At 43.9% G+C, this 59027-nt stretch overlaps 2 protein-coding genes and 1 long non-coding RNA gene across 4 annotated transcripts; 2 read left to right on the top strand and 1 right to left on the bottom strand.

Moving 5' to 3' along the window:
- The first annotated feature begins 15320 nt into the window (after positions 1-15320).
- LOC123191953 (uncharacterized) lies at positions 15321-32994 on the top strand. The gene is made up of 5 exons (XM_044604481.1): positions 15321-15458; positions 19824-20103; positions 20783-21140; positions 21348-21645; positions 32691-32994. Exons 1-5 carry the CDS (start codon positions 15385-15387, stop codon positions 32992-32994), a joined length of 1314 nt encoding a protein of 437 aa, XP_044460416.1. The 5' UTR covers positions 15321-15384.
- LOC123190728 (uncharacterized) lies at positions 16486-19330 on the top strand. Its single transcript, XR_006496531.1, has 5 exons — positions 16486-16817; positions 16928-16996; positions 17816-17941; positions 18050-18175; positions 18885-19330. It is a non-coding gene; the product is annotated as an uncharacterized lncRNA (long non-coding RNA).
- A 544-nt stretch (positions 32995-33538) lies between the features above and the next one.
- On the bottom strand, positions 33539-37121 carry LOC123190727 (uncharacterized). Of its 2 annotated transcripts, none has more exons than XM_044603438.1 (5): positions 36729-37121; positions 35032-35202; positions 34680-34866; positions 34351-34568; positions 33539-34271 (listed from the first exon to the last, which is right to left on the bottom strand). In XM_044603438.1, exons 1-5 carry the CDS (start codon positions 37020-37022, stop codon positions 33663-33665), a joined length of 1479 nt encoding a protein of 492 aa, XP_044459373.1. In that variant the 5' UTR covers positions 37023-37121; the 3' UTR covers positions 33539-33662. The 2 variants fall into 2 exon arrangements, with proteins under 2 accessions (XP_044459373.1, XP_044459374.1); XM_044603439.1 differs by having other exon boundaries at positions 34480-34568.
- Between the last annotated feature and the right edge of the window lie 21906 nt (positions 37122-59027).

The raw sequence follows: 59027 nt of genomic DNA, 5'->3' as shown, positions 1-59027 counted from the left end.
TATATATATAGGTTGGAGGGGAAAAGAGACAGCCAAGGGGGCGCCCCAAGTAGGAGGAATCCTACTTGGGCGCCTCCCCAATTCGCCCCCCCTTTTTCATAAGTTCCGGAGGGGGAAGGAAGGAAGGAAGGGGAGGCCGAATCCCTCCCCTTCCTTCTCTCTTCCCCTCTTTCCTTCTCCTCCTATTTCGGCTGTATGGGGGTGCACCAGCCCCTTAGGGGCTGGTCTGTCCCCCTCTTGGCCCATTAGGCCCATATAGTTGCCCTGGGTGCCCGGAACCCCTTCCGGTGACCCGATATGTATCCGGCAACCCCACATAGAACTATATGAGTGCCCTGTTAAATTTTGGAATTATTCCGGGTTCGTTAGCTCTTGAAATACCATGGGTGCAGGGGAAGGGGCACAATAACGGCAAGCCCAAAATACGGCCTAAAACGTACTAGGGGCTGTCGAATCCTTTTTTTAATTTTTTCTTACTTTCAGGACTCCATACTTCGGACGACCTGTTCGGCAATTCGAGTGCCGCACAAACGATGCAAGATCCAGGGAGGCAGACAAGCCATGCCGCATTATGGAACTCCCAGGTGGTCTCTGTTACGAGCAGTATACCTGTTTTGAATACAATTCCATGGCCTGCCCCTGGCCAGGACATGTTAAATAGTCCAATATCTTTTGCTTATCACACTACTTGTATCGTTCGGCTTTGATAAACAGTCTCTCTATAAACAATGCATAGCTTTTTGTCTATTTTTTGCATTATCCTCTTTTCATATATATGTTTATTAAATGATATGTTGCACCCGTACACCATGGTACGGCAAACACGCCAGGGGCTTCAGTACCCCTCATTATGGTGTGAGAAGTTCGTACACTTTCACAAGTGCGGCACCTCAAACTTATAGCACCATATGCATCGGCTCCGAATCATGATTTGGGTCAATAGTTGGGTTTGCCCGGCTCCTATGTTTTGGTGCCTTACGTTCCGCTATATCGGCTAAGGTAGCACTAGGAGAACCACAACGATTGTGCCCCGGTTGAGCTGGGTTAAGCACCTCAGTGGAGAAAGCTAAAACTGACTGTCATGATGAGGCGAGAGACCGGTCGCTGTTCGAGAGGTTTTTCGAGTCCCTAAAGACTTATGCCGCTTCGAGCGAGGAGCCGGCTTTGTCCGGCCAAGGCGTGGATAGCGCCCCGAACTCGGTCTTCCGAACTAGGGGCTTCGCCGAAATTTAAAATTATAGAGTTCTATGGCTAAGTGAGAGTGTTCAAGCATTATAGTCTGATTGCCTGGTTCGTTATGCTGAGCGCCTCCCTCAAAGGACCCAACTATGGGAAAAAGAGCGCTCAGGTTTATCCCGAACACCCCAGCACTAGTGGTATGGGGGCAGAAGCCGACGACTGGCCATCTCTCAATTTTTTGATAAATGGCCGCACAGAAAGTAATATTTTAAATTCAACAAGCATTGCTTAGCGCATATGAACAAGTTTTCAGCGCACAGGATAAACACGAGCGAGTTCATTCAAAAATTACATCCTTGGTGCATTCATCCGCCACAAGGCGGGCACCCGCAAGAACATCCTTATAGTAGTTCTCGGGCTTGCGATGCTCTTTCCCCGGCAGCGGCCCGTCCTTCACAAGCTTCTCACCGTCTAGCTTATCCCAGTGCACCTTTGCACGGGCAAGGGCCCGACAGGCACCTTCGATGCAGACGGAGCGCTTGATGACCTTGAGCCTTGGACGGGCCTCCACCAGCCGCCGCACCAGCCCGAAGTAGCTCCCAGGCAGGGCCTCTCCGGGCCACAGCCGAACTATGAAGCCCTTCATGACCTGTTCGACCGCCTTGTGGAGCTCGACCAGCTGTTTCAGCTGATCGCTCAAGGGCACAGGGTGTCTGGCCTCAGCATACTGAGACCAGAACACCTTCTCTGTCGAGCTGCCCTCTTCAGCTCGGTAGAATGCAGCGGCGTCGGATACGCTGCGGGGAAGATCTGCGAACGCCCCTGGAGAGCTCTGGATTCGGGTAAGTAACAAGTAGTTTACTTTTATATTTCTGCTTTGCATAAAGAATGCCTTACCCGCTGCTATCTACTTCATCTCCTCCAACTCTTGGAGGGTCTTTTGGGCTTCGGCCTTGGCAGACTTGGCAGTCTCAAGGGCCGCCGCGAGCTCGGATGCTTGCGTCTTTGACTCAAGCTCCAAACTCTCATGTTTTTTCATGAGAGCCTGAAGCTCTTGCTGCACCTCGCCGACCTGAGCCCCAAGTCTCTCTCGCTCGGTGCGCTCCACGGCCATTTTCTTTTCGGCCTCAGACAGCGCCTACTTGAGGGTCGCCACCTCAGTCGTGGCCCCTACAATAAGCAGTACAATCCTGTTATTTTTTGCAATCACGTCTTTTTATAGGCACTTTTTCTGCAAGGTATTTCTTACCTTCTTTCTCCCCGAGCTGCCGTTTGGCAAGGCCGAGCTCTTGCCCGGTCCGCTCAAGGTCCTATTTCAGGACACCCACCTCCACAGTCAGTGCAGTGGTGGATAGCAGTGAAGCCTGCATACGCATATTGACTCTTTTTCGTTAGACTCCTGCGATATTTAAACCGGAGGTGTTCGGGTAGCCGGACCACGAACCGGAGGTGTCCTCTACCTCGAGATCGTCGGATTTAGCTACATCAGCAAAGGAGCCCAAAATCGATAAAAACAAACAAACAAACAAACAATGGGTGAGAGGAGATTCTTACCTTAAAGCCTCCACATACGAGGAACCAAAGACAAATACAGTGGGGGCGAATCGACGTACGGACCAGATGGGTGACCTGCCAGTCGACAAAACTGAGAACAACAGAATTAGTATCGACATGCATGCAGCAAAAAAAAGACTTGTTTTTTTAGTAAAAGTGATTCAAAGAGGAAAGAATTTTTATTTTGATTTAATTAAGAAGAGGAGGGAGGTAAGAATGGAAGAAGGGATTTCTAGAGGCTAAGCTCGGGATCCTCTACCTCGAGATCGTCGGATTTAGCTACATCAGCAAAGGATCCCAAAATCGAGAAAAACAAACAAACAAACAAACAAACAATGGGTGAGAGGAGATTCTTACCTTAAAGCCTCCACGTACGAGGAACCAAAGCGAAAAAGAATTGGGGAAGGAAACCCCCTAGGGTTTTTTTAGGTTTTGGTGAGAAAAACAAAGACAAAAACAACGGGGGCGGAACAACGTAAGGACCAGATGGGTGACCTGCCAGTCGACAAAACTGAGAACAACAGAATTAGCATCGACATGCACGCAGCAAAAAAAAAGACTTGTTTTTTTTAGTAAAAGTGATTCAAAGAGGAAAGAATTTTTATTTTCATTTAATTAAGAAGAGGAGGGAGGTAAGAATGGAAGAAGGGGTTTCTAGAGGCTAAGCTCGGGATCCTCTACCTCGAGATCATCGGATTTAGCTACATCAGCAAAGGAGTCCAAAATCGAGAAAAACAAACAAACAAACCATGGGTGAGAGGAGATTTGTACCTTAAGGCCTCCACGTATGAGGAATCAAAGCGAAAAAGAATCAGGCAAGGATACCCCCTAGGGTTCTTTTAGGTTTGGTGGGAAGAACAAAGAGAAAAACAGCGGCGGTAGATCAACGTACGGACCAGGTGGGTGACCCGCCAGTCGAAAAAACTGAGAACAACAGAATTAGCATCGACATGGACGCAACAAAAAAAGACTTGTTTTTTTAGCAAAAGTGATTTAAAAAGGAAAGAAAATTTATTTTCATTTAATTAAGAAGAGGAGGGAGGTAAGAATGCAAGAAGGGGTTTCTAGAGTCTAAGCTCGGGATCCTCTACCTCGAGATCGTCGGATTGAGCTACATCAGCAAAGGAGCCCAAAATCGAGAAAAACAAATAAACAAACAAACAAACAAACAAACAAACAAACAAACAATGGGTGGGAGGAGATTCTTACCTTAAAGCCTCCACGTACGAGGAATCAAAGAGAAAAAGAATCAGGGAAGGATACCCCCTAGGGTTCTTTTAGGTTTTGGTGAGAAAAACAAAGACAAAAACAGCGGGGGCGGATCAATGTACGGACCAAATGGGTGACCCGCCAGTCGACAAAACTAAGAACAACAGAATTAGCATCAACATGTACGCATCAAAGAAAGACTTGTTTTTTTAGTAAAAGTGATTCGGAAAGGAAAGACTTGTTTTTATTTTCATTTAATTAAGAAGAGGAGGGAGGTAAGAATGGAAGAAGGGGTTTCTAGATGCTAAGCTCGGGATCCTCTACCTCGAGATCGTCGGATTTAGCTACATCAGCAAAGGAGTCCAAAATCGAGAAAAACTAACAAACAAACAATGGGTGAGAGGAGATTCTTACCTTAAAGCCTCCACATACGAGGAATCAAAGAGAAAAAGAATCAGGGAAGGATACCCCCTAGGGTTCTTTTAGGTTTTGGTGATAAAAACAAAGACAAAAACAGCGGGGGCGGATCGACGTACAGACCAGATGGGTGACCCGCCAGTCGACAAAAATGAGAACAACAAAATTAGCATCGACATGTACGCATCAAAGAAAGACTTGTTTTTTTAGTAAAAGTGATTCGGAAAGGAAAGACTTGTTTTTATTTTCATTTAATTAAGAAGAGGAGGGAGGTAAGAATGGAAGACGGGGTTTCTAGACGTTAAGCTCGGGATCCTCTACCTCGAGATCGTCGGATTTAGCTACATCAGCAAAGGAGTCCAAAATTGAGAAAAACAAACAAACAAACAATGGGTGAGAGGAGATTCTTACCTTAAAGCCTCCACGTACGAGGAATCAAAGAGAAAAAGAATCAGGGAAGGATACTGTAGGATCTAGAAGTAGGTGTGTCTAGAGGGGGGGGTGATTAGACACTTAGTGCTAAAGTTGCAATTTTTAAGCTTTTTGGTTTGAGTGGAGCTTTAGGCACAATTTCAACATGCACAATACATATCAAGCAAGCATGCAAAGAGTATATGAGCAGCGGAATGTAAAGCATGCAACTTGCAAGAATGTAAGGGGAAGGGTTTGGAGAATTCAAACGCAATTGGAGACACGGATGTTTTTCCCATGGTTCGGATAGGTGGTGCTATCCTACATCCACGTTGATGGAGACTTCAACCCACGAAGGGTAACGGTTGCGCGAGTCCACGGAGGGCTCCACCCACGAAGGGTCCACGAAGAAGCAACCTTGTCTATCCCACCATGGCCATCGCCCACGAAGGACTTGCCTCACTAGCGGTAGATCTTCACGAAGTAGGCGATCTCCTTGCCCTTACAAACTCCTTGGTTCAACTCCACAATCTTGTCGGAGGCTCCCAAGTGACACCTAGCCAATCTAGGAGACACCACTCTCCAAGAAGTAACAAATGGTGTGTTGATGATGAACTCCTTGCTCTTGTGCTTCAAATGATAGTCTCCCCAACACTCAACTCTCTCTCACAGGATTTGGATTTGGTGGAAAGAAGATTTGAGTGGAAAGCAACTTGGGGAAGGCTAGAGATCAAGATTCATATGGTAGGAATGGAATATCTTGGCCTCAACACAAGGGTAGGAAGTTCTCTCTCAGAACATATGGGTTGGAAGTGTAGATGTGTTCTGATGGCTCTCTCAACGAATGAAGAGGAGGTGGAGGGGTATATATAGCCTCCACTTAAAATCCAACCGTTACACACAATTTACCAATCTCGGTGGGACCGAATCAACAAACTCGGTCGGACCGAAACAATAAACCTAGTGACCGTTAGAGATTTTCGGTGGGACTGACATGCAACTCGGTAGGACCGATATGGTTAGTGTTTGGGCATAACGTACCGATTACACAAACTCGGTGAGACCGATTTGGTAATTGGCTAACCAGGGAGTTGGTCAGGCAAACTCGGTGGGACCGATTACAAAACTCGGTTAGACCGATTTTGGTAATGAGTTAACCAGAGAGTTTGCATTGTAATCTCGGTAGTACCGATTGCCTAAACTCGGTGAGACCGATTTTGGTAATGGACATACACAGTGAGATTACAATCCCATCTCGGTGAGACCGAGATCCCTATCGGTAGAACTGATTTGCTAGGGTTTGGCAGTGGCTTATGACATATGAAACTCGGTGGCGCCGGATAGAAAGAATCGGTAGGTCCGAGTTTGACTTTGGGTTTAGGTCATATGTGGAAGTGGGAAAGTAGCTGAGGGTTTTGAAGCATATCATTAAGCACATGGAGCAAAAGGCTCATTAAGCAACACCTCATCCCTCCTTGATAGTATTGGCTTTTCCTATGGACTCAATGTGATCTTGGATCACTAAAATGTAAAATGAAGAGTCTTGAGCTTGAAGCTTTAGCCAATCCTTTGTCCTTAGCATCTTGAAGGAGTTCCCACAACCTTTAGTCCATGCCACTCCATTGTTGAACTTATCTGAAACATACTAGATAAAAGTGTTAGTCCAACAAGAGATATGTTGACATTAATTACCAAAACCACCTGGGGAGCACTTGTGCTTTCAATCTCCCCCTTCTTGGTAATTGATGGCAACATACATCAAAGCTTTAGATTAAGATACAAAGAATAGCAAGTAAAGCTTTGGAAGAACATGTAACAAACATAGGCTCCCCCTACATGTATGCAATCATGTAAATATAAAATGTAGAACCATGTGAGAGCATAATCATGATAGAGTAGGCAATGTGTTACATGTATCTTGGTTATATGCATCAGAGCAAAAGATTATTAAGAGAAATACCTTCATGCTTATGAGTCCTTCTTGCAAACAGTATGTACAAAAGCAAGAATTCCTCATACTCATGATTCTGATGCATATACTTACCTTGTAGTCTTGAGTTGGCTTAGGATGGAATGAACCTGCATAAACAAGGTTAGATAACACAGGTACATCCACTAGCCAGAGCAAACCAAGGAAAACCACAAGAATACCAAGACTGGGATGACATGTAGAAAGTGAGTACAAGGTACCACATTAGATTAGACATGTCCCCAAGAGTAAAGATATGCAATGAATTTGAATGATTTATTTCCCTTAGATGTCTTGCTCCCCCTGAATTTGACATGGGATATTGGGAGAAGATAGGGAACAGAAAATCAGAGCTGAAATATGTGAATGAATAGAACATAATGCAAATGAGCACATATGAACATGTCTTTCCCCCAAAAAGACATGTGGCATCTCTCCTCTTGACCATCAAGCATCTGGGATCCTTGAGTGTTCTCTCCCCCTGGAGATCTCTTTCTCCCCCTTAAAACTTTCTTTCTGATGATAAGCTTTGATGTGATCTCTCTCTCCCCCTTTGACATCAATTTCCAAGAAGGTTTTTCTGGAATCTGTCGAATAGGTTTGGTCCTTGAGATTCAGCACAAAGCAATGGATAGAACTGTGATGCTTGTAGAGGATAAGATTCATCGAGTGGAGCTGGATCAGAAGAAATATAGAATACGTGGCAAACTGTTTTTCCTGTTGCGAAATCGGTGGCACCGAGTGTCATGTTTCGGTGGTACCGAAGGGATTCGGTTGGACCGAAAATTACAATTCGGTGAAACCGAGTTCATCACAGAGAAAATACTTGTCACCTCAGCTCACTAATCAAATAAGATCTCACAAAGATTTGCAATGAATTAACTGAAAGATTTGCAAGGAATTTGATGCAGAAATATGCAGAGCAAGAATCAAAAAGAATGTAAGTTCTAGATGAAGTTTTTTTTTAAAGGAAATAAATATGCAAGAGACAAATGCAATAATACACAAAGAAAAGAGCACAAGAGAACTTCATCTAGAATTGGGCGGTGACATAGTCACCTATGTTAGAGTATATTGACTTAGGAGTCAAGTGAGAACACTTGATCATATGTCATACTCATCGTTTAAGCTCAAAATGGGGTTACTATTTTTCGTTTAAGAATCTTGATGTATTCTCATCTTGTTGAGTTGCTTTGACTCATGACTTTGAGTAAAGCTTCTCTAAGATGGAATATCATACCTTGGGTGGTGGTGTGGGTCTTGCTCATGTAGTGGAACTTGTGTGGGTGCTCAAGGTTGATGTAGCTCGTCAAGAGTTGGGAGCACCACTTGGAATTTTGAGTTCATCTACCTACATGGGTTAGTTCTTGCAAGGAAAATCACTTTTATATCCAAAAATGACAATCATGAAGCTCAACACAGAATTTGTCAAAGGATATGTTTGAGTGGTTTCGTGCTTCCTTGTCTTCAACCACCGTTGTGTAGAGACTTGGTGATGTAGGGATTGCTCAAGATGTGAGTGAGTTGCAATCTCATAGAATTAGATTCATCCAAGTACCTACATGGGTTAGATAACATGCAAGGTACAAATATATCCAAGACATAAGATAGTCATCATAAGAGATATATCAAGGATTAGTCATAAGCTCATGTCTTGCATGTATCCAATGGAGTTTCTACTCCAAGTTCGAAACATCAATGATGTTCAATTCTCCTCTCAACCTGCAAAATACTTTCTCATCAAGTGGTTTAGTGAATATATCCGCTAATTGCTTATCGGTACGAACATGCTTAAGATCAATGTCACCCTTAGCAACATGATCTCGAATGAAATGATGACGAACTTCAATATGCTTAGTTCGAGAATGTTGTACAGGATTATGACCAATTTTGATAGCACTTTCATTGTCACAAAGCAATGGAACATGTTTCACATAGACTCCATAATCTTTAAGAGTTTGGGTCATCCAAAGTAATTGAGCACAACATGAACCAGCGGCAATGTATTCCGCTTCGGCGGTGGATAAGGATACCGAGTTTTGTTTCTTGGAGGACCAAGACACAAGAGATCTACCAAGAAATTGACACGTACCCGAAGTGGACTTTCTATCAACCTTGTCTCCGGCATAATCCGAGTCGGAATACCCAACAAGATCGAAAGAGGACCTCTTAGGATACCAAATGCCAAAATTTGGTGTATGGATTAAGTATCTCACTATCCTTTTCACGGCCTTGAGATGACATTCTTTAGGAGCAGCTTGATATCGTGCACACATGCACACACTTAGCATAATGTCGGGACGTGAGGCACATAGGTATAACAATGAACCAATCATAGAGCGATAAACCTTTTGATCAACCGGTTCACCATCTTTGGTCAAATCATTATGTCCACTAGTAGGCATGGGTGTAGACATACCTTTGCATTCTTGCATATTGAACTTCTTGAATAAGTCTTTGGTGTACTTCGTTTGAGAGATAAATGTACCTTCCTTAGTTTGCTTGATTTGCAAACCGAGAAAGAATTTGAGTTCACTCATCATAGACATCTCAAACTTCTTCAACATAAGATTTCCAAACTTTTCACTAAAAAGAGGGTTAGTAGAACCAAATATGATATCATCAACATAAATTTGGCATACAAATAGTTCTCTGTTAACCCTTTTAGTAAAAAGTGTGGAATCAATTTTTCCAATTTCAAAACCACTTGCAATAAGGAACTTGGTCAGGCATTTATACCATGCTCTAGGAGCTTGTTTAAGACCATAAAGGGCTTTGTGAAGTTTGTAAACATGATTAGGTTTCTTAGGATTGACAAAGCCGGGAGGTTGTTTGACATAAACTTCCTCCTCTATTTCACCATTTAGAAAGGCACTTTTAATGTCCATTTGGTACAAGGTGATATTATGGTGATTAGCATAGGCAAGTAAGATGCGAATAGACTCAAGTCTAGCAACGGGAGCATATGTCTCACCATAGTCCATACCTCGACTTGTGTGTATCCTTGGGCGACGAGACGTGCTTCATTGCGAACCACTTGTCCATATTCATCTTGCTTATTGCGAAACACCCATTTGGTACCAATGATGTTGTGGTTGTTGTCGGGCTTCTCAACCAATGTCCAAACTTGGTTTCTCTCAAAGTTGTGTAGCTCTTCATGCATAGCGTTTATCCAATCCGGATCTTCCAATGCTTCTTCGACCTTCATAGGTTCAATGCTAGAGATGAATGAATAGTTTTCACAAAAGTTAGCTAAACGAGTTTTTGAGCGAGTAATTCTCCCGGTTTGGATATCATTGTAGATTTGCTCGACGGGATGATCTTTGGCAATTCTTGCTCGAACTCGTGAAAGCTTTTGCTTGGGTCTTCGTTGAACATCTTCTTCATCTTGTCCTTCTTCTTGGCCTTCTTCATTGTTGGCGTTGTCGTTCTCTTGTCGTGGTGGAGTAGGAGGTTGTTGATGTTCGTCTTGATGCATTTCCTCGTTTTCTTCATCTTGGTGTTTCCTACTTGTGGATGCCTCCGTGTCGATTCTTCGTTCACCTTGTCGTGAAGTAGAAGCTTCCACTTGGACGGACGAGGTACTCTCCTTCACCTCCGTTGGACGAATTTTGCCAATAGACAAGTCTTGGATTGCTTCCGAAGGGTCTTTGTCTCCTACATCAATTGGCAATTGCTCTACTTGCAAGCCATTAGATTCATCAAACTTCACATCTACCGTTTCTTCAACCTTTCGGGTGAAATTGTTGTAGACACGGTAAGTGTGAGAGTTTGAGCCATAACCAAGTAGGAAACCTTCATGAGATTTAGGAGCAAACTTTGAACGACGATGCTTATCTAGAATGTAGCACTTTGAGCCGAATACTCGAAAGTATCCAACTTGGGGTTTATTACCGGTGAGGAGCTCGTATGCCGTCTTGCCGAGTAGCTTGTGAAGATACAAGCAATTTGTTGCATGACAAGCTGTCTCAACCGCTTCTGCCCAAAAGTGCTTCGGTGTCTTGTACTCATCAAGCATCGTTCTTGCCATTTCGATGAGCGTCCGGTTCTTCCTCTCAACAACTCCATTTTGTTGAGGTGTGTACGTAGCCGAGAACTCATGTGAAATTCCTTCTTCGTCAAGAAAGGTGTCCACATTTGCGTTCTTGAACTCCGTTCCGTTGTCACTCCGAACCTTCTTGATCTTCACGTCAAACTGATTTTGGGCGAAGTTTTTGAAGATGTTTTGGACCTGCGATTTATCATCAAGAAAGAACACCCACGTAAATCTTGAAAAATCATCAACTATAACTAGACCAAAGGAATTTCCACCAAGACTCTTGTAGGCGTTCGGACCAAAAAGATCCATGTGAAGTAGCTCGAGTGGCCTCCTTGTGGTCATGATGTTCTTCACGGGATGCCTTCCTCCAACCTGTTTACCTGCTTGACAAGCACTGCAAAGTCTACCCTTATCAAATATGACATCGTTAACTCCAAGGATATGATTTCCTTTAATAAGCTTGTCAAGGTTTCTCATGCCAACATGACCTAGTCGTCTATGCCACAACCAACCTTTTGAGGATTTAGCAATAAAGCAAGTTTTAGGTTGTGCCTTTTTAGAAAAATCGACAATGTAAAGGTCACCTCTACGTATACCGGTAAAGACCATTTTATGATTATCTCGACGAAACACTTGGCAATCTACCTCAGTAAATAGGACATTCAATCCGAAATCAACAAGTCTAGATACTGAAAGTAAGTTGTAGCCAAGGGATTCAACGAGCATGACATTTTGAATGGCGCTATCGTGTGAGATGGCCACCTTACCAAGGCCAACCACCTTACCCTTTGAATTATCACCAAAGGTGACATACTTTCGAGGGCCGTCATTTTCAGCAAGCTCACGGAACATCTCTTCGTCTCCGGTCATATGATCAGTACATCCACTGTCGAGAACCCATTCCTTTCCTCCTGACACATATCCTCGAAGATTTGCCATAAGACCAAAGTGTCTCATTGCATCATCAAGATCGAAGTCACTATCATCATTCTCATCGTAGTATCCATGTTCAACATGATCTTGTGACTCATCATTTCCTAGAGAGAGTGATTCATTAGATAAATGATCATCAAAGTGGTCACTTTTATGAATTCTTATAGCTTCGGATATAATATCACTAATGATTCCAACATTTCCTCTAGCATGCATGAGATTAGTAAGCTCAAATAGAAAATCACCAAAACTAGGATCACTAGAGTTCATTTTACTCATGGCAATAGATTTATGGAGAATTTCATCCAAATTTTTCAAGGAATAATCGGGAAATCGTTCCTCAAGTAATTTCCATATAGTATAGGCACAATTTAGAGTAGGTAAACTAGCAATCAAGTTTTTGGGCAATCCTCTAATGATGAGCTCAACGGTTCTAAGATTGCGAATCATGTCAATATCTTCATCTAGAGTGGGATGCATAGGATCAACATGAGAAGCACAAGGACTAGCAATATACTTGTTCAAATGATATTGATTGAAAATCACAAGCATCTCATTTTTCCATTCATGAAAATACTCTCCATCAAGAATAGGCACTCTATGTCTAAGACTCCCTAGAGTAGACACATCCATCTTCCTCCAATGGTGATTAAACCAAGGCAATGGAGACCAAAGCTCTGATACCACTTGTAGGATCTAGAAGTAGGTGTGTCTAGAGGGGGGGTGATTAGACACTTAGTGCTAAAGTTGCAATTTTTAAGCTTTTTGGTTTGAGTGGAGCTTTAGGCACAATTTCAACATGCACAATACATATCAAGCAAGCATGCAAAGAGTATATGAGCAGCGGAATGTAAAGCATGCAACTTGCAAGAATGTAAGGGGAAGGGTTTGGAGAATTCAAACGCAATTGGAGACACGGGTGTTTTTCCCGTGGTTCGGATAGGTGGTGCTATCCTACATCCACATTGATGGAGACTTCAACCCATGAAGGGTAACGGTTGCGCGAGTCCACGGAGGGCTCCACCCACGAAGGGTCCACGAAGAAGCAACCTTGTCTATCCCACCATGGCCATCGCCCACGAAGGACTTGCCTCACTAGCGGTAGATCTTCACGAAGTAGGCGATCTCCTTGCCCTTACAAACTCCTTGGTTCAACTCCACAATCTTGTCGGAGGCTCCCAAGTGACACCTAGCCAATCTAGGAGACACCACTCTCCAAGAAGTAACAAATGGTGTGTTGATGATGAACTCCTTGCTCTTGTGCTTCAAATGATAGTCTCCCCAACACTCAACTCTCTCTCACAGGATTTGGATTTGGTGGAAAGAAGATTTGAGTGGAAAGCAACTTGGGGAAGGCTAGAGATCAAGATTCATATGGTAGGAATGGAATATCTTGGCCTCAACACAAGGGTAGGAAGTTCTCTCTCAGAACATATGGGTTGGAAGTGTAGATGTGTTCTGATGGCTCTCTCAACGAATGAAGAGGAGGTGGAGGGATATATATAGCCTCCACTTAAAATCCAACCGTTACACACAATTTACCAATCTCGGTGGGACCGAATCAACAAACTCGGTCGGACCGAAACAGTAAACCTAGTGACCGTTAGAGATTTTCGGTGGGACTGACATGCAACTCGGTAGGACCGATATGGTTAGGGTTTGGGCATAACGTAATCTCGGTGATACCGATTACACAAACTCGGTGAGACCGATTTGGTAATTGGCTAACCAGAGAGTTGGTCAGGCAAACTCGGTGGGACCGATTACAAAACTCGGTTAGACCGATTTTGGTAATGAGTTAACCAGAGAGTTTGCATTGTAATCTCGGTAGTACCGATTGCCTAAACTCGGTGAGACCGATTTTGGTAATGGACATACACAGTGAGATTACAATCCCATCTCGGTGAGACCGAGATCCCTATCGGTAGAACCGATTTGCTAGGGTTTGGCAGTGGCTTATGACATATGAAACTCGGTGGCGCCGGATAGAAAGAATCGGTAGGTCCGAGTTTGACTTTGGGTTTAGGTCATATGTGGAAGTGGGAAAGTAGCTAAGGGTTTTGAAGCATATCATTAAGCACATGGAGCAAAAGGCTCATTAAGCAACACCTCATCCCTCCTTGATAGTATTGGCTTTTCCTATGGACTCAATGTGATCTTGGATCACTAAAATGTAAAATGAAGAGTCTTGAGCTTGAAGCTTTAGCCAATCCTTTGTCCTTAGCATCTTGAAGGAGTTTCCACAACCTTTAGTCCATGCCACTCCATTATTGAACTTATCTGAAACATACTAGATAAAAGTGTTAGTCCAACAAGAGATATGTTGACATTAATTACCAAAACCGCCTGGGGAGCACTTGTGCTTTCAGATACCCCCTAGGGTTCTTTTAGGTTTTGGTGAGAAAAACAAAGACAAAAACAGCGGGGGCGGATCGACGTACGGACCAGATGGGTGACCCGCCAGTCGACAAAACTGAGAACAACAGAATTAGCATCGACATGTACGCATCAAAGAAAGACTTGTTTTTTTAGTAAAAGTGATTCAGAAAGGAAAGACTTGTTTTTATTTTCATTTAATTAAGAAGAGGAGGGAGGTAAGAATGAAAGAAGGGTTTTCTAGAGGCTAAGCTCGGGATCCTCTACCTCGAGATCGTTGGATTTAGCTACATCAGCAAAGGAGCCCAAAATCGAGAAAAACAAACAAAGAAACAAACGAACAAACAATGGGTGAGAGGAGATTCTTACCTTAAAGCCTCCACGTACGAGGAACCAAAGCGAAAAAGAATTAGGGAAGGAAATCCCCTAGGGTTTTTTTAGGTTTTGGTGAGAAAAACAAAGACAAAAACAGCGGGGGCGGATCAACTACGGACCAGATGGGTGACCTGCCAGTCGACAAAACTGAGAACAACAGAATTAGTATCGACATGCACGCAGCAAAAAAAGACTTGTTTTTTAGTAAAAGTGATTCAAAGAGGAAAGAATTTTTATTTTCATTTAATTAAGAAGAGGAGGGAGGTAGGAATGGAAGAAGGGGTTTCTAGAGGCTAAGCTCGGGATCCTCTACCTCTAGATCGTCGGATTTAGCTACATCCGCAAAGGAGCCCAAAATCAAGAAAAACAAACAAACAAACAAACAAACCATGGGTGAGAGGAGATTCTTGCCTTAAAGCCTCCACGTATGAGGAATCAAAGCGAAAAAGAATCAGGGAAGGTTACCCCCTAGGTTTTTTTTAGGTTTTGGTGAGAAAAACAAAGACAAAAACAGCGGGGGCGGATCGACGCAGGGACAAGTGGGTGACCCGCCACTCAAAAAATCCCAAACCTGAGAACAATAGAATTAGCAACAACGTGCGTGCAGCAAAAAAAGACTTCTCTTTTTTTTTTACTTTGAGTAAAAGTGATTCAGAAAGGAAAGATTTTTTTTATTCGATTTAATGAAGAAGAGGAGGGTGGGAAGAATGGAGGAAGAAGAGAAATGATGTTGATACCCAGAGACGGCCCACCAGAGTGAGAGAGCCCAGAAAGGAAGTCTGTGGTGAGGGGGTGTGAGCATCACTCTGCTCTGCTCTATCTATACAAGAGTACTGTACTAGCTAGGGTCTCGTCTCCTCCGCTCCTCCGCAACTCCCAAATCAAATCAGAGGCCATCCAACCCAGCGGCGAGAGGAGAGCCATGGCCAAGGGAAACAGCAAGAAAAAATCCCCCCCAGCACCCAAGTGCGGCGGGTCCATGGCGGCGGAGGTAGGGGACACTACAACAAAATTGACATACCGTGACGATGGTGGATAATGTCATCAAAATGCTTAATGTGTGACGTTCTGGTAGGTGGCGTCACCAATTACTACAGATCGATGACAATAAACGTCACTGGAATTTCTCAGCCTGTGAGCACACCCGGCTGCCAATTTCTGTACAGACTGGTATTTTTCATGACAAACTTGATGGTCATTGAATACTACGAATGTGTGACAATCAATTTTTTGTCATTTAACGTCTAGTAATGGGACCCACCATAGCTAGTTTTTTATGGGTCCCACCATAGCGTTCATAGGTTGATGTGAGGTAGGTTTTGAAAGTGGGCCATAATCTTTCCAAAGGCTATTGAGCATTGTAATTATTTGTTCTATCAAGTATAAGTAGGTAGTGGCCATGGAAATACTTATAATTATTAGTTTTTATAAATGGAAAACCTTGTTTTGTTCTTTTGTTAGATGGTTGTATTGTTTTTCTAATATAAGTAGGGAGCGGCTCAGAAATTAACTTTTAATCGGGTGTTCGTGCACTGATGTTTTTTTATCTCAAAAGTAAAAAATGTAAATAAGAGAATGAACTGCTAATGGGAAAAATAATTTTTAACACAATTATTTTGTTCTTATATCTAGAATAAATAGGTAGTACGGCTATGCTGAAAACTTCAATTGGGCGCTTGGGAGCTAATGTTGTTTTGTTCTATCACAAAAGTTAAAATGGAAGTAGTAGAGTCGATGGGAAATCTTTTTCTTTATTCTTATCTATAAACAAGTAGTTGCTGGGCAAAAAACTTGAATGTGGTGCCCGTGAGGTGATGTTGTTTCATTCTATCTAAAAAATTAAGAAAATCAAGTCGATGCAAAAATGATTGGTACGGGGTCCAAACAGATTACCACCATGATCTGCACCAACATCGTTGCCATTGGGAAAGAGTTCAAATGCAATATAAATTGTTATAGAGGTTCTTAATCTTCTTCTTGGACTATACGCCTAGGCGTGTGTGATCATCTATAGGTTTGTTCTTTCTTCTCGGGGCAAAGAGGCGCCGCTAAAAGCAAAGAGGCGCCGCCAAAAGCCACCACCAACCCCGGCATTTTTTTCGCGAGATTCAATCTGTTCTCCTATCCTACGACTGCAGCGATCAGGGCCGCGAGATTGGGTGTCGCCAACTGGCCGCCCCGTCGGTTCGAGCTCCGATCCACAACATCAACCAGCCCCGCGAGCACTCCGCTCTATTCTCCCCCTGATTTGTCGCGACCGGCGACGGCGGATTGAAGGAGGCCGCCCCACCAGCGGAGCTCAGATCCACCGCATCAACCCGCGCGTGAGCCTTTCCCCACCGACTACAGCAACCGGTAATGGCTCTCAGTAATTTTCTCATCCCGCCTTCCTCATCCCTCAAGCCCTTAATGTTCATTGATTAGGGTTCATGCATACTAATCATCCTGCCCTTCTCGTTAATTAGGGTCACCAGGATACAAGGAAGGGATTTGGGGGAGAAAAGCACCGAGGTGAGGTAGACGAAAGAGAGAAGGTGAGATACAGAGTTGTATTGGAGAGGAATTCAGAGCCAGTTTTACAAGTCATACCCATGCACGGTAACAGATTGCCCCTTTAACTGAACTCAGGCACCACACGGCCACAGTGCTTGTGGCTAAAACCTGAAACCTTAAATTGATTCTACTGCCTGCATGTGGTTAGCTAAAACTTGAAACTGATTCTACTGCCTGCTTGTGGTTCTGCTGCCCCATAAATAGTCCCTAACTAGTGCTGTCAAAACTGAATAAACACTGAGACTGCACTTGATTTTGAAACCTTACGGAGATGTATAGCCCCGTGCCAGTGTACTTTTATCTCCACTACTAAATAAAAGAGAACTACACTTAATATTTGCCTTGCCGCTCCTAACTGATTGCTACCGATGATGTTAAGGGTCTAAAGCCGACAAGCATTTTCGTACGCCCAGAACTTGATAAAAGCAGATACATGGTAAACTCACGCTGCTCCTACTTTACAAACGTACAACACCATCCATTGAGCCTTAATTTTGAAAGAGTATAGTGAACTTTTTGGTTTTCGGAACTATGCCAACAACGACAGTAATAGTATTTTTTGTTGTTTTTAGTTCTGAACATTTTGGACATGTAAAATGGCTTTCACTTAAACAGTTAGTTATATACTCCCTCCGCCTGAAAAAGCTTCTCTCAAATGGATGTATCTAGCATCAAATTAGTGCTAGATCCATCCATTTGATGAACAAGTTTGGGACAAGTTTTTTCGGACGGAGAGAGTACAATATTAGTGTGTCCTGTGTTTGCATCCTCACTTATCTACTTTATTATATTCATTTAAGCTCTAGGAAAGTGCCGGTGATCACAGTGTCACAGAGTATGAACCAGATGTTGAAGAGGAGGCCCATTTTGCAGAAGAAGCTTTGAGAGATGAAGAGGAAGTCGCTCTTGCTATGTCCAAAGAAATGGTAATATATTGTGTGGACCTGCTTCTTAAATAATGTGTACATCAATGTGGATTCACTGGCTTTAATTCTTTCTTGCTCGTATCATGTGTATGTCACTCTGCACCGTAGCACCTTCCTTTCTAGCATGGGTTATGCATCAAGATCCGGGAGATCTTGTACCTCTACTTCATCATCACAGATCTGAGAAGAAAGAATTGAACAGAAGGATAGAGAGGCGAGAGATGCAAGTGACAGGTACATGTCTTGTTTCTCTTTGTGTTCTGGTTGTTTCTTTTTGCCTGCTTTTGTGCATGCGCGCAATGCACCCATGATAGTGAGAGAATGAGAAACAAATCTATGTGAACAAGACATTCGCCTTTAGTGCTTGTAATGAAAGTTTAACTAAGGAGTGCTTTGATGTTTATGTAGTGTTTCATCCAAATCCAATCATCCAAAGTAACATAAAAAATAATATATGCTTGTAATGAGAAATACATGGTTTGTTGCACGGTTTTTTGCTGCTGCAACACAAAGGCATGAGAATAGCATTGTAATGCATGGTTTCTAATCATGAAAACTAGTATTATTTGTTGATTGGTTTGTGCTCTTGCTTTTTAGCAGAATGATATCGGCTGGTAGAGTTTGCTCCAGAAAAATTGTTATCCTAGCATAGTTTCTTCTTGCCTGGGTTGTTGACTTGATATATTATTTGTGTTGCTTGCTGCTTTTTTAAATAATAAATGATTGGTTTGCATGTTTATTAACCATTATAAGATATTCTTGGGTTTACTCTTTCATTTACCCATGTGTATGTGCTTGCCTTGCCATTTAATAATGTACCTCTTTATTTCAGATTATTAATTTGATAGATTGTAAGCCTCTTAGTGGTACTCTTGTACCTTGTTATCTTGTCTGTTTTCATCTCATCAAAGGTACAACGTTGTTGTGTTTGTTGAATTTATAGGCACCGAGAGGAGTTAGCCGCGAGGCTTGAAGCACAAGTGACAACATTTGAAGAGATGTAGAGGAAGGAACATGGAGAATTGCAAGCTGTGAAGAAGAGACATCAGGAGAAGAATGAAGCCTGGCAAAAGAAGCAACATGAGATGGATAACCTGATTGGTTTTCTCTTAAAGGCTCAAGCAACTCACCAAGCAACTTAGCAGTCCCATTCCAAACCTGACGGTGCATGAAGGCCATCCTTTTGTGATGGAAAGATAGTTACCGAATCATATGTTGTAATCATCAGGACAACACATGTGGTCTTTAGTTATTTAAATATTGCCTTTTTAACTTGTTTATTGCCGTGTCAAACTCCAGTGTGAGTGTTCCATTTTATTGTCACTTCTATTTAGAGGATGATTTGGCTGAGACGATTGATTATATGATAAGATTTGTCGTTCATTCAAATTTATGATGTGATTTGGATCTTATCTTATTTATATAATATACTATGATGTGAATTAGATACTTACTATGATATGCATTTGGAATATAGTGTATTTGATAATTTTTTCTACAAATTTGAAATAATTAAATATATTTTGATGGTGTCATCCTCGTCAATAATGAAAAGCTAGCAGTGGGATAGCTTGCTCGGGTGTTGGTGTGGCTGAAGTCAGTGACGTTGCTTTGTCATTGTATATCGCATATTTTCATGTAATGCGTGACATTAAGTGATTGTCATTGAAGTAACAAGTTGATGACGTAGTAGAGAACGTCACTAAAGGTCTTATTTTTGTGACGTTACTTTGCTCGCGCTATCACTAGGAGTAATCTGTGATGGGGATTCCATGACGATCCTTGTGACACCCATAAAACGTCACTTAGGGGTAATTTGTGACGTTATTAGCTATTCGATGACATTTCTTCTCTCGTCATAGTAGGCCTAATCTCTTGTAGTGGAAGGGGAAGAGACTAGGACGTTGCTAGTCCGGAGCGAGGACGGCATGGATTTCGTGGTTTCCGACCTGGAGGCGCGCCAATCCATGGTCCTCGATGCTGAGACCATCTGCTACGACGGCGAGCCCATTTGCGTCGACGTCGACGGAGAAACCCTCTCCAAGGTCTTGCACTACTGCAAGAAGCACGCCGCCGCCGGCGACGATGACGACCTCCTCAGAGCCTGGGACGCCAAGTTCGTCCGCGATCTCGACCACGACACCCTCTGCAATGTCATCCTGGTGAAATTCACATCCTCTTTCCTATTGCCCCCTTAATTTATCATGCCAATCGTAAATAAAGTTGGTCTCTTTTCTTGTGTTTGGTACCCAGAATCATTGCCCTTGGCCCTTGCCAATTACTCCTAGTTAAATAAAAGTATCAGAAAGATTGGACTGTGTGGCGAGCCTCCAATTCTTTGTCTCAGTTTGCCCCGAAATGCGCTCTTATATTAATTGTTCCTTCCTTTTGCAATGTCCTGACAGTAATGCTTCCCGTTCCATTTTCTAGTGTCGGCATTTAGCGCAAAATTATTAGGGTGCCACTAGGGGTCGGATCTTATGTCGTCGAAACATCCACACTTTATTTACCTGCTGCTAGCTATTGTGAGTGCGCATTGATGCATGCAATGAGTATCATCGTTCGTTGCCACTGCTTGACCGTATATGGCAGCCAGCTAGCTTGTCTTCCTTTCCCTAGTCCGCTTCCTACGGCAATTGCCCCATAGATCCCCGTCCAAACTTCGGCGGACTGGAGATTTTCACCGTAAATACACCAATCAGCATTTTGGCTGCCTGGCTGGCCATACGTACTACCTACTCTACTTACCTGTCGTTTCGTGTATATATAATTCCTTACCAGCGTCTGTGGTTGGTTGCTCATCTAACCTATATATATAATTCACTGCCTGCCTATATACAGGCTGCGGACAGCCTCTGCGTCCAAGGATTGCTCCGTCTGACCTGCAACACCGTTGCCAAAATGATCAAGGGCAAGTCGTGCCATGAGATCTGCGACATCTTCAACCTCTGGAATTATCTCACCCATGTCAAAAAGAAAATGCACCTCCTCAAAAATGTCAACATGGTTCATGGGCGGTCAGAGCTGGAGGACCCTAATCTGGACCGGAACCGGGCGCTCAGACTGGAGGAAAATGCTTTGAGGGCTATTCACATTGGTCGCTGCCAAGAGTTTACCGAGTACGACCCCAAGCAGGATTTTTTTGTCTGTAGCCGCCTCTCTGACCCCAACATAGCTTTCTTTGACCTCGACAAAGAGTGTGAGTATATATTCACATTCTTTTCTTTGTTTGGATGCATTTATGATTTTAGTTCACTTCTGCGCCCGTTCCAAGGGATTAGGCATTTCAGTGCGTATGTCCAGCTGACAATTCGTGCACCCTGTTCACCTGTTCCTCGCATGCATCACTATCCTAAAAAAGCAAACCCTTTGATGATCTGGGTTTAACTTTTATTTTATTTTCCAGCCAGGATTTCTCGTGGGCCGCCACTCGACGGCATCACTGGACCTCTCTCGGATTGGGGCCTGCAGTCTTTGGTCAACATCATTTCGTTCAAGGTGGCAGAATCTGAGGTGGGCTACAACTTCAGCGTGTTTGGGACTGTGATTGCAAGGGATGAGGTGCACTACAAATGTCTCTATCTGTTTAGGCGTGGGAAGGACGATGCCCAGATCATCTCCTCGCCGGTCTGTACCCGTATCTCTTTAGTTTTTGGGCTGCATGATGATAGTATTGTTCGGTCATTATTACATATACTCCCTCCGTTCCTAAATATAAGTCCTTTTAGAGATTTCACTATGGACTACATACAAAGTAAAATGAGTGAATCTACACTCTAAAATATGTCCATATACATCCGTATGTAGTTTATAGTGCAATCTCTAAAAAGACTTATATTTAGGAACGGAGGGAGTAGTATTATTTGATCATTCTTACCTATTTTGGGTTGTTTGTTCGTCTCAACTACCCGGGGGCTCTTGATTCTGTACCTGTATATATGCACTCATGAGGCGATACAAGCTCATGATAGTGTTGGTCCCAAATATCTTCTTCCTGCTCTGCCCTCCTTGTCAATTCTTTTGCTCTGCACTTTGTCACTAGACGAGTAGAAGAAACATATATAGGATGACAGTTTGGGACACCTAAGAGCCCAGGCACCTTATGTACCCGCCGTTGGATTGCTTTAGGATACGTGCTAATATAGTAAGCATGCATGTTTATAGTACCTTATATTTGGAAAGAAATCTGCAGTGCTGCCATCAATTAGCACTATTTAAATTAGTGATTACTTGCCTTTTTAATGAGGTATTAATCTGATTGGTCAACGACAATAAGGAAATAAATATCTCCCTAATTTTGGACGTGCATTAACTACATGACTCATACATGGAAATAGTCGTATGGACACTCCACGTATATGCCAAACTAATAAAATTATATTTCCTAACACGTCATATATATCTTCAATTTTTTGGAATGCGGCCTTTTCTTGTGTCTGAGGTTGTATTTTCTAGTACGTGCATGTATAATCTTATTAAAAACAAAGGTATCTAGAAATATATTGGGTATTCTCATGTTTCACGCATCCAAAAATATAATATACCCAAAAAAGTAAATGTGTACATCGTTTTAAGTTTATTGTACGTGGGTAAGCTAGTTGTAGGTACATATTAATAAATATTGCATATACCCAAAAATATTTTGGGTATAAACATACCCGAGAATATCTTTTTTACTAAAAAAGTTCACATACTCACAAATTTATTTGAGGTATCTGCATACTCATGAAATTTCTGGGTATATACATTGTGTCTCGTTAGCAGGGATTTGATACCTCAGGCATGTGTCAATGCTTTGGAGTATGTACACCATTTAGATATATACATACCAAATTTAAGTATATACTCATGATATTCTCGAGGTATCTACATACTCATGAGATTTTGGGTATGTGTATATTCTTAGTACATATAATAGCATGGGTATATGTATATTTTTTATTAAGTAATATTTACGGTATGTGTATATTTTCATTAGATATAATAGCCTGCTTATGTGTATATTTTTATTAGGTATAATAGGTCAACGTAATATTTGGAAAAGGATTATTGCTAGGAAATCAGCATAATATATTTTTGGAAAGTAATCATTGACCGTTGAGTGTACTAGTGCATGCAAATGAAAAATGGGAAACTACTATTTCATTGATTGCACGTCATGCACTAATAAAAATGGCTTGCCATGTTTGGGCCTAGGTGCCCCAAACATTTTACCTATATATATATATATATATATATATATATATATGTTTTGACATGATTTTGCTTGCGCAGGATGATACGTTGATTTTGACAGACCCACCTCGAGGGATCGTGTTGGCAAATGAAGTTTACTTTGAGACCAACTTGAAGATCCGGTGCCATGGAGGCGCAACCAAGGATTTCAGCAAAGGCATGATATATCTCAGTAAGGCCCGCCTCCCTGTGGACAAGAAGACCATCAAGGTGGGTCTATGTTGGATCTAGAAGTAGATGTGTCTAGAGGGGGGTGATCAGACACTTAATGCTAAAGTTGCAATTTTTAAGCTTTTTCGGTTTAAGTGGAGTTTAGGCACAATTTCAACACACACAATACATATCAAGCAAGCATGCAAAGAGTGTATGAGCAGTGGAATGTAAAGCATGCAACTTGCAAGAATGTAAAGGGAAGGGTTTGAAGAAATCAAACGCAATAGGAGACACGGATATTTTTCCCGTGGTTCAGATAGGTGGTGCTATCCTACATCCACGTTGATGGAGACTTCAACCCACAAAGGGTAACGGTTGCGAGAGTCCACATAGGGCTCCATCCACAAAGGGTAATGGTAGCGCGAGTTCACACAGGGCTCCACCCACGAAGGGTCCACGAAGAAGCAACCACCCACAAAGGGTCCACGAAGAAGCAACCTTGTCTATCCCACCATGGCCATCGCCCACACAGGACTTGCCTCACTAGCGGTAGATCTTCACGAAGTAGGCGATCTCCTTGCCCTTACAAACTCCTTGGTTCAACTCCATAATCTTGTCGGAGGCTCCCAAGTGACACCTAGCCAATCTAGGAGACACCACTCTCCAAGAAGTAACAAATGGTGTGTAGGTAATGAACTCCTTGCTCTTGTGCTTCAAATGATAGTCTCCCCAACACTCAACTCTCTCTCATAGGATTTGGATTTGGTGGAAAGAAGATTTGAGTGGAAAGCAACTTGGGAAGGCTAGAGATCAAGATTCATATGGTAGGAATGGAATATCTTGATCTCAACACATGAGTAGGTGGTTCTCTCTCAGAACATATGAGTTGGAATGGTGTATGCGTTCTGATAGCTCTCTCCTCGAATCAAGAGGGGGTGGAGGGGTATATATAGCCTCCACTCAAAATCCAACCGTTACACACAGTTTTCCAATCTCGGTGGGACCGAATCAACAAACTCGGTCGGACCGAAAAGGTAAACCTAGTGACCGTTAGAGATTTCGATGGGACCGACTGGATCAACTCGGTGGGACCGATGTGCTAGGGTTAGGGTAAATCCAAAACTCGGTTTGACCGATTACTCAAACTCGGTGGGACCGATTTGGGTAATAAGTGAAACTGAGATTTGGCCAAGCAAACTCGGTGGAACCGATTGCATATCTCGGTGGGACCGAGAATATTGTAATGGGTAACAGAGAGTTTGCAAGCCCATCTCGGTGAGACCGAGATTCCATCGGTGAGACCGAACTGATTAGGGTTTGGCAGTGGCTTATGACAAGTGAAACTCGGTGGCGCCGGATAGGAAGAATCGGTAGGACCGAGTTTGGCTTAGGGTTTAGGTCATAAGTGGAAGTGGGAAAGTAGCTGAGGGTTTTGGAGCATATCACTAAGCACATGAAGCAAGACGCTCATTAAGCAACACCTCATCCCTCCTTGATAGTATTGGCTTTTCCTAAAGACTCAATGTGATCTTGGATCACTAAAATGTAAAATGAGGAGTCTTGAGCTTGAAGCTTTAGCCAATCCTTTGTCCTTAGCATCTTGAAGGAGTTCCCACAACCTTTAGTCCATGCCACTCCATTGTTGAACTTATCTGAAACATGCTAGATCGAAATGTTAGTCCAACAAGAGATATGTTGTCATCAATTATCAAAACCACCTAGGAAGCACTTGTGCTTTCAATCTCTCCCTTTTTGGTAACTGATGGCAACATACATCAAAGTTTTAGATAAAGATATAAAGAGCAACAAGTAAAGCTTTGGAAGGACATGTAACAAGCATAGGCTCCCCCTACATGTATGCACTCATGTAAATATGAAATATATAGAGGCATGTGAGAGCATAACCATGACAGAGTAGGCAATGTGTTACATGCATCTTGGCCATATGCATCAGAGCAAAAGATTATTAAGGAAAATACCTTCATGCTCATGAGTCCTTCTTGCAAACAGTATGTACATAAGCAAGAACTCCTCATACTCATGATTTTGATGCATATACTTACCTTGTGGTCTTTAGTTGGCTTAGGATGGAATGAACCTGCACAAACATGGTTAGATAACACAGGTACATCCACTAGCCAGAGCAAACAAAAAAACCACAAGAATACCAAGACTGGGATGACATGTAAAGAGTGAGTACAAGGTACCATATTGGATTCAACATGTCCCCAAGAATAAAGATATGCAATGAATTTGACTGATTTCTTTCCCTTAGGTGTCTTGCTTCCCCTGAATCTTACATGGGATATTGGGAGAAGATAGGGAACAACAAATCAGAGCTGAAAGATACAAATGAACATGTCTTTCCCCCTAAAAAGACATGTGACATCTCTCCTTTTGAATATCAAGCATCTGGGATCCTTGAGTATTCTCTCCCCTGGAAATCTCTCTCTCCCCCTTAATACTTTCTCTGAGATCCTTGAGACTTTTTCTCTCCCTTGATGTGATCTCTCTCTCCTACAAGCTTTGATGTGATCTCTTTCTCCCCCTTTGACATCAATTTCCAAGAAGGGCTTTCTGGAATCCGTCGTATAGATTTGGTCCTTGAGACTCAGCACAAAGCAAAGGATAAAACTGTGATGCTTGTAGAGGACAAGTTTCATTGAGTAGAGCTGGAGCAGAAGAAATATAGAACAAGTGGCAAACTGTTTTTCCTGTTGCGAAGTCGGTGGCACCGAGTGGTATGTTTCGGTGGCACCGAAAGGATTCGGTTGGACCGAAAATTACAAGTCGGTGAAACCGAGTTCACACAGAGAAAAACACTTGTCACCTCAGCTCACTAGACATGTAGGATCTCACAAAGATTTGCAATGAATTACCTGAAGGATTTGCAAGGAATTAAATGCAGAAAATGCAGAACATAAACAAAGAGAAGAAACTGAAAGATCTAGATGAATTTTTTTTTGAGAAAGAGAAAGAAAATAAACATGCATGAGACAAATGCAATAACACAGAAAAGAACACAGGAGAACTTCATCTAGAGTTGGGCGGTGACATAGTCACCTATGTTAGAGTATATTGACTTAGGAGTCAAGTGAGAACACTTGATCATAGGTCATACTCATCGTTTAAGCTCAAAATGGGGTTACCATTTTTCGTTTAAGCATCTTGATGTATTCACATCTTGTTGAGTCGCTTTGACTCATGTCTTGGAGTAAAGCTTCTCTAAGATGGAATAACATACCTTGGGTGGTGGTGTGGTTCTTGCTCATGTAGTTGAACTTGTGTGAGTGCTCAAGGTTGATGTAGCTCATCAAGAGTTGGGAGCACCACTTGGAGTTTGAGTTCATCTACCTACATGGGTTAGTTCTTGCAAGGAAGAGCACTTGTGTATCCAAAAATGACAATCATGAGGCTTAACATAGAATTTGTCAAAGGATATGTTTGAATGGTTTTGTGCTTCCTTGTCTTCAACCACTATTGTGTAGAGTCTTGGTCTTGTAGAGATTGCTCAAGATGTGAGTGAGTCGCAGTCTCATGGAATTAGATTCAACCAAGCACCTACATGGGTTAGACAACATGCAAGGTGCAAATATATCCACGACATAAGATAGTTATCATAAGAGATATATCATGGATTAGTCATAAGCTCATGTCTTGCATGTATGCAATGGACTTTCTACTCCAAGTTCGAAGCATCAATGATGTTCAATTCTCCTCTCAACCTGCAAAACACTTTCTCATCAAGTGGTTTAGTGAATATATCCGCTAATTGCTTATCGGTGCGAACATGCTTAAGATTGATGTCACCCTTAGCAACATGATCTCGAATGAAATGATGACGAACTTCAATATGCTTAGTTCGAGAATGTTGTACAGGATTATGACCAATTTTGATAGCACTTTCATTGTCACAAAGCAGTGAAACATGTTTCACATAAATCCCATAATCTTTAAGAGTTTGGGTCATCCAAAGTAATTGAGCACAACATGAACCAGCGGCAATGTATTCCGCTTCGGCGGTGGATAAGGATACCGAGTTTTGTTTCTTGGAAGACCAAGACACAAGAGATCTACCAAGAAATTGACAAGTACCCGAAGTAGACTTTCTATCAACCTTGTCTCCGGCATAATCCGAGTCAGAATAGCCAACAAGATCAAGAGAAGACCTCTTAGGATACCAAATGCCAAAATTTCGTGTATGGATTAAATATCTCACTATCCTTTTCACGGCCTTAAGATGACAATCTTTAGGAGCAGCTTGATATCGTGCACACATGCACACACTTAGCATAATATCGGGACATGAAGCACATAGGTATAACAATGAACCAATCATAGAGCGATAAACCTTTTGATCAACCGGTTCACCATCTTTGGTTAAATCATTATGTCCACTAGTAGGCATGGGTGTAGACATACCTTTGCATTCTTGCATATTGAACTTCTTGAATAAGTCCTTGGTGTACTTTGTTTGAGAGACAAATGTACCTTCCTTAGTTTGCTTGATTTGCAACCCGAGAAAGAATTTGAGTTCACTCATCATAGACATCTCAAACTTCTCTGACATTAGCTTTCCAAACTTTTCACTAAAGAGAGGGTTAGTTGAACCAAATATGATATCATCAACATAAATTTGGCATACAAATAGTTCTCCATTAACCCTTTTAGTAAAAAGAGTAGAATTAATTTTACTAATTTCAAAACCACTTGTAGTAAGGAACTTGGTCAAGCATTTATACCATGCTCTAGGAGCTTGTTTAAGACCATAAAAAGCTTTGTGAAGTTTGTAAACATGATTTGGTTTCTTAGGGTTGATAAAGCCGGGAGGTTGTTTGACATAAACTTCCTCCTCTATTTCACCATTTAGAAAAGCACTTTTAATGTTCATTTGGTATAAGGTGATATTATGGTGATTAGCATAGGAAAGTAAGATGCGAATGGACTCACTTGTCCATCTTCATCTTGCTTGTTGCGAAACACCTATTTGGTACCAATGATGTTGTGGTTGTTGTCGGGCTTCTCGACCAATGTCCAAACTTGGTTTCTCTCAAAATTATGTAGCTCTTCATGCATAGCGTTTATCCAATCCGGATCTTCCAATGCTTCTTCAACCTTCATAGGTTCAATGCTAGAGATGAATGAATAGTTTTCACAAAAGTTAGCTAAACGAGTTTTTGAGCGAGTGATTCTTCTGGTTTGTATATCATTGAGGATTTGCTCGACGGGATGATCTTTGGCAATTCTTGCTCGAACTCGTGAGAGCTTTTGCTTGGGTCTTCGTTGAACATCTTCTTCATCTTGTTCTTCTTCTTGGCCTTCTTCATTGTTGACGTCGTCGTTCTCTTGTCGTGGTGGAGAAGGAGGTTGTTGATGTTCATCTTGACGTACTTCCTCGTTTTCTTCATCTTGGTGTGTCCCACTTGTGGATGCTTCCGTGTCGATTCTTGGTTCACCTTGTCGTGAAGTAGAAGCTTCCACTTGAACGGATGAAGTACTCTCCTTCACCTTCGTTGGACGAATTTTGCCAATGGACAAGTCTTGAATTGCTTCTGAAGGGTCTTTATCTCCTACATCAATTGGCAATTCCTCTACTTGCGAGCCATTAGATTCATCAAACTTCACATCTATCGTCTCTTCAACCTTTTGGGTGAAGTTGTTGTAGACACGGTAAGTGTGAGAGTTTGAGCCATAACCAAGTAGAAAACCTTCATGAGATTTAGGAGCAAACTTTGAACGACGATGCTTATCAAGAATGTAGCACTTTGAGCCGAATACTCGAATGTATCCAACTTGGGGTTTGTTACCGGTGAGAAGCTCGTATGCCGTCTTGCCGAGTAGCTTGGCTTCTGCCCAAAAGTGCTTTGGCGTCTTGTATTCATCAAGCATCGTTCTTGCCATTTCGATGAGCGTCCGGTTCTTCCTCTCAACAACTCCATTTTGTTGAGGTGTGTACGTAGCCGAGAACTCGTGTGAAATCCCTTCTTCATCAAGAAAGGTGTCCACATTTGCATTGTTGAACTCCGTTCCGTTGTCACTCCGAACCTTCTTGATCTTCACGTCAAACTGATTTTGGGTGAAGTTTTTGAAGATCTTTTGGACCTGCGATTTATCATCAAGAAAGAACACCCACGTAAATCTTGAAAAATCATCAACTATAACTAGACCAAAGGAATTTCCACCAAGACTCTTGTAGGCGTTCGGACCAAAAAGATCCATGTGAAGTAGCTCGAGTGGCCTCCTTGTGGTCATGATGTTCTTCACGGGATGTCTTCCTCCAACCTGTTTACCTGCTTGACAAGCACTGCAAAGTCTATCCTTATCAAATATGACATCGTTGACTCCAAGGATATGATTTCCTTTAATAAGCTTGTCAAGGTTTCTCATGCCAACGTGACCTAGTCGTCTATGCCACAACCATTCTTTTGAGGATTTAGCAACAAAGCAAGTTTTAGGTTCTGCCTTTTTAGAGAAATCGACAATGTAAAGATCACCTCTACACATACCGGTAAAGACCATTTTATGATTGTCTCGACGAAATACTTGGCAATCTACCTCAGTAAATAGGACATTCAAACCGAAATCAGCAAGTCTAGATACTGAAAGTAAGTTGTAGCCAAGAGATTCAACAAGCATGACATTTTGAATGGAACTATCATGTGAGATGGCCACCTTACCAAGGCCAACCACTTTACCCTTTGAATTATCACCAACGGTGACATATTTTCGAGGGCCGTCATTTTTAGCAAGCTCACGAAACATCTCTTCATCTCCGGTCATATGATCAGTACATCCACTATCAAGAACCCATTCCTTTCCTCCTGATTCATATCCCCAAAGATTTGCCATAAGACCAAAATGTCTCATTGCATTATCAAGATCGAAGTCACTATCATCATCATCATATTCATGTTCATCATGATCTTGTGACTCATCATTTCCTAGAGAGGGTAATTCATTAGATAAATGATCATCAAAGTGGTCACTTTTATGAATTCTTATAGCTTTGAATATGATATCATTAATGATTCCAACATCTCCTTTAGCATGCTTAAGATTGGTAAGTTCAAATAGACAATTACCAAAACTAGGATCACTAGAGTTCATCTTACTCAAGGCAATAGATTTATGGAGAATTTCATCCAAAGTTTTCAAGGAATGATCGGGAAATCGTTCCTCAAGAAATTTCCATATAGTATAGGCACAATTTTGAGTAGGCAAACTAGCAATCAAATTTTTGGGCAATCCTCTAATGATGAGCTCAATAGTTCTAAGATTGCGAATCATGTCAATATCTTCATCTAGGGTAGGATGCAAGGGATCAATATGAGGTGCACAAGGGCTAGCAATATACTTGTTCAAATGATATTGATTGAAGATTACAAGCATCTCATTTTTCCACTCATGAAAATACTCTCCATCAAGAATAGACACTCTATGTCTAAGACTCCCTAATGTAGACACATCCATCTTCCTCCAATGGTGATGAAACCAAGGCAATGGAGACCAAAGCTCTGATACCACTTGTTGGATCTAGAAGTAGATGTGTCTAGAGGGGGGTGATTAGACACTTAATGCTAAAGTTGCAATTTTTAAGCTTTTTCGGTTTAAGTGGAGTTTAGGCATAATTTCAACACACACAATACATATCAAGCAAGCATGCAAAGAGTGTATGAGCAGCGGAATGTAAAGCATGCAACTTGCAAGAATGTAAAGGGAAGGGTTTGGAGAAATCAAACGCAATAGGAGACACGGATGTTTTTTCCGTGGTTCGGATAGGTGGTGCTATCCTACATCCACGTTGATGGAGACTTCAACCCACAAAGGGTAACGGTTGCGAGAGTCCACATAGGGCTCCACCCACAAAGGGTAATGGTTGCGCGAGTCCACACAGGGCTCCACCCACGAAGGGTCCACGAAGAAGCAACCATCCACAAAGGGTCCACGAAGAAGCAACCTTGTCTATCCCACCATGGCCATCGCCCACACAGGACTTGCCTCACTAGCGGTAGATCTTCACGAAGTAGGCGATCTCCTTGCCCTTACAAACTCCTTGGTTCAACTCCACAATCTTGTCGGAGGCTCCCAAGTGACACCTAGCCAATCTAGAAGACACCACTCTCCAAGAAGTAACAAATGGTGTGTAGGTAATGAACTCCTTGCTCTTGTGCTTCAAATGATAGTCTCCCCAACACTCAACTCTCTTTCATAGGATTTGGATTTGGTGGAAAGAAGATTTGAGTGGAAAGCAACTTGGGAAGGCTAGAGATCAAGATTCATATGGTAGGAATGGAATATCTTGATCTCAACACATGAGTAAGTGGTTCTCTCTCAGAACATATGAGTTGGAATGGTGTATGCGTTCTGATAGCTCTCTCCTCGAATCAAGAGGGGGTGGAGGGGTATATATAGCCTCCACTCAAAATCCAACCGTTACACACAGTTTTCCAATCTCGGTGGGACCGAATCAACAAATTCGGTTGGACCGAAAAGGTAAACCTAGTGACCGTTAGAGATTTCGATGGGACCGACTGGATCAACTCGGTGGGACCGATGTGCTAGGGTTAGGGTAAATCCAAAACTCGGTTTGACCGATTACTCAAACTCGGTGGGACCGATTTGGGTAATAAGTGAAACTGAGATTTGGCCAAGCAAACTCGGTGGAACCGATTGCATATCTCGGTGGGACCGAGAATATTGTAATGGATAACAGAGAGTTTGCAAGCTCATCTCGGTGAGACCGAGATCCCATCGGTGAGACCGAACTGATTAGGGTTTGGCAGTGGCTTATGACAAGTGAAACTCGGTGGCGCCGGATAGGAAGAATCGGTAGGACCGAGTTTGGCTTAGGGTTTAGGTCATAAGTGGAAGTGGGAAAGTAGCTGAGGGTTTTGGAGCATATCACTAAGCACATGAAGCAAGAGGCTCAGTAAGCAACACCTCATCTCTTCTTGATAGTATTGCTTTTCCTAAAGACTCAATGTGATCTTGGATCACTAAAATGTAAAATGAGAAGTCTTGAGCTTGAAGCTTTAGCCAATCATTTGTCCTTAGCATCTTGAAGGAGTTCCCACAACCTTTAGTCCATGCCACTCCATTGTTGAAATTATTTGAAACATGCTAGATCGAAATGTTAGTCCAACAAGAGATATGTTGTCATCAATTATCAAAACCACCTAGAAAGCACTTGTGCTTTCAGTCTATCCAGCTGCCTGAGCCATGTTGAAGTTGAATGTGAAAACGTTGTGAGACCCGTGGAGGCTACAATTGCAATCACTATATTGAAGGGGGCCTGCAATCTCGGGCAAGTATGAGCTTGGGCTGAAGGGAACTACAGGCAGCGTATTATTCTGTATAGCAGTGGTGATTCAGGCCGTGCTGCTGGCGGCCCTGTGGCCTTGGCACGCCATGTGGTGGCTGTCCCAGTGGATAAGAAGGTGGTGGTCAGCCTTGTCAGTCTTACCGACGAATGCAGCTATGTCGACGGTCTTACCGAGGAATGCGAGGAAGGCAAGGACGCTTTCATCACTCTGAGGCCTTCGTATCAGGGCCGTGTTTACAAGATGGGATGGGGTCAGGTGCAGGTGCAAGTCGTGTGGACTGCGGTTCCAAAGAGCAACAAATACAAGATGGATGTTGTTGGAAATGTGATGCTCTTACACTAGCATGATGGATGTTGGTGTGTAAGCTGGATCATAATCCTACTTGTAATTTAAGACTTGACATGGGAAATCTGCTGTGAAGCAAATTTGAGTGCTAACTAATTAGTGCTTGTAATTTTATTCTTATCAAGTTGGATAATGGGTTATTACTGGGAGAGGAGCAATTACAACTGGAGTTGAGTTTTCCTTTTTCCTTTCTAAAAAGCACTAGCATTGCATGCTATGCTGGTACTACTTTCATGCTATTTCAGAAAATTGAGTTTTCCTCCACATCTAGAAAAATCGAGTTATCACAGCAATAGCCCCTCTCCATTCCCCCACTCAGATAGCACAATTTGGGACAGATGTTCACCGGTTGCTCTAGATTACACATAAACGTTTTAAAGTTTTAACTACAGGAAAATTCCACCCCAAAATATGCTCTAGATTCTCTCATGATCAAAATATGTGTTTCTGAGGAACCAATGTGTTGATTTTGAGATCCAGTGCGAGTGTCGTGATTGAATTACATCTACAAAGTAAATTTAACCACAAAAACAGGCTCAAATTGGTACCACACTTCAGTTTCATATATATCACATAAACCACATACATATTAATTCAATAGCTGTTTGTCTAGTCGAAATAACACCTTACATTTTGGATACCGTCAGAAAAAACAGCAACTTTTATCACAGCAATAGCCGCTGGTTTGCCACAACCTTAATCATATTAGATCTCTTCCTTATAGGGACAGCTGTCCAGGCAACTTTCACCTCCACTTCAGCACAGCCCATCCTCCGATTGACCATTTCTTGGGAATGACCTAGAGTGAGGGCAAGGTGTTCAAGTGCATCGCCACCCACAATAAAGAGCGCCAGCTTCTGCTCCCGTGTGACAGCAACAACACGACGATTCAACGGAACAGAGCCACCGTCACCGATTACCGTCGGGCCACCCGCTGCTTCGTATAGAATGATATGATCCTTGAAGTTTCCAGGAGTCGAAGCAGCTACCTTTGAGATATTGCACGGCCCCTTCAAAACATTTATTTCAATTGTGGCTTCCACAGGCCAGTAGACCTGTGCACATAACAACTCCACCCAACTCAGCCAACTACCTAGCCCAAGAGTCATGGTCACCTTGCCTTCACAAAGATGGACCGAATCGAATTCTACCATGCCTTTGCTAAAGTCTTTGTCCGCACAACCATCACACTTGATCTTTAAATCGATCTCAAAATAAACACTGCTTCCCGGGACAAGCCCTCGACACGGATCTGTCAAAGATAACATATCATCCTGCAAAAAAAAATAAGTTGGAAATTTTGCGTTGGACACCACCAAGAGTCAAACACGAGTACGGAATAAAGACGCATACTGGCGAGCTGATGTGTTGGGGATCGTCCCTTTCACGCCGAAACAGATAGACACATCTGTAGTCCACAGAGTCCCTTGCAACAACGGTGCCAAATATGTCGACCGGAAAGCCAACGTCTGATTCCCTTACCTTCAAGGAAACGACATTGACACATGATCTCACGACCGACTCACGCGTTGGCGTTTTGTTGTTAAGCGGTGGGCCACGGGAAAAGCTAGCTGTGGATAAAGGCCACGATCACAAATCAAAGCCAGCATACAGTGTTTGCATCCAATAAAGACCTTAAAGAAAAAGTACGTAATGGAACGAATAATCATCAAAATACTCACTCTCTTTATCCAAGTCAAAGAAGGCTAGGTTGAAGTCGTTGAATCGATGACGTACTAAACCATTGATCTTGGGCTCGTATCCGGTGAACTCCTGGCAACGAACTACGTGGAGAGCCTGTAAGGCCTTATCTACCAATTTTAGCTCTAGGTTCCACCAATTTGCAATGATTCCCATAGCTGCCAAAGCCTGCTCACCAACACCAAAGAGTACATGATGGTAAGATTTTGCATCCAAGCCACCAAGGAATAATAAGACTAGATAATGGTACAGTTTTGTTGTTGGTGTCAAAATGAAGACATCATCAAGTGGTATTGCATCTGAAGAGTGAAAAGACATCATAAAGGGACATACCGTGTGGCTAGCACAAGATCCACTTGAATGCTCTTCATGTAATTGCGGAGTGAAGACACCCCTGATGTTTAGTATATCACAGATCTCATGTGGCGACTTGCCCTTAATCTTATTGCCGAGAGTCTGACAGGTCAGTGCAAGCAGTCCTTCGATTTTAAGTTCGTTGGAAGCCTGTTAATAGTAATACAGTGCTTAAAGACGTGAAGAAAAAAAATATGGTGCATGCACACAGTTGCTGATTGTCATTGGAGAAGATAGAGGAAACAATAAAGGCGCAAAACACTGCTTATGTAGGGTAGTCAGCAGAAAATTGCTTTTCCGAGAATACATTCACAGACTCTTTATGCGTCATTTGCGAACTAGGGATATTAGGCTTGGCTAGACAATCATAAACTCACTCATACGTATGAAACACAACACACATAATAATCTAATAACATGTAATGTTGGTTCTTTTTATTTACTGATGGAGGAGAAATAGATTTATGTGTAAGAACGTTTGTACCCAAACAATAGCTCCACCGGTATTTTTTGCGAAAACAATATGGAAGGCCCCTACCGAAGTTCAAAAAGGCGCTATTAATCATTGTTTTTAAGCCGTCCCTAATGTGTCGCTTAGGCGTCAGGGTGCTCCCAGGTCACAGGGCATCGGCCTTGCCTTATGCATATGCGTAAGGCGTCCGCCTAGGCACCATTCTGCCCGCCTTAGGCAAATCAGGACGCCTCAGGCAGGGCTGGGACTTCAGGCGGGAAACAGATTCTGGGCGTGAAGAAAAGAACGGGAACCAGAGTTCTTGGTGCCAACAGTTACGAGCAGGGGGAGAGACAAATCGAACTAGTTCCAGTTTTCCCCCATCCCTACATTTGGCGGCTGGAGCTGAGCTTCTCCCTCCTCCTCCTCTCCGGCACCTCCCCCTCCCCCTCCTCTCCTGGCAGATCCTCCTCCCACTCCTCTCCTACAGCTTCACCCCTCCTCTCTGGCAGATCCTCCTCCCGCTCCTCTCCTACAGCTTCACCCCTCCTCTCCGGCAGATCCTCCTCCTCTCTAGGACAGCAGGCAGCAGCAACCAGCTTCTCTCCCTACTCTCCGGCAGATTATGCTGCTTAGAACTCTCAAAGTCATCGCTGATGCCTTGCCTTACACCTTAGCGCTTAGGCGCCCCCCAGCGCCTTGCCTCACCTTACCGCCTTAAAAACATTGCTATTAACCATGTGCACTCAGAAACGCGTGATGCACACCTAGGCAGAGTGCCTTTCTAGGTGAAGCGCGATTCGGCTGGGGAACAGCGAGAAAATGGGATCAACGGTCAGGGCGGGACATACCAAAACCTAGGCTCGTTTTAGCTCTCTGCCGCCCTTGTCCTCTTCTTGCCTCTTGGCTTGCTGCTGTTGGTAACAGTCATGGTCTTTTGCTGCTGCTGTGCATTGTGGCTGCTGGTCATGCATTTAGGCCTAGCGCCTCCCTGAACTTTGGCCCCGACTGCGCAATTTTGGTAAAAAAATTAACAAACAAATTACTCAAGCAACAGCACTTTCAATTTGTGGGGAATCGAGATAGAATTTCTCAGATATATAAAAGGGTAATATACTTCCCTCCGTACCAAAATAAGTGTCGCTGAGATGGGACCGGAGGGAGTAGATAATTGGATTTTGTGTGACAGACAGAATCAACAACAAATTTAATTGCTGAAGCTTACCAGGATGAGATCGTATAGTGTCTCGAGGCCCGGGTCGCCGATGAACTTGGCGATGAACTTGGCGTCCCAAGCGCTGACATCGTAGCCGTCGGAGTAGGCGTGCTTCTTGCAGTACTGGAAAACCTTGGTGAGTGTTTTGCCGCCGACGTCGACGCGGATGGGCTTGCCGTCGTAGCAGACGGTGTCGCTATCGATGACCCAGGATTGGCTCGCCTCCAGGTCCGACACCACGAAATTCATGCCGTCCTCGCTCTGGACTAGGAACGTCTTCGTCGCCCCCTCCTCCGCCGCCATCTTTTTTTCTCCCCCATGCGCCGCCGCCGCCGCCGCCGACTTCTTTCTCCCCACCTGGCGGCGGATTGGATAACCTAACCGAGCGAGCGAGCGAACGATCGATTCGCCGTGGACCTATAAATAAATATATCGGGCTGGGCTGTGGACAAGGCCTCCGATTCCAGCTCCGAGACCGACCCACCCACAAGGAGGATTTCCTCAGCAAATATTTTCTTTAGGCCAATCGCACGACACTTCTTGTATCCCACAATATGTGGTTTTTGTTGAATATATAAAACTTGGATTTGCCCTAAAAAAGCAAATATTTACAGGCATGAATATTTTTATTACAGGCATTAACAACTAACTCTCACAAAAAAAGGCATTAACAACTAAACAACAACACTAGGCCTGATTTTTAAAAAAATCAAAACGCAAAAAATATTTTTTTATAAAAAATTAATGTTTTTCAAACACGAGCCATTTTCATATTTTCTGGAAAAATAAAATAAAAGCTCAAACATTTTTCAAAATCCCAAACTGATTTTGAATCTATGAACTTTCTTTGAAAATTCTGAACAAAAAATAAAAAACAATAACAGTTTTTGATACTACAAACTAAATTTGTAAACGCGAGAATATTTTGGATTTTGTAAATTTTCTGAACAAATTAAAAACAACAGCATATGTTGAAATTCCAAAAAAATATTTAAAATATTACAATATTTCTAAAAAGGAAAATTAAACTTTAAAAGTAAATTAAATAAATAAAATTATTATTTTTTAAAAGAGAAGCAAAACAGTGAAAAATGAAGAAGAAAAATGGGAAAACCAAATAAAATAAAACAAGCATAAACGAAACAGTTCAGGAACCAAAACCAAAACGAGCATACAAGTTTAAACGGGTCGGCTCAACTGATAGCTAGCTTCACTGGTTCTCTGCGAGCGTTCGGCATTTTGATGCTTATCACATGGCCGAAACATAACTCACGACAGATTATCCAAAAGTAAAATGAGCATAGAGGTCAGCAGTGATTAGTCCCGGCCATGGGCAGCCCGACCCGAAAAAGCCCAACCCGGCCTGGCCCGATGCCGCTCCCGGGCCAGGCCCGTGCCCATCGTTTTCACGTTTTCCTGAAGGACGGGACGGCCCGGCCCGAAGCCCGACAGGCTTTTACGTGTTTGGGCCGGGCTCGGGCCCAGAAAACAGGCCCGACAGCCGGGCCTGGGTTTTTTGTGTCGGGCTTGGCTAGGCCCGGCCTGAGGTATGGCCAGGTATAGCAGTGATGCTCGATAGCAACAAAGGATTTAGTAGACCAGTTTGCCCTTCTGCAAAAGGACTACGTCTGGTTGGAAGGCCTTGTGAAGTTGTGATTGAACACACAAGATAAACTCTCTCTGTCCTATTCTCCTCGACAATTGATTCGCCGACCAGTGTCGATTGTTGACATCAGATTTTGGCACGACCTATAAGGCAAATAAGATGACCTCGAGTAAAAGGGTTTTCAGCATGAAAAATTTCACGTCGCCGAGTGGAACAATTTTGATGTTTCGCTTATCATCATCCGACCTTATCTTAGGGACCGAAATTATACTCCGAGTGGCAAATTTAGTGTTCCAAGTGCTTTTCGGTCGATTAAGCCTTCAAGACGACCTCGGATGAAGGAGCGGTCAATATGGGTTGTCTTCGTCTCGTCGAGGCAATCGATTTTCATATATAAATCATCTCAATCCTAATTTATATGCAAAAAAATTGAAAGAACAAAATTTGGTATTGTGAACAATTTCTTCTTGAACAAAATTTGAAAACATGGACAATTTTCAAAAATCCCCGAACAACTTTTCTGGAAAACACGAATGTATTTATTTTTATTTTTATTTTAATAATCAAGTTTCAATAAAAATATAATTTGCACCATTTAAAAATGTTCATGCATTTCAAAATAATGTTTTGTGATGTTTCAAAAGTAATAATATACAATGGACCAAAACCGTAACATGCAAGTAAATGTTCGTGATAATTTTTTAAAAGAAACTTCACGTATTTAAACAAGACATGTCATTTTCTAGGAAAAAATTATGCAATGTAAATAAAATGTTCGTATAATTTTTTTGAAAAGTTTCATACCATTTAGAAAAATGATTAGTGGGAAATTGAAAAATGTTTGGCATGTATTACAAAAAGTGCTCGGGCTTGTGTTCGAAAAAATATTCATCATGTATTTAAAAAATGTTCAATTTGTGGTAAAAAATGTTTCCCATATATACAAAAAATTATACGATGTGTATTACAAAAGCGAACATGTATTTGCAAAAAAAATACAACTATATAGGGGTACTAGGTTGGGAACGAGTTGCATGGCGAGAGTGGACATGCAATTATGTCATGCATTAGTTGCATGTTTGGCTTCGACATGCAACTGAGTCAGATGGGTTTACATGTTGGGTTTGGACATGGAACTAGGGGTGAGGGCAAGTTGTGTGTTGAAAGAAAGCACAAGCCTATTTGTGTGACAAAGGATGGGCTTGCAACTGGGCAACTACGAGATGAGTTGCGAGTTGAGGATGGGCATACATCTGGGATAACTACAAATCATGAGGCCAGTTGCGAGTCAAGAGTGAAGTTGTGAAAGTGCGTTATATCGACTAGAGGGGGGTGAATAGGCGATTTTTACGAATTCTTCACTAAGGAATTTCAGGGTGAGGAAATTCCTAAGCGAAGAACTACTTGCAACGGAATAAGTACTCAGATGCTAACATAACAGAACAGAAGCATGGTCATCATGATGAAATGAAAGCAAGCACATAGTACAGAAAGCGTAAACACAGGATAAAGCAGGATGAAGACAAACAGACTGAAGAAATTGAACTGAGAAAATTGAGAAAGTCTTCAGTCAAAGTCTTCAAATAGATATGAACAAGCACGCAACACAATAATGAGGAAATGAAAGACTTGAGGAAATAGAACCAGTTGGCTTGATGAAGACAATGATTTGGTAAACCAGTTCCAACTGTTGTGACAATTGTACGTCTGGTTGGAGTGGCTAGGTATTTAAACCTGAGGACACACGGCCCCGGACACACAGTCATCACCGTATTGTCCTTGAGCTAAGGTCACACAGACCTCGCCCAATCACTCGTGGTAAGTCTTCAGGTGACGTCCAAACCTTCACAAACTCGGTCACTCGGCGATCCATAATTTCCTCTTGGATGCTCTAGACCATGACGTCTAACCGTCTGGAAGATGCACAGTCTTTAAAGGTAACAAGCGTCGGATCCACGCAGGATCAATCTCTTCAGTGATGCTCAATCACTTTGGGTTTGTGGGTGTTTGGGTTTGGGTTTTCCTCACTTGATGATTTTCGCTCAAAGTCCTCAGAGGATGGGATGCTGTCAAATGACAAGTGTCAGTTTCTCTCGGAGCAACCAACCGGCTAGTGGTTGTAGGGGGCGGCTATTTATAGCCTAGGGAGCAGCCATTACTTGTAGGCAATTTGGGACAGCTGGGTAGATATTTTGGGACAATTGGCGCGTAGCACAGCAACGGTCAGAAATTTGAGGCTCAAATTCCCCTCAGGGCTATCATGTTCCTCACTTGTAGGCAATCCGCACTGGCGAATTCCTAACTCCTCAGTCAGAACAAATTCCTCAGAGACCAGAAGAGCTTCGTCTCTGTCACTGAAGAAATTGACTGAAGTGTATGAGATTTCCAATGGCTTCACTCGAAGGGTTTGGGTCAGACTTCGTAAACCGGGTCTTCACCATGGCTCAGGCCTCCCTAGCGCCTTGTCGGCAGGCCGATATCTTCCACAACCGGAAGCGCCGGCGAGCTCCCTTAAGCTGCTCCGCAAGCTCTCCAAGGCCCTCGGGCATGGAGTGGGAAGGCCATAAGGCTTGGGCAACGCCTCGCATCGCCTGCCGAACTCGCTCGTGCAGTTGCAAGAGATCGGGAAGAAGGTCACCGTAGAACCGGGCATCTCCTCTGCAGGACAACCTGTTAGCATACCTGCAGACATTACTCTGTTAGTCGACTTCCTCGCCGAACTCTTTTTTATCAAAGTTCGTTTAAGCACTTACTAAATATGCCGCGTCGAAGCCGCTGATTCTCCTTAGTGGAGTCCGACAGCTGGCCACGAACATCTTTTAGTTCAACGTCCAGCTTGGTGTAGGCCTCCTGAAGATTATTCTTCTCCTGCCTCACCTTTTTCAGCATACTCTCACCGGCCTTTAGCCGGCGTAAGAGTTGTTGCCTCTCCGGATCGAGTCCGGCGCCATCTGCAATATGATTTGTCAGATTTGCACCCACGCCGCAAAATACTAATCTTTTGAAGTGTATCTTACCAGAGGGGGTCTCTTTGGGCTCCCCTGCCGCGGCTAGTGCGGCCTCCAGTTGGGCTTTGCACTCTTCCAGCTCCTGGGACAGTACGGTATTCTTCTCTGTAAGAACCTGCATAACAAATGATCCTTAAATCAGTTACTCTAACTGTTTCAAGTCTCGGGGGCTACTGGTATATATATATTTGGCCAAAATTTTCTTACCCATATGTCTTTTACATACTGCTCCGTGGCTCTGGCTAAACCATTTTGAGCGGCACAGAGGTACGCATCTCCCAAATTGAAGGCATCTAAGGCCTCTTGGGAGAAACAAGCGTCGCGAAGTGCTGTCCGGCGATGCCTGTGGTTCATGGCACTCTCCCCCTCAGAATTTGTGGCAGACAGCCTGTCCGCATCCTCTGTCGAAGGAGCGCCTGGTGCGCGCCTTGTGCTCGCCTCCGCTTCCGGGCCAGGCGTTGGAGCCTGGCTGGTGGAGGCGCGATTGGCAACCTCTCCGGATGTAGTCCGGTGAGGTCTCTTCGTCCTGAAGATGGCACGAACGTTAATCTGCCCTGAAGGAATAACACCAGAGAAAAAGTGGGTGCGCTATACCTTTGCGCCGGCATCTCAGTCCGGACCACATTCCTTTTTACCCCATGGGGCCCTGCGGCCCCTCGTTGGCTAGCTGCCGCAGGTTCGGCCTCCCGCCTCGGAAATCTCCCCTGCAAAACACGGTTGTCATCAGAAAAACTGAAATACGTGAGAATGGAATCCTTCTCAAGGGGATGAGGCTCCGGTCTCTGTCACCTGGGAGGCCAGGATTAACCCTGGGTAATCGGCCGTAATGGCTACCAAAGTATTGTCCTTGCTTAGCTGATGGAACACCCCGTCAATAAGCTCCACCGATATGTCCGGATCCTCTTCGGAGTCCGGATCGAGGAACCGTTCTAGATCCTCGGGCTGTGGAGGACGGCTGTTTATATCCTTTACCTCCTGACGCAGTTCCTGCGTTGAAGTTGTTAGACTACATGTTTAATCATGGGAATATAAAGCGAACGGGCAAGCACAATTGTCCACTTACCCAACTTGGAGGGTTGTACATAGTAAATCCGCCCTGCGGGTTGACGCGGAGGAATTCCTCCTCTTCTCCCTTGTACAAAGAGGATAAGATCTTTTCTAGAGCGGCAGCTGAGGCTGGCCCCTTACGACTGTAACGGGTGGCGTCATCCTCCCCGTTAAAATCCCACATGGGGTGGCCCCTATATTGAAGCGGCTGCACCCCCCGCATAATGCATGCGGCCATGACTCCAATCATGGTTAGTCCGGAATGAGCCAATAGTCTTATCCGGCCCATCAGGTAAAGGACGTCTCTGTCGCTTTCTCTCTGAGAGCTCCGCGGACGCCAGCTCAAGTGTTTCCTTAATGGAGCACTGTTGAACCCAGGGAGACCGACCCGGATAGGGTCCGGTAGCGGGACATCATCTATATAAAACCATTCCGAAGGCCAGTCCTTGGACGCCTTCTTTGGGGTTCCGGATAGGTATCCGGTCCCGGCGATGCGCCACACTTCGGCTCCGCCCACTTGATATATAGACCCCTCTTGAGAACGGGGCACCAGGCAGAATATCCTCTTCCACAGTGCGAAATGAGCCTCGACACCCATGAATAGCTCGCAAAGGGCAATGAAGCCCGCGATATGTAATATAGAGGCGGGCGTGAGATTGTGCAGCTGGAGGCCGTAGAACTCCAGAAGCCCACGGAGAAATGGATGAATTGGAAATCCCAGTCCCCTTATTAGATAAGGGACGAGGCACACCCGCTCTCCTTTAGAGGGATTGGGGGTGCTCTCCGCTTGTTTTCCGCCATTGTAGGTGGCGAGTCTGGCTCGGACCGGGACCATATAAGCCTGAGGGAGAAATCCCTTGGCCTGAAGCGACACTAATTCGCTGTGCGGGATGGAGCAACTCTTCTAGTCTCCGGGTTTAGGACTGGAAGGGCGAGAGGAGGAGCTGCGACGGCTGGCCATGTTGGAATGGACCTTTGCTGGAGGCGCTCTGATGATTACTCGCGGAGAGGAGAAGGTGTGGTTTGGATCTGAATCCCCATCCCGTTAAATAGGCGGCTCATTTATGCGGCTAGGGGTGTGGATGTAAAAACGCCTCGGCTTTTTGCATTCGTTTGACACGTGGAAGACGGCCATTATTGGGTGCGGAAGCCAAGGAGCGCTACATTACAAAAATCGGACATTATTCCTACAAGTACACAGAATTTGGAGAAGAACCCGCCTTGCAATGCCGAAGACAATCTGCGCACCGGACTCGTCGTCATTGAAGCCTGGTTCGGGGGCTACTGAGGGAGTCCTGGATTAGAGGGTGTTCGGATAGCCGGACAATACCTTCAGCCGGACTCCTGGACTATGAAGATACAAGATTGAAGACTTCGTCCCGTGTCCGTATGGGACTTTCCTTGGCGTGGAAGGCAAGCTTGGCGATGCGGATATTCAAGATCTCCTACCATTGTAACCGACTCTGTGTAACCCTAACCCTATCCGGGGTCTATATAAACCGGAGGGTTCTAGTCCGTAGGACGACTCCATCATACAACAATCATACCATAGGCTAGCTTCTAGGGTTTAGCCTCCTTGATCTCGTGGTAGATCTACTCTTGTACTACCCATATCATCAATATTAATCAAGCAGGAGTAGGGTTTTACCTCCATCGAGAGGGCCTGAACCTGGGTAAAAACATCATGTCCCTTGTCTCCTGTTACCATCCGGCCTAGACGCACAGTTCGGGACCCCCTACCCGAGATCCGCCGGTTTTGACACCGACACTCTATCTCTACAAAATCGTCGAAACTGTGGACATGCGGTTTGATGAAACCAATGGTTCACAAAGAGAGCTCCTCCCAAGTACACTAGACTAAGCTCCACCCAGCAAATCTATCAAGCTAATGGGAACTGGTGAAATCATGCCTTCTGAAGCACAGCCTGAAGAGGAACTTATCATTTCTGCACCTAACCAACCTGAAGACAATGCTCAGCCTGAAGACAATCCTCCCAATGTTGATGATGATCAGCATGAGAAAAATCTTCGTCCAGTTCATCCTCGTGTTGCAAATGAAGTACAGATTGAGAAGATAATTGATAGCATCAATGCACTTGGTCCACTTACTCGCTCAAGAGCAACACAGTTAGCAAATTTCTGTGGGCACTTTGCCTTTGTGTCAATAACAGAACCCAAGAAAGTTGCTGAAGCCTTTATGGAACCTGAATGGATTCAAGCTATGCAAGAAGAGCTTCAACAGTTCAAACTGAACAATGTTTGGGAACTTGTCAAGCGTCCTGACCCTCGCAAGCATAACATTATAGGCACAAAATGGATATATCGAAACAAGCAAGATGAGCATGGTCAAGTCGTCAGAAACAAAGCATGTCTCGTCGCTCAAGGATATATTCAAGTTGAAGGGATTGACTTCGATGAAACATTTGCTCCTGTGGCTAGGCTTGAAGCTATTCGCATACCGCTAGCCTATGCTAATCATCACAACATCTTGCTATATCAAATGGATGTGAAGAGTGCATTTCTTAACGGCAAGATTGAAGAAGAAGTATACGTCGCAAAACCTCTTGGCTTTGAAGATCCAAAACATCCTGATATGGTGTACAAGCTAAACAAAGCACTGTATGGCCTCAAACAAGCTCCTCGTGCTTGGTATGATACGATCAAAGACTTCTTGAAGAGCAAAGGCTTCAAACCTGGATCCCTCGATCCCACACTCTTCACAAAAACATATGATGGTGAACTGTTTGTGTGCCAAATCTATGTGGACGATATTATCTTCGGCTGCACCAATCAGAAATACAGTGATGAGTTTGGATACATGATGCAAGAGCAATATCAGATGTCCATGATGGGTGAGCTGAAGTTCTTCCTTGGTCTTCAAATTCTTCAGCAAAGGAATGGCATCTTCATATCTCAAGAAAAATACCTCAAAGATTGCCTGAAGAAGTTTGGGATGCAAGATTGCAAAGGCTACACGAGGCCAATGCCAGCCAAACACCATCTCGGTCCCGACGACAATGGTAAAGAGTTTGATTAAAATGTATACCGCTCCATGATTGGTTCTTTACTTTACCTATGTGCATCTAGGCCAGATATTATGCTTAGTGTTTGCATGTGTGCTCGATTCCAAGCGGCACCAAAGGAATCGCATCACTTAGCTGTGAAGCGAATTCTTCGATATTTGGCTTACACCCCAACACTAGGATTATGGTATCCAAAGGGCTCAAAATTTGATCTGGTTGGATTCTCGGATGCTGATTATGCTGGTGACAAGGTGGATCGCAAGTCTACATCAGGCACATGTCACTTTCTAGGACGATCACTTGTCTGTTGGTCTTCAAAGAAGCAGAACTGTGTATCACTCTCCACTGCTGAATCTGAATACATTGCTGCTGGATCTTGCTGCGCTCAGCTTCTATGGATGAAGCAAACTCTCAAGGACTATGGCATCAATCTGAAACAAGTACCTCTCTTCTGCGACAACGAAAGCGCCATCAAGATTGCCAACAACCCAGTCCAGCACTCGAAGACAAAGCACATTGAAATTCGTCATCACTTTCTCAGAGATCATCTCATGAAGAAAGATATTGATATCATTCGTGTCAACACTGAAGAGCAACTGGCAGATATCTTCACAAATCCCTTGGATGAGAAAAGGTTTTGCAAGTTACGGTGTGAGCTAAATATCTTGGAATCTTCAAATGTCCTGTGATCAGGCACACATCCTAACACTTATGCATGTTGATGACTTAGATGTGCAACACACGAAGTAAAGTATGTCTTCAATCAATGAAGACTTAGATTCTAAGTGTGAATACGTTAATGTCGAATTTGACTTCGGAGCGCCACGATAATTGTGCGTCGTGTCTGGGTCTAATACTTCCTATACGGTGGGTAACGCCACCACCAAATTTTTCTGTTTGAAGTGTTTCACTCATGGCGTTACATTTGATATGTCTTCACATTTGGTTTATCTTCAATCTCAACTTGTCTTCATGATTATCTTCACTATGTTGATTTGATTGTTTTCTGATATATACTAGTTTTCTGTCCTCTACAGCATCCACTTATAGCTATGTCTTCCTTGTTGAATCTTTTGAACTAAGTGAATGTGATTGGACCCTAATCTCTCTATGCTTCCTATCTCAAACTCTATCCGTCCAAATCATATGCATTCTATTGAAACTGTCGAATGTCTTCTCTGCGTCCTTGTCAGCAGAAGATACAGAGACAAACGTTAAGTATGTTTTAAATGATTCATCCTTAATGCTTGAAATCCGGAGAAGCCGGAACGACCATCCGACAAACCTGGCGGGCGTGGGAACGTGGGACAACTCCAAGTATGTTGCATGCTTGCCACGTGTTCCTCAAATGTGAACCGCCAGGGGCACCTGCGGAATTGCGCTGTGCCGCACACTTCCTTATAAATGTTGGAAATATGCCCTAGAGGCAATAATAAAAGCATTATTATTATATTTCTTTGTTCATGATAAGTGTCTTTATTCATGCTATAATTGTATTATCCGGAAATTGTAATACATGTGTGAATAACAGACACCAACATGTCCCTAGTAAGCCTCAGTTGACTAGCTCGTTGATCAATAGATAGTCATGGTTTCCTGGCTATGGACATTGGATGTCATTGATAACGGGATCACATCATTAGGATAATGATGTGATGGACAAGACCCAATCCTAAGCATAGCGTGAGATCGTGTAGTTCGTTTGCTAGAGCTTTTCTAATGTCAAGTATCTTTTCCTTTGACCATGAGATCGTGTAACTCCCGGATACCGTAGGAGTGCTTTGGGTGTATCAAACGTCACAACGTAACTGGGTGACTATAAAGGTGCATTACAGGTATCTCCGAAAGTGTCTGTTGGGTTGACACGGATCGAGACTGGGATTTGTCACTCCGTATGACGGAGAGATATCACTGGGCCCACTCGGTAATGCATCATCATAATGAGCTCAAAGTGACCAAGTGTCTGGTCATGGGATCATGCATTACGGTACGAGTAAAGTGACTTGCCGGTAACGAGATTGAACGAGGTATTGGGATACCGACGATCGGATCTCGGGCAAGTAACATATCGATTGACAAAGGGAATTGCATACGGGGTTGATTAAATCCTCGACATCGTGGTTCATACGATGAGATCATCGTGGAGCATGTGGGAGCCAACATGGGTATCCAGATCCCGCTGTTGGTTATTGACCGGAGAGCGATCTCGGTCATGTCTACATGTCTCCCGAACCCGTAGGGTCTACACACTTAAGGTTCAGTGACGCTAGGGTTGTAGGGATATGTATATGCAGTAACCCGAATGTTGTTCGGAGTCCCGGATGAGATCCCGGACGTCACGAGGAGTTCCGGAATGGTCCGGAGGTAAAGATTTATATATGGGAAGTCCTGTTTCGGGCATCGGGACAAGTTTCGGGGTTATCGGTATTGTACCGGGACCACCGGAAGGGTCCCGGGGGTCCACTGGGTGGGTCCACCTATCCCGGGGGGGCACATGGGCTGTAGGGGGTGCGCCTTGGCCTACATGGGCCAAGGGCATCAGCCCCAAGAGGCCCATGCGCCAAGAGAAGAAAAAAAAGGGGAGAGTCCTAAAGGGGGAAGGCACCTCCGAGGTGCCTTGGGGAGGATGGACTCCTCCCCCCCCCCTTGGCCGCACCCTTCCTTGGAGGAAGGGGCAAGGGCTGCGCCTCCCCCTCTCCCTTGGCCCTATATATAGTGGGGAAAAGGAGGAGCAAACCCACCCCAGGCCTTTGGTTGCCTCCTTCTCCCTCTCCAACACCTCCTCCTCCTCCATAGTGCTTGGCGTAGCCCTGCCGGAGTACTGCAGCTCCATCAACACCACGCCGTCGTGCTGCTGCTGGTGCCATCTCCCTCAACCTCTCCTCTCCCCTTGCTGGATCAAGAAGGAGGAGACGTGGCTGTTCCGTACGTGTGTTGAACGCGGAGGTGCCGTCCGTTCGGTGCTAGGATCTCCGGTGATTTGGATCACGTCGTGTTCGACTACATCATCCCCGTTCTTTTAACGCTTCCGCTCGCGATCTACAAGGTATGTAGATGCATCTAATCACTCGTTGCTAGATGAACTCATAGATGGATCTTGGTGAAATCCTAGGAAAATTTTTTGTTTTCTGCAACGTTCTCCAATAGTGGCATCATGAGCTAGGTCTATGCGTAGTTCTTCTTGCACGAGTAGAACACAATTTGTTGTGGGCGTAGATTTGTCAACTTTCTTGCCGCTACTAGTCTTATCTTGCTTCAGCGGTATTGTGGGATGAAGCGGCCTGGACCAACCTTACACGTACGCTTACGTGAGACCGGTTCCACCGACTAACATGCACTAGTTGCATAAGGTGGCTGGCGGGTGTCTGTCTCTCCTACTTTAGTTGAAGCGGATTCGATGAAAAGGGTCCTTATGAAGGGTAAATATAAGTTGACAAATCACGTTGTGGCTTTCACGTAGGTAAGAAAACGTTCTTGCTAGAACCCTACTTCAGCCACGTAAAACTTGCAACAACAATTAGAGAACGTCTAACTTGTTTTTGCAACAAGTGCTTTGTGATATGATATGGCCAAAGTTGTGATGAATGATGAATGATCTATATGTCATGTATGAGATGTTCATGCTATTGTAATAGGAATCACGACTTGCATGTCGATGAGTATGACAACCGGCAGGAGCCATAGGAGTTGTCTTTATTTTTTGTATGACCTGCATGTCATTGAAGAACGCCATGTAAACTACTTTACTTTATTACTAAACGCGTTAGTCATAGAAGTAGAAGTAGTCGTTGGCGTGACAACTTCATGAAGACACAATGATGGAGATCATGGTGTCATGCCGGTGACAAGATGATCATGGAGCCCCGAAGATGAAGATCAAAGGAGCTATATGATATTGGCCATATCATGTCACTACTTTATATAATTGCATGTGATGTTTATTATGTTTTATGCATCTTGTTTACTTAGGACGACGGTAGCAAATAAGATGATCCCTTACAACAATTTCAAGAAGTGTTCTCCCCCAACTGTGCACCGTTGCTAAAGTTCGTCGTTTCGAAGCACCACGTGATGATCGGGTGTGATAGATCCTTACGTTCACATACAACGGGTGTAAGACAGTTTTACACAGCGAAAACACTTAGGGTTAACTTGACGAGCCTAGCATGTACAGACATGGCCTCGGAACACGGAGACCGAAAGGTCGAACACGAGTCGTATGGAAGATACGATCAACATGAGAATGTTCACCGACGATGACTAGTCCGTCTCACGTGATGATCGGACACGGCCTAGTCGACTCGGATCGTATAACACTTAGATGACCAAAGGGATGTCAAATCTGAGTGGGAGTTCATTATAATTTGATTAGATGAACTTAATTATCATGAACTTAGTCTAAATATTTTACAATATGTCTTGTAGATCAAATGGCCAACGTAGTCCTCAACTTCAACGCGTTCCTAGAGAAAACCAAGCTGAAAGACGATGGCAGAACCTATACGGACTGGGTCCGGAACCTAAGGATCATCCTCATAGCTGCCAAGAAAGATTATGTCCTACAAGCACCGCTGGGTGACGCACCTGTCCTCCCTGCAGAACAAGACGTTATGAACGCTTGGCAGGCATGTTCCGATGACTACTCCCTCGTTCAGTGCGGCATGCTTTACAGCTTAGAGCCGGGGCTCCAAAAGCGTTTTGAGAGACATGGAGCATATGAGATGTTCGAAGAACTGAAAATGGTTTTCCAAGCTCATGCCCAGGTCGAGAGATATGAAGTCTCCGACAAATTCTTCAGCTGTAAGATGGAGGAAAATAGTTCTGTCAGTGAGCACATACTCACTATGTCTGGGTTACATAACCGCTTGACTCAGCTGGGAGTTAATCTCCCGGATGATGCGGTCATTGACAGAATCCTCCAGTCGCTTCCACCAAGCTACAAGAGCTTTGTGATGAACTTCAATATGCAGGGGATGGAAAAGACCATTCCTGAAGTATTTGCTATGTTGAAATCAGCAGAGGTAGAAGTCAAGAAGGAACATCAAGTGTTGATGGTCAATAAAACCACTAAGTTCAAGAAGGGCAAGGGTAAAAAGAACTTCAAGAAGGACAGCAAGGTAGTTGCCGCGCCCAGCAAGCAAGCTGCCGGGAAGAAGCCAAAGAATGGACCCAAGCCCGAGACTGAGTGCTTTTATTGCAAGGAAAGTGGTCACTGGAAGCGGAACTGCCCCAAATACTTAGCGGACAAGAAGGCCGGCAAAACCAAAGATATATTTGAGATACATGTAATTGATGTGTACCTTACCAGTAATCGTAGTGACTCCTGGGTATTTGATACCGGTGCCGTTGCTCATATTTGTAACACACAGCAGGAGCTGCGGAATAAACGGAGACTGGCGAAGGACGAGGTGACGATGCGCGTCGGGAATGGTTCCAAGGTCGATGTGATCGCCGTCGGCACGCTACCTCTACATTTACCTACGGGATTAGTTTTGAACCTCAATAATTGTTATTTTGTGCCAAGTTTGAGCATGAACATTGTATCAGGATCTCGTTTAATTCGAGATGGCTACTCATTTAAATCCGAGAATAATGGTTGTTCTATTTATATGAGAGATATGTTTTATGGTCATGCTCCGATGGTGAATGGTTTATTCTTTATGAATCTCGAGCGTAATGCTACACATATTCATAGTGTAAGTACCAAAAGATGTAAGATTGATAGTGATAGTCCCACATACTTGTGGCACTGCCGCCTTGGTCACATAGGTGTCAAACGCATGAAGAAGCTCCATGCTGATGGACTTTTAGAGTCTCTTGATTACGGATCATTTGACACGTGCGAACCATGCCTCATGGGTAAAATGACCAAGACTCCATTCTCAGGAACAATGGAGCGAGCAACCAACTTATTGGAAATCATACATACTGATGTGTGCGGTCCAATGAGTGTTGAGGCTCGCGGTGGCTATCGTTATGTTCTCACCCTCACTGATGACTTGAGTAGATATGGGTATGTCTACTTAATAAAACACAAGTCTGAGACCTTTGAAAAGTTCAAGGAATTTCAGAGTGAAGTTGAGAATCAACGTGACAGGAAAATCAAGTTTCTACGATCAGATCATGGAGGAGAATACTTGAGTCACGAGTTTGGTACACACTTAAGAAAATGTGGAATAGTTTCACAACTCACGCCGCCTGGAACACCTCAGCGTAATGGTGTGTCCGAACGTCGTAATCGCACTCTATTAGATATGGTACGATCTATGATGTCTCTTGCCGATTTACCACTATCTTTTTGGGGCTATGCTTTAGAGACTGCCGCATTCACTTTAAATAGGGCACCGTCGAAATCCGTTGAGACGACACCGTATGAATTGTGGTTTGGGAAGAAACCTAAGCTGTCGTTTCTAAAAGTTTGGGGATGCGATGCTTATGTCAGGAAACTTCAACCTGAAAAGCTCGAACCCAAATCGGAAAAATGCGTCTTCATAGGATACCCTAAAGAAACTGTTGGGTATATCTTCTACCTCAGATCCGAAGGCAAGATCTTTGTTGCCAAGAATGGGTCCTTTCTGGAGAAAGAGTTTCTCTCGAAAGAAGTAAGTGGGAGGAAAGTAGAGCTTGATGAAGTATTACCTCCTGAACCGGAAAATGGCGCAACTCAAGAAAATGTTCCTGAGGTGCCTGCACCGGCTAGAGAGGAAGTTAATGATAATGATCAAGATACTTCTGATCAAGCTCCTACTGAAATTCGAAGGTCCACAAGGACACGTTCCACACCAGAGTGGTACGGCAACCCTGTCTTGGAAATCATGTTGTTAGACAACAGTGAACCTTCGAACTATGAAGAAGCGATGGCGGGCCTGGATTCCGACAAATGGCTAGAAGCCATGAAATCTGAGATAGGATCCATGTATGAAAACGAAGTATGGACTTTGACTGACTTGCCCGTAGAACGGCGAGCCATAGAAAATAAATGGATCTTTAAGAAGAAGACAGACGCGGATGGTAATGTGACCATCTATAAAGCTCGGCTTGTCGCTAAGGGTTATCGACAAGTTCAAGGGGTTGACTACGATGAGACTTTCTCACCGGTAGCGAAGCTGAAGTTCGTCCGAATCATGTTAGCAATTGCCGCATTTTATGATTATGAAATTTGGCAAATGGACGTCAAAACGGCATTCCTTAATGGTTTCCTTAAGGAAGAATTGTATATGATGCAGCCGGAAGGTTTTGTCGATCCTAAAAATGCTGACAAGGTGTGCAGGCTCCAACGCTCGATTTATGGGCTGGTGCAAGCATCTCGGAGTTGGAACATTCGTTTTGATGAGATGATCAAAGCGTTTGGGTTTACACAGACTTATGGAGAAGCCTGTGTTTACAAGAAAGTGAGTGGGAGCTCTATAGCATTTCTCATACTATATGTAGATGACATACTTTTGATGGGAAATGATATAGAACTTTTGGACAGCATTAAGGCCTACTTGAATAAGAGTTTTTCAATGAAGGACCTTGGAGAAGCTGCTTATATATTAGGCATCAAGATCTATAGGGATAGATCGAGACGCCTCATAGGTCTTTCACAAAGCACATATCTTGATAAGATTTTGAAGAAGTTCAAAATGGATCAGTCCAAGAAAGGGTTCTTGCCTGTTTTGCAAGGTGTGAAATTGAGCTCAGCTCAATGTTCGACCACGGAAGAAGATATAGAAGAGATGAGTGTCATCCCCTATGCCTCAGCCATAGGTTCTATTATGTATGCCATGCTGTGTACCAGACATGATGTAAACCTTGCCGTAAGTTTGGTAGGAAGGTACCAAAGTAATCCCGGCAAGGAACACTGGACAACGGTCAAGAATATCCTGAAGTACCTGAAAAGGACTAAGGAAATGCTTCTCGTTTATGGAGGTGACGAAGAGCTCGTCGTAAAGGGTTACGTCGACGCTAGCTTCGACACAGATCTGGAAGACTCTAAGTCACAAACCGGATACGTGTATATTTTGAATGGTGGGGCAGTAAGCTGGTGCAGTTGCAAGCAGAGCGTCGTGGCGGGATCTACATGTGAAGCGGAGTACATGGCAGCCTCGGAGGAAGCACATGAAGCAATTTGGATGAAGGAGTTCATCACCGACCTAGGAGTCATACCCAATGCGTCGGGGCCGATCAAGCTCTTCTGTGACAACACTGGAGCTATTGCACTTGCCAAGGAGCCCAGGTTTCACAAGAAGACAAGGCACATCAAGCGTCGCTTCAACTCCATTCGTGAAAATGTTCAAGATGGAGACATAGAGATTTGTAAAGTACATACAGACCTGAATGTAGCGGATCCGTTGACTAAACCTCTCCCTAGAGCAAAACATGATCAACACCAGAATTCCATGGGTGTTTGATTCATCACAATGTAACTAGATTATTGACTCTAGTGCAAGTGGGAGACTGTTGGAAATATGCCCTAGAGGCAATAATAAAAGCATTATTATTATATTTCTTTGTTCATGATAATTGTCTTTATTCATGCTATAATTGTATTATCCGGAAATCGTAATACATGTGTGAATAACAGACACCAACATGTCCCTAGTAAGCCTCTAGTTGACTAGCTCGTTGATCAATAGATAGTCATGGTTTCCTGGCTATGGACATTGGATGTCATTGATAACGGGATCACATCATTAGGATAATGATGTGATGGACAAGACCCAATCCTAAGCATAGCGTGAGATCGTGTAGTTCGTTTGCTAGAGCTTTTCTAATGTCAAGTATCTTTTCCTTTGACCATGAGATCGTGTAACTCCCGGATACCGTAGGAGTGCTTTGGGTGTATCAAACGTCACAACGTAACTGGGTGACTATAAAGGTGCATTACAGGTATCTCCGAAAGTGTCTGTTGGGTTGACACGGATCGAGACTGGGATTTGTCACTCCGTATGACGGAGAGATATCACTGGGCCCACTCGGTAATGCATCATCATAATGAGCTCAAAGTGACCAAGTGTCTGGTCACGGGATCATGCATTACGGTACGAGTAAAGTGACTTGCCGGTAACGAGATTGAACGAGGTATTGGGATACCGACGATCGGATCTCGGGCAAGTAACATATCGATTGACAAAGGGAATTGCATACGGGGTTGATTAAATCCTCGACATCGTGGTTCATCCGATGAGATCATCGTGGAGCATGTGGGAGCCAACATGGGTATCCAGATCCCGCTATTGATTATTGACCGGAGAGCGATCTCGGTCATGTCTACATGTCTCCCGAACCCGTAGGGTCTACACACTTAAGGTTCAGTGACGCTAGGGTTGTAGGGATATGTATATGCAGTAACCCGAATGTTGTTCGGAGTCCCGGATGAGATCCCGGACGTCACGAGGAGTTCTAGAATGGTCCGGAGGTAAAGATTTATATATGGGAAGTCCTGTTTCGGGCATCGGGACAAGTTTCGGGGTTATCGGTATTGTACCGGGACCACCGGAAGGGTCCCGGGGGTCCACCGGGTGGGTCCACCTATCCCGGGGGGCCACATGGGCTGTAGGGGGTGCGCCTTGGCCTACATGGGCCAAGGGCACCAGCCCCAAGAGGCCCATGCGCCAAGAGAAGAAAAAAAAGGGGAGAGTCCTAAAGGGGGAAGGCACCTCCGAGGTGCCTTGGGGAGGATGGACTCCTCCCCCCCCTTGGCCGCACCCTTCCTTGGAGGAAGGGGCAAGGGCTGCGCCTCCCCCTCTCCCTTGGCCCTATATATAGTGGGGGAAAGGAGGAGCAAACCCACCCCAGGCCTTTGGTTGCCTCCTTCTCCCTCTCCAACAGCTCCTCCTCCTCCATAGTGCTTGGCGTAGCCCTGCCGGAGTACTGCAGCTCCATCAACACCACGCCGTCGTGCTGCTGCTGGTGCCATCTCCCTCAACCTCTCCTCCCCCTTGCTGGATCAAGAAGGAGGAGACGTGGCTATTCCGTACGTGTGTTGAACGCGGAGGTGCCGTCCGTTCGGTGCTAGGATCTCCAGTGATTTGGATCACGTCGTGTTCGACTACATCATCCCCGTTCTTTGAACGCTTCCGCTCGCGATCTACAAGGTATGTAGATGCATCTAATCACTCGTTGCTAGATGAACTCATAGATGGATCTTGGTGAAACCGTTGGAAATTTTTTTGTTTTCTGCAACGTTCTCCAACAATAAATACATGTCCCCTGCGGTCAAGAAAACCTTCTTCCACCTCTCCACCTCGTCAAAACCCTAGCGGCACCGCTAGCTCTCGACGACGCCGGCAACGAAGCGCTTAGCGGCCGCGACTTCTCCGACGCCATCCTCACGCCGGCCGCGGACATCGTCCTCTCCGCCGCCGCCGTAGGTGTCCTCCGTCGCCATGTTAGGGCACGATGGATTGAACTGCTCGGTCTCCTACTCTTCCCATCTAGCAGTTCTTCGCGTGGTAAATACAACTCTATTTTTACCGTCTTTTTGATCCTCAAAGATTCATCCTGTTTACCAAAATAGGTTTCTGCCTATACAATGTTAGATCTATCCTGTATGCATCTCATACTGCCTAGTATATTCGCTTAAGCTTCACATCTAGTTAGATTCCTCACTTGTACCTATTCGCGGATTCGTACAAATCTGGAACCAACTCTCAACATATAAGTGAATGTCTTCGCATCATGAGGTCAATGTCTTCAAACTGATTTATCTTCAAAATCTTCTGAGAATGCATATGACCTCTTCCCCTTCCCTCGCATCTCTAATGCTGTCACACGTACATGTCCGTGGGAGAATCCCTTGGTTCTCATAGTCTGCATTCGTTTGCAGAATTCTTACAGCATCACATTAACTCTCCCGAAGCCAGTTCCTGTTTGTCCAGCAAGGGAAAGCCTTTGAAGCCTTTGAACGTGTTGAAGCCATTCAGTTTGAAGTTCATGGCTGCAGAGAAATCAGTAAGGAAGGGTGGCAGACAGCGTCGTGGGGGAACATCAAGAGATTTGCCTGATGACCTCTCAGAGCTTTACAAGATAGATCCAGAATAGGATTACAATCAGCGCAAGACCCGAATCCAATGGATTCGAAGATATTGGGCCGAACAGTGGTTTAAATACAAGTTCGTGACCTAGGAATACGCTGAGAAGAATGCTATCAAGAGTCCTTGGGGTGATATTCTCTTTCGTAGCCTTCCACCCAAGAATAGAGCTGAAGCTATTGCCCAGGGTTTCTATCCCTGTATGGTCCGTGGACCACAGCCTGATAATGCCGACCCTTCATCACTGCTCTGGTATCGTGACGATAATCTCTTCAAGCGCAACTTCCAGCACGCAAAGGCATCGGCCAAGGAAAACAAGAAGTCATTGGGATTAGACTTCAACCCTGGTCCCTCTGCTCCTCGTGCTGACAGCAAACGTGATGCAGAACCCAATGTCATTGGACCCTTCTACAACCTTGATGGCCTCATCACCCACATCTCTGTTCAAGGTGCCAAAGTGGATCATTCTGATGATGAAGCTGACACGGATGAAGCCCCTGCTCCTACTCCAAAGCCGCAGAAGCAAAAAAAGGCTAAAGCTTCAAGGTCAGCTCCTCCTCCAAAAGCTTCACGTGCGAAGCCACTGGCTACTGCACCTCCTGAAGACAGTGTGCAGTCTGAAGATCTATCACGTATCTCCAAGAAAACGGAGAAGAAAATCAAAAACGTCAAGAATACTGATCAGACCTTGACCCCTGCTGCCATTCTGCGAGATGAACACATTGATTTGTCTAGTGATGAAGACCTTGCAGATGATGCTCTTGAGCAACTGATCAAGAGCAAGGAAGAAGCAGAAATCTTCAATGATTTGCCTCTCTTTGATGTGGCAATCATCCATAACTTCATTGATGAGTGGTTTGACACTCCCAACCTCAGCTTTGAAGATCTGCAACTTCTCATTGGTCTCAGCGTCTCTTTCAATGGTGCCATTGCTTCTGAGCTAGCTCTAGCTCAGCGCATAGTTGAACTGAAGCACAAAATTGACTATGAGAAAGCTCAGTTCAAGAAGCACATGGCAAAGCTCAGCGTGCAAGATGTCGAGAACTTCAAGGTTATGCTGCACGAGCTCAAAGAAGCCTTTCTCAAGAAGCGTGAAGAAGCTAAAGGTTCTCGTGAGCGCATGAAGAGTCTGGCTGACAAGTGTGTGCAAGCCTACAATGAGGCTGAAAAGCACAAGGCTCTTGGTCGTCCTGGCATCGACCCCAGAATGGCTGCAAAGAAGAAGAAGCCATCAACTGACCAATCTGCTCCTTCAAGGCAGGAAGAACCTCGCATAGTCTTCCCAAGAAGCATGACTGGCTCGAAGACAAAGGTCAGGTCAACCGCTTCAGAACTGAAGAAGACGAGGACTGCCGAGGCTGAAGCCAGAAAGAGGAAAAATCCTGAAGCCTCAGATGTCGCTCCCTCCAAGAAGAAGCGCAAAACCAAGAAGGATCGGGCTGCTCCCACAGAGCCCCTAGTTGTTGAACCTATCTCAGTTGCTCGTCCTGACTCTTCGCATCAAGAACGACGGATGATAGTTCATGAGCCTGCTTCCACAGAGGCTCCTGAAGCCACTAGTAGAAAAAGGGCCTTTAGTCCCGGTTCAAAAGGGCCTTTAGTCCCGGTTCTGAAACTGGGATTAAAATGTCGGTACTAATGCCTCTCCCTTTAGTCCCGGTTCAATCCAGAACCGGGACTAAAGGGCGCGGCCACGTGGAGCTCCACCTTTAGTCTCGGTTGGTAACACCAACCGGGACTAAAGGAAATTTTATGAATTTTTTTTGAAAAAAAAATTTGAATTTTTTTTTGAATTTTTTTTATTTTCAAATTTCTGAATTATTTTAACCTCTAGTCTGTAATCACCACCCCTCATCACTTCTCAATTTATCCTCTAATCACCCCGCATCATTCCAAATCATCTAACTTCCCGAACGGTCACCCATCCTCCCACTCCCCCAGCCTGAGCACGCTTAACTTCTGGGTTCTATTCTCCCTCGTTCCAAGTCTGCACTTGTTGTTTTCCTGACAATACTAAGATGTCAATCCTATTAACCTTCAGGAATTTTGCTTGAGCATGAAGTGACACATTTCATAGTTTTATTTTGAAACTATTGTTTTAAAAAACAATAATTATTTAGTAACACTAATATTTCTTGAATAATTAGTTTGACCATTGTTTGACCACAGTTTGACCAGATTTGACCAAAATTGAAATAACTGAAATAATTATTTAGTAACACTAATATTCTAGAATAATTAGTTTGACCATTGTTTGACCACAGTTTGCCCACTGTTTGAATTTTTTTCGATTTTTTCACTCTAGATCTTAAAAGCCCCGTAACTTTTTTATATTAGGTTTTTGAGGATTTTGAAAATGTTTAACGGGGTTCCCCCGTTAAATTCGGATGTAACTTTTCGAGTAGATGATTTTTCATATAAAAAACTTTTTCATCCGAGTTAGTATGCAAAAGTTATGCCCATTTTTACAAATTTCAGAGAGATTTTGCAAATAAAGTCAAAATTCACATTTGCAAATTTTCCCAACAACTAGACCACATATCACATGGGAAACTTATTTTCTTTTATTTTTTTGACATTTCCATCATTTTCTTTTATTTTTTTAAAAA

This window comes from Triticum aestivum, chromosome 2A, assembly GCF_018294505.1.
Source record: "Triticum aestivum cultivar Chinese Spring chromosome 2A, IWGSC CS RefSeq v2.1, whole genome shotgun sequence".
In the NCBI taxonomy this organism is placed as follows: domain Eukaryota; kingdom Viridiplantae; phylum Streptophyta; class Magnoliopsida; order Poales; family Poaceae; genus Triticum; species Triticum aestivum.
Note: the sequence above shows the minus strand (reverse complement) of the source record. Positions and strands in the feature narration are given on the sequence as shown.

Excerpts from the sequence above, each read along its gene's own strand:
- LOC123191953 (XM_044604481.1), top strand. The coding sequence starts at position 15,385 with ATGGCCAAGGGAAACAGCAAGAAAAAATCCCCCCCAGCACCCAAGTGC. Across the intron at positions 20,104-20,782 it reads CCCTCTGCAATGTCATCCTG|GCTGCGGACAGCCTCTGCGT; the intron begins GTGAAATTCACA and ends GCCTATATACAG. Across the intron at positions 21,141-21,347 it reads CTTTGACCTCGACAAAGAGT|CCAGGATTTCTCGTGGGCCG; the intron begins GTGAGTATATAT and ends TTTATTTTCCAG.
- LOC123190727 (XM_044603438.1), bottom strand. The coding sequence starts at position 37,022 with ATGGCGGCGGAGGAGGGGGCGACGAAGACGTTCCTAGTCCAGAGCGAG. Across the intron at positions 35,203-36,728 it reads CACTATACGATCTCATCCTG|GCTTCCAACGAACTTAAAAT; the intron begins GTAAGCTTCAGC and ends TACTATTAACAG. Across the intron at positions 34,867-35,031 it reads GATCTTGTGCTAGCCACACG|GCTTTGGCAGCTATGGGAAT; the intron begins GTATGTCCCTTT and ends GTTGGTGAGCAG.